This window comes from Mangifera indica, chromosome 19, assembly GCF_011075055.1.
Source record: "Mangifera indica cultivar Alphonso chromosome 19, CATAS_Mindica_2.1, whole genome shotgun sequence".
Lineage (NCBI taxonomy): Eukaryota > Viridiplantae > Streptophyta > Magnoliopsida > Sapindales > Anacardiaceae > Mangifera > Mangifera indica.
This window is the reverse complement of record NC_058155.1, coordinates 3,509,361-3,581,449: the sequence shown is the minus strand read 5'-3', so window position 1 is coordinate 3,581,449 and position 72,089 is coordinate 3,509,361. Positions and strand designations below refer to the sequence as shown.

Genomic DNA, 72,089 nt, shown 5'->3' with positions numbered 1-72,089 from the left:
AGATTGATAATCTAAGACTCTTGATGGGAGAGGGGTGCAAAAATAATAAAGTGCATGGTTTTGAAGGCTTAGAATTTGATTTTGTAAAGCTAAGATGCATCTATTTGGATTGTTACTTTTGCACATCATTGCCGTTGAAGTTCTATCTTGAGAACCTTGTTGTACTTAATATGCAAAACAAAAATCTTGAACAACTATGGTCTGGTATCAAGGTAGATTTTGGTTTCACATGACATTTTTATTTTATAAATTTCAAATATTAGCTTTTCTAATATGCGTTGGCCGTTTATTTTTTTGTTACAGAATCTTGCAAATTTAAAATACATTGGCCTGAGTTGCTCTGAGCATCTACTTAAAATCCCAGAATCTTGCAAACACAGTATCTTGTTAATTTAATTAAATGTAGCAGCTGACTTCCTTAAATCAATGTTTTGCTCGATGTGGCATAAGGTGTGGCACTCAGAAAAGATTCATCACCAGGTAAGTGCTTTGTAGCTAAATTTCCATGTTGTTGAAGCAATTTTCATGCCAAGCCTGAGAAATAAATATTCTGGTCTAGAAAAAATGGTTTAAAATAAAATTTGCAGAAGCTGTGTAATATTCAGTGGCCAAAAAAAAAAAAAATTAGCATACAATCCAGCAATTATAATCGAATTTGGGAAAGAAACGCCAGAATCATCACTAAAACGTGTTAAATCTGCATTATAGTTCAAGTAACTGTTGCTGAATTGCAATAAATATTTAATCATCTTCTTTTGGCCATGTCGAGCTGCCTCAATCAAAGGAATTCTTTTTTCATTATTTGAATCTTGAATTAACGTTTTATATCGTTCATCAATATCATGGAGGCTGCTAGGAGATTTCCCACAATTGCAGCAATGGTTCTGGTTATCCATTGGTCACACAAGATGGTATGTGAGGCTTAATTTGTTTGTTTTATTGGTTGGTTCTTTCATTAATTTTGCCTGATTTAGAGTTGATGCCTTCATCATGCAATGGGGGTTTGTTTGTTATGTCCATTTGTACTGATGCCTTTGATTGGTGATTCTGTATGTGGCATGGAATCTGAACTAGTTGTTTCTTTAGGTATTTGCAACTAATTGCTGCTAATATAACTTATCATCGTAACCACGGCATTGTTATTAATTTTGATTTTCTATATATATGAACATTGGAAAGTCCATGTTCTCTATATATGGAATGTTGATAAACTTTTACTTGTTTCCCACTTGATTGAGGTTCTGTTTTCTAAGCATGGATTCACAAGTGTCACATTTTGGCTGACTTAATAGATTCATAAATGACATCTACCAATTTCATTGTTCTTTTTGCTGATTTGTAATTATCATGGTTGCCATTCACCTGATAGTGTCTGCAGGGCCTGGGATTGGTGAATCAAACTCGTAATCTAATTTGACCGACCATGTTGTTCCTGATGTTGCTAATATTACAGAGCATCAGTGTCCTTGATTTGGTAGTTTCAGATTTCTGGTCATATTGAGCTAATTTTATCCAATCCTTTGGACCATAGTTAGGTCACTATATAAAGGAAAAGAATTACTGATTAACAGCGTACTCTCCAGGTGGTTTTCTGATACATTTTATGATTCTTTCTTTTTCTTCAACAGATTTGCTCCATATGTTGTCAACTATACCATTACATGCATTAGAATGGATTATTATTGATCTAGATTGGGATCCACAGATCAGACAACGTCTTTATTATTATGTGAAAGTGCATGTGTCCCGTGCATTTCTATTAGAAACTTAAAACTAGATAGATGTCTGGAGAATATGGGGTCATATGATCTATTACTGCTCTATTTTATATTGGTTTCTCTAGCACTTTTTCTATTACATTCATATCTCCTGGTCTCTCTTGTACGCACAGGTAAGTCGCATGTTTGTTGAAATTGATTACATACTAGAGAGGAAGAATGTTGAATGTTTTGCTTCTCTTTATGGTTTCTACCATGTAAGTTCTTCCGTCTGTAGTAGTCACTGCATTATTGTTCATTTACAAGAGTTTTTTTATCTATTCTTTGTTGTGAGATAGAATCGTCTGTGAATACTGAATTCATGTTACATAAAAAAACACTTATGCCATTTACATGACGCTGCTTGGTTGAGTGAAATCATAGTTTATATAATTTGAAACTTTTGCTATTTTACGTGAAGCTTCTTGATTGACTAAGCATCTCTTGGTCAGCCCATCTTCATGTGTATACATTTTCTTCTCAATGTAGGTGTTGCTTAATTATAATTATTAATTTTTTTAATTTTAATGATTTTGACAATTTCAATATAACATATCCTGTAAGTTTTTAGTGTTCAAAGAAAGATAAGAAGGGTTGCAGGGCCAAGGGGCTCTTCACAAATCGATGGAAGGAAGTAACAAATGATAAGTGGAAATTAATTAGTGTTCTCTTGTAGAACATCAATTTAATGTACATCATATTTTGGAATATGGAGCTAATTCTGAGTTTCTATAACTTGCACTAATTTGAAGGAAGAGTATATCAGCCTTTGCACTTGCATGCGGAATTATATCAGTTTGATCCTATATTTTTCATTTAAGTGAAATTCCAAATAACCTTTACATAAAAATCTTTCTAAGAATATTTTGCATTGGGTGAGTCATCGAATGAATTTGAAGGTGACAAAGGAGTAGATGCATTTTGGGCATTTTGTATATAAATACATTAATGGATATATAATATTTTGCTATTACTTAGTTATTAGTGGATTTATAGCAGTAAAAATTTGATATTAATTATTGTCTTTTTACTTGAAAGATGTTTCATATGAATTGTTGGATCTCGAATATCAATATAACTATTTATTTTCATTTAAAATTGGAATTCTCAGCCCTGTTTCATATACATATGAATGAAATTTTTCGTCCCAAATACATCACATAGACAAAAACAAATTATCTTCAATTCATCACATAATCAAGCATGAAAAATTTGTTCATAATCTATTATATAATTAAAGATAAAAAATTTAGTTTCTAATTCACTATATTATCAAGGACGAAAAAAGTTATCTACAATTCATTGTATAATTAAGGACAAAAAAATTTATCTCTGATTTACTATATAATAAAAGATAAAAAAATTTATCTTGTAATCACCATATAATGAAAGATGAAAAAATTTATCTTTAATTGACTAAATAAACAATCACGAAAAATTTTATTCCCAATTCTTTGCAAAAATAAGGACGAAAAATTGTCCCTAAATGTGTTCTTTTTAGGACAAAATAGAATTATTTAAGAGGAAATATAATTCATTTGTGGCAAAAATTTTCATTCCAAAATATGTACTATTTTATAATGAAACACTATTTCATTCACAATATCCAATTATTAATTATTATTTATATTTTCGTAGGCATTATCCTTTAGTAATGTGCATTTTTTGATGATTTGACCTTTTGTTATGATTGACTTTTTTAGAACGAATTTTTTATTTTTTGGGATGAAAATTTTCATCATCTTCTATAAAATTTGTTGTAGTGTAAGACCACACAATTCTTACCAAATATTTTTTTTTTGATAAGTAATTTTTCTAAGATTTCACAAACATGATAGAAATTCAAATCCAAGTCTTCAAAACTTGTACCAAAGATTACACAACATTGAAACCTTGCACTAAAGGTTACAGAACAATAGCATGATATCCATTTCTTACAGCAAAAATTACACTATAGTGGCGTTTTGCACCAAAGATCACACATTAGTGGCACGATATTTATCTCATTCTTATGGCAAGATCATAAAGCAATGACATATATTCTCTCATCACAAGTCGCAACAATGGCTATCATCCTTCCTTATCATGCCATAAATCACACAACGTTAGACACTTTCTTGAGTTTGCATCAAAGATCACATAACAATGACTATTTTTGTAACCTTATGCAACAAATCATATAAATGGTAGCTTGTTAACCGACTTCTTAATCGTTTCCATACAACTTACGACCTATGAAACCTCCATTCATTTCATATATTGTGCCTTAGATTACACAACTTCATAAACTTATTCTCATCAAATTGTCATATTTCTTAATATATAAGGCTTTACCGAAATGTGATTGAATAAATTATGGAGTTGTGTTTACTTTTTCTCAATGTTTTGGATGGACGAATTCCTACCGTATTCTCGCTCAATCTCTGTTCTGTACGTTGTTTGCATATCTAATTGCTTCTTAAGTACAAATCTTGTGCCTTTTGTTAAGGAGGGAGAATTTCGCTGCGTAACAAAAGTTAATTGCATTAAAAAAATAATTTCTATATAAACTATCATTAATCCACAGATTCAACAGGTCGAATAAAAAGCGAAAAAAGACGGTGAAAGTTAGTCAAATAAAAATAAAAAAAAAGGTGGCACTTTCACCCCACTATCATTGATAAAAGAACACAGATTCTCAGTCGCGTAGTCCTACTTTCCTTTTCCAAATCCTGTGAGCAGACCGAGAACTTCAAAGAGTCAGATTGTTTTCAAGCAAGTACGATGGCTTCTTCTTCTCTAGTAAGGTATGATGTTTTTCTTAGCTTTAGAGGTGAGGATACCCGTGATGGCTTCACGAGCCACCTGAATGCAGCTTTGTGTAGGAGAAAGATTGAAACTTTCATCGATTACGAACTTAAAAAAGGAGATGAGATTTCACCCTCTCTTTCCTGGGCAATTGAAGGTTCAATGATTTCAATTATCGTTTTCTCTCAACGCTATGCTTCTTCTAGATGGTGCCTCGAAGAACTTGTAAAGATCCTCGATTGCAAGAAAATGAACGGTCAGATTGTTATACCAGTTTTCTATCGTATAGATCCATCAGATGTAAGGAAGCAAACGGGGAATTTCGGAGATGCATTTGCTGATCATGAAGAACGATATAGGGACAGACCAGAGATGTTGCAGAGATGGAGAAATGCATTGACGGAAGTCGCCAATCTGTCTGGCTTTGATTCAAATGCCATCAGGTGAATTCTTTTGCTTTGATATTGTTTTCAGTTTTCGGGTTTCTAATTTTTAATTTTTAATTTTTATTTATGGACCTCTAAACGCATATTTCAGTAATTAGACAAATACATATATCATATACTATTTTGCTAATTTTATCGATAATAAATATATTTATGATAGTACAAGAAGTAAACAATCTAGTTTGGAAACAGCAACCAGTTTTGCGATAAAAGTTATTTATATTTCTTCTAAGCTTTATTGTATCTATAGAAATTGGAGAAATCAGAATTGGTTGATTTTTATAAATAAGAACTGGAACTTGAAACCTATAAGATCGGTTTTTACTCAAAACTGGTCTTATAAGTTTCAAATAGATTTTGATTCTTACCCAAAACCTGTACTTTATATTATATAATTATATGGTGAATTTGTGATGCCAAAAAACAACAAAAATGAAATCATATCTAAACAAAAATGACTTCACACCTTAGGATCATAAAAAGGGTAGAAAATAAAAGCCAATAAAATAAATAAATGAATTGTTGAGGAATTGGAATTAGTTACCAGAACTTCAAGAAGGAAAAAAGACAAATCAAAATCTACAAATGAAAAGAAGAGAGTGAGATGTTCACATGGTATAGCAAAAAAGATAGGCTCAGTTATGATTTGAGTTAGGCGAAACATCTTGGACCATATAACAATGTGTATTTAAAAAAAGGATGATGAGACTTTTAAAGCGTTCTTAAAAATAAAAAACAGTGAGCTTTTTTTCAGATAAACTATTTTTTCCAGGTTAGAAAAAATTAAAAACAGTGACAAATCAAATGGTATAGAGCACCACAATGCCCTTTTATTTCTATATTTTGGTTTCGGTTCTGGTTCCTTAGGAGATGGAACTGAAACTGGTCGGTTCCATCAAATTGGAATCAGAACCTATTCAAAATTAATCGATTTTGGGTAAGAACCAAAACCAAAATTGGGTATCCATTGATTCTAATTCTAGTTCGATTTTTTTTTGTCACCCCTAATCCTGACCTAATGGCCCTTATATATAGCTACGAGATGGAATCAAAATATAGACCAATCATTATATGATGTCTATTGAAATGCTTGGATTGTGTATTCAAATAAAGATGGTAAATTTACTATATTCTTTAGCTTTTGTAACCAAATAAATTATAAATTAAGCTTAAGATGTAATTATCTAAATTAAACTTATTTATTTACATTAGGTTAAAAGAGTTATTACCATCCAAGATTTATTCTATTCACAAAGTCTTACCTAATAACTATTAAAAATTTAAATATCCATCTATCATTTAATTATATTAATATATTCTGTTAGTTTAATTGAATATTATTGATTCACCCCCCTTTTTTTATAATGACAAAAAACCTTATATCAGTTGAAGTCTCTGCCCTGGTGATTGAACATTGCACTTTTAATCCTGCCGTCACCATCACTCTTGCGATTTTCCGCCGCTTTCCATGGTGGCAGGTAAACAGTTGAGCTGAAAATAAAAAATGCTTTTAACCTAGAGAAATATACATGTTTATAATTCTCTTAATCTCGTCACTGTTGAAACCCACTTTAATTAACATATAATCTTCTTAATTAACAAAGAAATATTCTGTTTTGATTTTGAAGCACTCCCTTTCCAGTCTCAGTCTTGTTGACGCTCTTGGAACAGATACAAGGGAAAACTTGCCTCTGGTTTGAAAAAAAAAAGATTAATTGATTCCCAATTTAATCAAAAAAATGAAAGGAAAATTCACAGAGGCATTTAAACAAGCACCTTTGCGACAACACTTGTTAAGACAATTCCAACCACACCTGTTGCTACGACGAGCACCCTCTTCCGTCTCCTCCCTTTGGTAATTCGAAACAACGGTTGGCACTCTCTTAATCCTCAACATCTTTTCAGTCTTTCTTGTAACAAAAAACAAGCAAAATAACTGATGGGGTTTCTACAGTTTGAAGCATCTGGAGAAATGGCATTTTGTCTTCTAAACTTGCCGTACAGAAGTTTGTAGCTTCTTCACCTTTAAATTTTAAGGCCTCCGAGTCGATAAATTCTTGTTCTAACTCTAAGCGCTTCACATTCAAATGTTCTCCCAAGAACTGTACGAAAATAAAAAAAGAAAATTAGGGAAATGATACCGGCTGAAGTGAATGGAGGAAGAAAAGGTATCAAATCACACAGAAGAAGAGAGACTAAGATCAGAATTCGGAGAGAACGAAAGAACATACAACACACTTGTTTGCAACTGAAAACCCATTTCTCTACATTAAATTCTCCCGCCTTAAGTAGGTGCCAACGCATTTATTATAAATTGGAAAACATCACCGTTTTTTATTACAAAATAACAACTCAATCTACGATATCATATCGCATCAACCACTAAGTCCAACCACGTCGTTTTCGGATCAACCAACTCCTCTTCTTCTTCTCTTTCCCTAGTACCAGACTTTATCGCCACTTGTTAATGCAATTCAATTCATCGTGCAACAAGTTCCCCCTCCTAGCTTCCTTGCCCTCAAGGGGGAAGCTTGGAAACCGTTGACGAATATCATCAGCGAACTTCCAAGTAGTAGTCTCCTTGGGCTCCCCTTGCCACTTAATTAGCAGCTTGGCAGCAGCGACATTTCCACGGCAAACCAACTTCCTGTCAAGAATGGTTTGAGGAACACGAACTTGTAGCCGAAGTTAGGATGGAAGAATAGGGGAAGCAACCACTCTGGAATAAGCAGGACGCAACAAAGAAACGTGGAAAACTTTGTGAATTAAAGGGTCAGGAGGCAATTTCACTTTATAAGCCACTTTGCCTACAACTTCCAACACAGGAAAAGACCCATAATACTTGGGGTGAAGTTTCGGTGCACTCTAATGCATAGACACTTGCCGGTAAGGCTAAAGTTTGACATAGACCATATCCCCACTTGATACTGTCGATCTATGCATTTGCCATCAACAATATACTTCATACGATGTTGAGCCTGACACAGGTTGTGTTGAAGAATCTGGATGGTACCCTCCCTCAATCACAACATAGTGTCCACCTTAGCCACCGATGAATCTTTAGGGAAACAGAGAATATGAATGGGAGTTGGATAGCCATACAATGCCTCAAAAGGACTCATGTTAATGCTGGTGTGGTGGCTAGTATTATACCAAAATTTAGCCAGGGATAACCAATGAAACCATGTATGCAACAGGTCCTTAGCAATACACCGAAGATAGCTCTCCAGGCACCGATTAATAACTTCAGTTTGGCCATCTGTTTAAGGATGGTAAGTCGTAGAATATTATAAACTAATTCCTTGGAGTTGGAAGAGCTCTTGCCAGAATTTGCTAAGAAATACAACTCCTCTGCCACTAGTAATTGTGTGAGGATTACCATGTAATTTAGGTCAAGGAAAAGTTGAGTTACAGCTTGCACAAAGAAGCGATGAGAAAGCCCCATGAGGGCACATTTGGTGAGCATGTTGACCACTACTAGAACAACATTGCGGCCTTGGGACTTAGTCAAGCCTTCCACAAAGTCCATAGTAAGATTGGCAAACTCCCCCAGAAATTGGAAGAGGACATAATAAGCCTGGTGAAGCAACATTTTCATACTTATATTGCTGGAAGGTGGTGCACCTTTTAATATAATTTCTTACACTCCTCCACATGCCTTTCCAATGAACCACTGAAGCCAGTTTCTTTGTCGTAGCTGCCACACTAGAATGGCCTCCAACTATAGAATCATGGAATAACAAGAGAAATTGATGCTGCAATTACGGAATATTGGCAACTACAAGTTTTCCTTGACAATGTAGCTGTCCATTCCTCCATTCATACTTGCTGAAAACAGTTGGATTAGGTGACTTGGCCTTGATAATAGCTCATAAATTTACATCCTCTTGCCACCTTTGTTGAATTCGTGCCATCAATTTGATACGAACCTTAGGAGAACCACATCTCAAAAGCTAGCTATTGAGATGGGAGAGCCCAAGGCCATATAAACCCCACATTAGTTGCCCATACTTTCCAATGTGGGATCCAAGTCCCATACCTTGCATTTAGGATCGTAACATACCACCACGCTCCGCAGCCCCGGGCGAACACTGCAATGCCGGCGTCACCACCCGCGCCGCACGATTGCAACTGAGAGACATGGTGATGGCTCTGATACCAAATGATACGAACCTTAGGAGAACCACATCTCAAAAGCTAGCTATTGAGATGGGAGAGCCCAAGGCCATATAAACCCCACATTAGTTGCCCATACTTTCCAATGTGGGATCCAAGTCCCATACCTTGCATTTAGGATCGTAACACAATTCCTCAGACAAAATCACAAAAGTCAAATGATTGAGCTCCCTAGCAGTACACCTAGAAAGAGCATTCGTAACAACATTCTCCTTTCCCTTTTTATACTTGATTTTGATAGTTAAACTGCATCAACTTGGCCACCCAAGCTTGCTATGAAGGTGTGGTAAGTTTCTACTCAATGAGGCATAAAGGCTTTGATGATCGGTATGAATAGTGAAATGTTGATTGCGAATATAGTATTCCTATTTACAGATTGCGAAAAGGATGGCTAACATTTTTTTTCTCGTAGGCAAGCAAAAGTTGGTTCTTTAAGGACAGGGGCTTGCTAATGTAAGCAATAGGATGCCCTTCCTACATAAGCATAGTGCCACTTCCCTTAATAGAAGCATCAATTTCAATTAGAAACTCTTTAGCTAAATCTGGAAGGCCCAAAACAGGGGTTGTGCAAAGGCAAATTTTACGTTGGTCAAAGGATTGTTGAGCTGCTGCATTCCAAGAGAAGTTATCCATTTTCAAGAGGTCTGTAAGGGCCTTGGTTGTGGCCTTATAGTTTCGAAAGAAACGCCAATAATAACCTGCTAAGCCGAGGAAGCCTTTCAATTGCTTCAGAGTTTTTGGCATTGGCCACTCTTAAATGGCCGTAATTTTCATAGGATCAGTTTGAACCCCTACTAAGCTGATAATGTACCCAAAATACTCAATCTGAGAGGCCTTAAAAGTGCACTTGTTGTTCTTTGCATACAATTGGTTCATCTCTAATAGTTATATGACAGTTTCCAAGTCCAATAAGTGATCATCGTTGCTGGAACTATGCACCAGAATATCTTCAAAAAACACAAGTATAACTCTCTAAAGATGAGGCTTGACAATGCAATTCATTATGCTTTGAAAGGTGGAAGGTGCATTGGTAAGGCCAAAAGACATTACCAAGAACTCATAGTGGCCTTCATGAGTATTGAAGTCCGTTTTTTCAATGAAGGATGGATATATCCTAATCTGCGAATATCCAGAGCGCAAATCATTTTTAAAAAAGATAACAGCCTTCCCAAGTTCATCCAGCAGTTCCTTAATCAAAGGAATTGGATAGCGATCCTTAACAGTAGCTTGATTTAAAGCTCGATAGTCAATACACATACGCCATGTTCCATCTTTTTTCTTCATCAAAACTACCAGGCTTGCATAAGGGCTACTGTTGTCCCTGATCACAGCAGAAGCTAACATTTCCTTTACCATTTTCTCGATAGCATCCTTCTGGATTCCTCCATATCTGTAAGGTTTAAGATTCAAAGGTTGAAAGTCTTCCTTTAAGACTATTTTGTGGTCCTAAAATCTCTCAAGTGGTAGCCCTTTTGGTTCTTCAAACACCTTACCATATTTTGCCAACAACTGCTGCAGTGCACACCATTTTGCTTCCTCATTAGCCACTTGTAACTCATACAACTGCCCTTCCACATTTGCATCTGTAGTCTACAACAAGTGAAGAGAAGCAAGCTGATGCTGCTTGAGTAACAACTTAATCAGCTGATGCTCTCCTATCAACCTTAGCCCTATCTCCCTTTCACCTTGAAGATGAAATTGTTGTTGTCCCATCGAAAATTACATAGTTAACTCTCTAAAATTCCAGACAATATCCCTTAGATCAGCTAGCCACTGGGCCCCTAATATGAGATCATAACTATTAAGGGGTAAAGGGTAAACATCCACCAAAAAAGTCTGACCTTGAATCTTAACTTCAAACTTTTCACACAAAGCAATAAAATAGAGGTCTTGGCTATTAGCAATTATGACTCTTACTCCCTCTATTGGCTTCAACAAACACCTCAGTCTACTTGTAGTCTGAATTCGTAGGAAGTTATGAGTACTTCCTGAATCAACCAAGATATATAATGCTTCCTTCTATGTATTCCTGTTATTCTCATGGTCTTTGAACCAACAGAACCCTGGAGAGCTTGTAGAGATAATTGCATCAAACTCTAGTCTTCCACATAAACCTCTTGTTCCTCAATTTCATTATCTTCATCCTCCCCTGCCTCATCCTTTAACTGAAGCATAAATGCTTGCTTCTTCTGACACCTATGGCCAGGAGTGTATTTCTCATCACACTAGAAACAAACTCCCTTAGCTCTTTTCTCATCAAACAGATTGCTGGAGGATGTCTTAGAGCCAACATGTGCTTCTGGTTAGAGTTTAGGCATATTTGGTGTCGACAACAAACTAATAGAGGAAGCTAATTTTTGGTAACTTGGACTAGTGTTAGGATTGTAATATGAAGGCTTAGGTATGGGTGGCATGTATAGTGTACAGTACTAGGCCTCAACTGCTCCTTAAAAGCAGCGTCTGTGAGCTCCTGTATTTTGGCTAGCACATATGCCTTTGACAATGTAATAGGGCGAAACATTCGTATAGACATTTGCAATGAGTCTACCAAACCAAAGAGGAAGAAACTCAAGGCCTTATCCTCCCTAATCCTAGCCCTAGGGTACAACTTGTCAAACTCGTCTAGATACTGTTGTAACGATGCTCCCTACTTAAGATTGCGCAAATCAACCAATGGATCATTGTAAATGTAGTGGCCAAACCAAGTTCTCGTGGCTACTGAATATTCCTCCTATGTTATCATCGTATCAGCATGCGATTTCATAAAGCCCTGGTGCCATTACATAGCACCATTCTCCAAATGCAGAGCCACAATTTTTATTTTATCATCATTCACAATACCGTCCACATCAAAGTAATATTATACCTTTGTAATCCAATGATTGAAATGGTCACCATTAAACCGAGGGAAGTCTAAGTGCGTTACCTGCTCCCACGGCGACCAGATTTCAGACATGATCTTCGAGCTACTTCCTTCCTCTTTGCGACTTGCTGACTGGAAAACAACTTCCGTTTGTTGAAGACTTAATCCTCCAATCAACCTTCGAATTTCTGCTATTGAGTCCTTTACGAACTCCTGTTGTTTTTTCTCAGACTCTTGGACAAACGCCTGTTGTCATTTTTCAGAATCCGATAGAAGCTGAGTAACCAGCTGTATGATAACCCGACGTAACTCCTGTGCTTGTGTCTCTGCCATAATCGAAACTAGCTTTGGTACCAATGATACCGGCTGAAGTGAATGGAGGAAGAAAAGGAATCAAATCACACAGAAAAAGAGAGACAAAAATCAGAATTCAGAGAGAACGAAGGAACATACAACACACTTGTTTGCAACTGAAAACCCATTTCTCTGTATTACATTTTCCCGCCTTAAGTAGGCGCCAACGCGTTTATTACAAATTGGAAAACGTCACTGTTCCTTATTATAAATTACAAAATAACAACTAAATCTACGACACCGTATTGCATCACCAACTAAGTCCAACGACATCGTTTTTGGATCAACTAACTCTTCTTCTTCTTCTCTTTCCCTTGTACCAGACTTTCGCGCCACTTGTTAATGTAATTCAGTTCATTGTGCAACAGGAAATTCTTAGAAGCAAGGAAAAGTACTATATTTACTTATCCAAAAAAAAAAAGGAACAGTACTATATCATGGATTGAGTATTATGAGGGTATTTTAACGGGGGAAAAGACAAAAAAAACAAAAGGAAATACGACAACAAGCAAAAGAACAATCAAACTATTATGAGGGTATTTTTGTCATATATTTTAATTTACATTTGAACTAACAAAATATTCTAATAGAATTGGATGATGGGTAGGAATTTGAATTTTTGAAAGTTAGTAGGTGGGATTTGTTGATTGACTAAACCTTAGGTGGGACAAAGTCTCTGTACAAAATTGGGTTATTGGAATGTGGTCTTTATTTCTTTTTCGTTAATTTATTGATTAGCTTATTGTTCTTCTTACCTTTTCTTTCTATTGTAGGCCTGAATCGAAACTTATAGAGACAATTATTGAACATATTTTGAAGAGATTGAAAGATATGTCTTCTTGTGATAATAAGAACTTGGTTGGAGTAGCAGTGAAGATCCAGAAAATTAAATCTTTATTGTTTGATGGGTCGACTGAAGTATGCAAGGTAGGAATCTGTGGTATGGGTGGTATAGGCAAGACGACTCTTGCTGATGCAGTCTTCAATGAAATATCAAGTGAATTTGAAGCTTCTCATTTTATCCAAAATGTTCGGGAAGCATCAAGTAAAAATCAACTACCCCATTTGCAAAAAGAACTTTTTTCTACAATGTTAGAGGATGCACACCCCAATATAAGGCTCACATTCACAAAAGAAAGGCTTGGATGAAAAAAAGGTTCTTATTGTTTTTGATGATGTGACAAATTTGAAACAAATAAAATAATTAATTGGAGATCTTGAAAACTTGGGTGCTGGTAGTCGAATTATTATAACAACAAGGGATAAACAGGTGCTTAAAATTATGGATTGAATGATTCTACCATATATGAGGTTGAAGGATTGTGTAGTGATGATTTTTTTTGACTTTTTAAACAACATGCCTTCAAACAGAACCAGCCAATTGATGAAGTTTATCTGAATCTTTCAGAAAGAGTAATAAATTATACAAAAGGTTTGCCATTAGCTCTTGAAGTCTTAGGATGCTTTCTACTTGATAAAGAAAAACTTGAATAGGAAAGTGCTCTAGATGAATTAAAAAAATCTCCAAATGAGGTTATCCAAACAGTGCTTAAGATAAGTTATGATGAATTATTTGATGAAGAGAAAATTTTATTTTTAGATATTGCATGCTTTTTTAAAGGATGGGATAAATATCTAGTTGATACCTTAGATTCACATAGTAGATTAAGAGTTCTTGTTGATAAAGCTCTGATAACTATATCACACAACACCATAAGAATGCATAATTTGATTCAAGAAATGGGTTGAGAAATTGTTCGACAAGAGCCTGTCAATAAACTTGGCCAACGCAGTTGATTGTGGCATTATGATGATGTCTATCTTGTATTGAAAAAAAAATATGGTAAATATACATGATATTAACTTTCAATTTATATGTTATATAGTATATGGGATATCTTGAAGTATTTGAACTAGGAGACTATCTTTTCCATTTTTCCCATAAAGAAAAGTTCTGTTAACTTATTTTTTTGATTTTGATTGTAGGAACCGATAAAATAAAAGGCATGCTTTTCAATATGGTTAAAATGAGAGAGATACACTTAAATCCTCATGCTTTCTCAGACATGGTTGATCTAAGAGTTCTGATAGTAAATAGCTTATATTCGAGATGCAATAATAAGGTTCATGGTTTTGATAGCATTGAATTTGATTTCTTAGAGTTAAGATGCCTCTACTGGGATCATTACCCCTTCCCATCGTTGCCTAAGAAATTTGATCCTGAAAACCTTGTTATACTTAAGATGCGTAACAACAATCTTGAACAACTTTGGACGGCTATCAAGGTATGAAAATTTTCTTATTATAAATTTTAAATATTGTATTTTCTAATCTGCATTGGTCATTTTCTTTTCTATTACAGGCACTTGCTCATTTGAAATACATTGATCTAAGTGACTTAGATTAGCTTCTTAGAATCCCAGACCTCTCAGAGGCTCCAAAGCTAGAGAGCTTGATTTTAGAAGGTTGTATACGTTTGTTTGAGATCGCTTCTCCATCTCGGAATCTCAATAAACTTGATAATTTGAATCTAAGATATTGCAAGAGCCTTATCAGCCTTCCAAGTGGTATTCAATCAGAGTCCTTAAGAGTTGTTATTCTCTCTAACTGTTCAAAGCTCAACATAGCTCCAAGGATATCGTGTAATATGGAAAGATTGTGTTTGGATGGAACTGCAATAAAAGAATTATCTTCTTCCATAGAAAGTCCTTCAAGATTAGTTGAACTGAATCTGAAGAACTGTTTAAGGCTTGAAAGTCTTCCAAGCAGTGTTAGTAATTTGAAATCTCTTCGACGGCTTGATCTCTCTGGTTTGTCAAATCTAAAGATTTTACCAAAGATCCCATGCAATATAGAAGAGTTATATTTAGATGGAACTGCAATAAGAGAATTGTCTTCAACAATTGAGAATGTATCCAATCTAGAAAGATTGAGTCTTAGAAATTGTTTAAGCCTTGAAAGTCTTCCAAACGGCATTTGTAAATTGAAATTTCTGAAATATCTTTGTATCTCTGGTTGTTTGAAAATTCATGGATTCCCTGAAGACATAGGAAATTTAGAAAGTTTGGAAGTGCTAGAAGCTGATGATTTGAGAGAACTACCTTCTCAATAGTACGTCTGAAAAACCTTCATGATTTATCTTTGGAGAGATGTAAGAGTCAAGGGCTGGCACGTTTGCTATCACCTATTTTATCAAATTTCCTACTTTTAGAGAGAATAAATTTGAATCACTGCAATCTCTCAGAGTTGCCATATAATATTGGCCAGTTGTCCTCTCTTATGTTCTTAAAATTAGCCGGAAATAACTTTGAGACTTTACCTACAAGCATCATGAACCTCTCCAAGTTGTCACATCTCAACATAAGGTTTTGTAAGAGGCTTCGTTGCTTGCCAAAGCTGCCATTTAAGATACAAAATGTAGACGCAGAGGGTTGTGAATTGTTGAAAACATTATCAGGTTTCACAATTCCACGTTATAAATATTTACTTAGTTTCACCGGCTGCTTGAATGTGGATTGGAAAGAGATTAGAAACATTTTGGACGATGCTTTGCTTAATAATTATTCAGATAAATCTTTCCTTATTGATAATTATGATAAAGATTCATGGAGTGAAGGCACAAAGGTATCTTTCAGTCTCACATATTCAGTTAGTCTCATATGATTTCATTTTCTTTTTCTCTGATAAAAAGCATGACGTTAAGTTAACAATTTTAATTTCATGGTGCACTGGAGAGTTATCCGTCCTGAAGGTTATATTTTTTTCCCTGGATATGAGATTCCGGGGTTCTTTGGTATTCAAAGTAGTGGATCTCATATAGACCTACCACGTGGTTCGTTGAATCATAAGCTTTCGGGGTTAGTATTTTGTGCCATTGTAGGAATCGAAGGTCACAAAGGACATGTTACGAATGATTTTCAGTTTCATTTGCATTTTAAATGTGAACGTGGCACAGTTATCTGGAGAGAAATTTCGGTTGATGGACTCAGCTCCATTAAGTCAGATCACATACTTGTGGGGTATAATTGCAATCTTTTTGATAAATTCACTTGCAGTATGGAGGCCGCCTTCGATTGCAGTTGTTCTTTGTTTATAAAGAAGTGTGGGATCCGTTTATTGCTCACTCAAGAGTTTGAACCACACTCCAAGAGACTGGAAGCTTCAAATTTCTTTTAGGGTGAACCCAGCTCAAGGTAATTGATATGATCAAGTAATGCTCTTTACTCTATTATCCAAGTTATGATTTTCACTTGATCTCAATTACCATATGTGCATGTTTGTATGTTCATGACTTGTGATATCTTACTTTCATATCTAGATAGATTCAAATTTGTAATTCACGAGTAATGATATTATTACTGTACTATGAGCTAACTTTTTATTCTTTTCTATTTGGCAACATTGATGTAAATGCATATTTTTTAAAAAACCTTTATGACTAATTCAAGTACATTAGAATTAAATAAACTACAAATAGGTAAAAATGTGGGCAAAATATTGTAAGGTTTCCAAATTTATCAGTTGGATAACAACTTTCACACTTTCTATCATAGACTCTGCTCAAAACATGTACAATCTATCAATACTGCATTATTGTTGTAAATATATGTCTTTTAAATCTTTAAAAAAAATTCTGTAGTCTATTGTAATATGAAGTATTTTTTTAAGACTCTCTGGATAATTGATAATGTAATGAATATTTAATTGCACTAAATTGTCTAAATTAGAACAAATGTATTACATTTATTAAAAAATTCCAACATGATGATAGCTTATATCAATGACTAGAGAGTTGATTTTCAATAATGTTAGTTCTTTCCTTTGAAAATTTGAGATTAAGGAGAACTTTGAGTTGGGGAGAAGTATGATGATAAGTAAAGCAGTTGAGCAAGTTGTGAACAATAACAGTGTAAATAGTCGTAATAATAATGGAGGTGGTGGTGTTACTGAAGGGATTTTTTTGCAGCAAAGTCGTGTTGGTGGTGACGGTGTTTACGGAAGAGGGAATAGGGGAACAGGCAATATGCCAGAGATGGAAAATAGAGTGTAAGCCAGTCCAATTAGAAATAGAGGACCTGGTGCAATAGCTGGAACAGGTTTGATGGAGAAAGTTGGAAATGCTTTTGGGCAAGGCATTGGTGATGTCCTTCCTCTGATGTATCCTCAGTCATTCGCATTTGATCCGAGGATTGGTGCACCTATACAGTGGATGGGCAATTATAGGGGCTCTCTTGGTGCTTTAACGCCTCCATTTTCTGGGGTTTTATCCAGAGGTACCAACATTAATGAAGAGGTAGCACACTTTACTAAGAGATTAAAATCTTCAAATTTCTTAGAAGGAGAACCCAGCTCGAGGTAATTAAATAAGATAAATACCTTCTCTACTGCATATAATTAAGAATTGCTCTTTCCATCTTTACAATATTTTCCTTTTTTTTAATCCTTATAACTTATTTCTGACATAGTTTCATCTTTTCTCAAATATCATTTATACATGTTCAGATGATATAGGAAAAACGTATTTCATATTAAGTAAGATGCAAACTTTTAATTCATGATTAATGTTGTTTTTAGTGACTACCATGATTAATGTAGTATCTATATATACATGCATGTTTTATTTTAAAGATCTTTTAAACTACTTTATAACTAATTCAAGACCCAATGTCCTGTATGTGCAAGTATATATATATTTTTTAACTCTTGCTGGATAATTGGTTTTTAAATTAAATCTTTAATTGTTGTATGTCAGAATAAATGTAGTATATTTATTATATACTCCCAACATTATGATTTATTAATTTTTCTTAGAATTTAATTGCTTCAAATATTTTTCTTTAATATCCCGAAATATTATTTATGTATGATCAACTAAATATGTTTTCAAGCACAGATTATAAACCTCTATAACTTAATTGATAATTATAATTATTTTTCTCAATTTGTGTGGTCTATTAAAGACTCTGTTTTAAGGTTGGGATCTTTCAAGTTGATTAAACGTTTGCTGCAATGTCATTTAAATGAAATACTGATTTAAAATCAACCAAGTATACAAGTATATAACAATCTATGTAGTCTAGCCTCTGAAATCCTCTGCCCATGCTATATTGACTAAAAAAGGTTTACTTTTTCCTAAAATATTATTTGTTTGATCATGATTTTAATATGCCTTTGATGTTTACTATTTTGCTAGATCACATCCCTACTATACTACTTTGGAAATGGGTGCATTTCCTCAAGATTTTGTCAAATCACATCCCTTCAATCCTTTGGGTTTGGATCAATTCCCTCAAGATAAGACTGTCAGATTAACTTTTATTAATATTTCTTATTCAGATGAAGACAATAATGGAGATCTTGTCAAATCACAGCCCTTTACTCCTTTGGATTTGAATGAATTCCATCGAGATTCTATCCAATCACCTATTATTATTATTTTTGATTCTGAGGAAGACAATGATGGGTAGAACATAGCCAAAGTGATTGCCTTAATGATGATGATGATGATGAGCTTGAATACATGTGGGCGCCTTCTAAACTGAGTTCAACCAAAATTTTGTTCTGATTTAGTGCGCATGTGATGCAATCAAGGCTTTTGCAGGGTTCCCTTATCAATCTAATGTTCCTTGCCTGTTGAGTTTGCAGAGAAGATGTGATGCAGTTGCATGGCATGCATGGACACTAGCATGGGTGGTTACTTCGTAACATGGGCAGTCACATGGTTGACCAAGTCTTTACTGTTTTATTGTCAGTTAAATAATAGCCCACTTTCCTCTATTTATGTGAACAAACTGTGGAACATGGGTCCTTGATTTGTGTTTATTTGTTATTAGTTGTTGATGCACGTTTGTTAGTTGCTTAAAATTCTCATTTTCGCTTCTGTATTAGATGGCTATTTAAGGCCCTGTTATGATGAATAAAGATAGATTAGTTTTAGTAAACTTTTTTATTTATTGGAGAGATTCCAATTAGTTCCCTCAAGATTTTGGTGAGATTCTGAAATCCTGAGAATTAATTTTTTTAAAAGTGTCATCAAGATTTGGTATCAGAGCCAGGTTCCGTTGACAGCACTTCTTTTATGCCAAAAACCAGGAGTGGTCAATCTTATAATTTCATGGAGCAAAGTTCTAACAACCCACCAAACCCAAACACCAACACAGCCCAAGCATCTTTTAGTGTGCAGCAACAAATTGATCAATTATCCCAAACTTTGAATGTAGTAATGCACCGTTTGGATGTGATAGATGAACGTAGCAACCGAGAATTGGGACGACCACCAAAGGAAGGAAGACGTATTCCTAGAGGCAGGGAAGGGATTGGCAACAATGATGACGAGTTTGAGGAAGTGCAGCTGGGCGGGTCAGACGTAGGGAGCCTAGGATTGATCATCGACAACCACACGATGTAGATGCTCGAAGGAACTCCATAGACGAATTGACCAAACGAATGAAAGTTGAAGTACCAGACTTTGTAGGGAGACTTGATCCAGATGTTTTCTATGATTGGATTACTGCTCTTGAAGATTATTTTGATTGGTTTGTGGTACCTGATGATCGTAAAGTTCGATTTGTTAAGCTCAAGCTGAAAGGACCAACCCATGCATGGTGGAGCAGTGTGGAAGAACGACTTAGAAGGACCCGTCAAGCTCCTATCACAGAGTGGGACAAAATGAAAGAACGTTTGGAATCAAAATACCTCCCCCTCAATTATGAACAACTTATTTATGAAGACATGCTTCAATGGAGTCCAAGCGCTAAAATTACAGTGGATCAATATACAGAACAGTTCCATGAGTTGACAGTTAGAAGCAAGTCAACTGAAATTGAAGTCCAAGTGTTAGTGCGGTATTTAAAGGGGCTGAAACCTGATATTTACAGAGAAATGTTGTCTGCTTGCCTTTATAATGTGGAGGAAGCATATCAACTTGCTTTGCAATTTGAACGGCAGCCATCAGGTAATTCTCGTCGCTTTTACAATACTGATTCGAGAATTTTTTGTTTTCCAGCTCCTACTAGCTTAAGGCCTTCTGTTGACACACCTAAAGGAGTGATGGTTAGTGATAGCAAAGACAAGGGTAAGGCTTTCGGTGAAGGACCCCAATGTTATAAATGTAAAGGGTTTAGCCACTTTGCAGTAGTTTGTCCAACGCGAGACCAAATGATAGCATTCGTATGTGAAAAAAACTTGATGTTCGATGAAGAGCCAAATAATACTTAAGACATCAATGACCATAAAGAGTCTGAATATGTGGAGGAGCGGCTACAAGTCACAGATTTACCTCTTTGTGTGATTCAGCATGTGTTAACAGGAAGCAAAACAAAGGTGGATCGCTTAGAACATGACTGGAAGCGAACCAACATCTTCCATACTAGAGTCGAACATGAAAATAAAGCTTTGAATGTAATCATCGACAACGGAAGCAGTATGAATGTTGTGGCTAAAGAAGTAGCTGAACGACTTGGTTTGCCTCAAGAAACGCATCCTACTCCATACAAAGTTAGCTGGATCAACAATAGTAATTCAGTTCTGGTCCAAACTCACTGCCTTGTGAAGTTTTCATTAGGTAAGAATTATGTAGACCAAGTGTGGTGTAATGTGATACCTATGACCATTTGTCACTTACTGTTAAGAAGACCATGGATGTATGATCGTCAGGTTAGCTATGATGGTAAGGAGAATACTTATGCGTTCCGATTCCAAGGATGAAGGATTGTGTTAGAACCCCTACCAATCACAGAATTTGACAACCCAAAGAAGTTTAATAACATGCTAACTCTTCGTCAAGTGGAAGAAGTTGTACAAAAAGGTACTACTATACTGTTCCTAGCTGGACGTGAGTTGAAACAAATGGATGGCATGGTACCCGAATGTGTCAAAGTTCTTTTCCAGGAATTTCATGACCTGATGCCAGATGAACTCCCACAGCAACTGCCACCACTTCGTGACATCCAACATGCGATCGATTTGGTACCTGGGTCGTCTTTACCAAATTTACCTCATTATAGAATGAACCCAACTGAGCATGAAGAACTCCAAAGGCAGGTTCAAGATTTGCTTAACAGAGGTTTCATCCGTGAAAGTCTTAGCCCATGCGTTGTGCCCGCGTTACTCACTCCAAAAAAAGATGACAGCTAGAGAATGTGTGTTGACAGTCGAGCAGTGAACCGGATCACAGTCAAATATCGGTTTCCAATTCCACACCTAGATGACATGCTCGATCAGTTAGGAGGTGCTATGATCTTCACAAAAATTGATCTTCGAAGCGAATATCACCAAATCCGGATAAGGCCTGGAGACGAATGGAAAACAGCCTTCAAAACTAAAGAAGGATTGTATGAATGGCTTGTAATGCCATTTGGTCTTACCAATGCACCCAGTACATTTATGCGCATGATGACACAAGCACTACAACTTTTCTTGGGTAAGTTTATTGTAGTATATTTTGACGATATACTCATTTTTAGCAAGTCTGTTGCAGATCATTTGGAACATTTACGACAAGTCTTTGAAACACTCTGAAAAGAACATCTTTATATTAACAAAGGCAAGTGTTCTTTTCTCAAAGAAAAGACCAATTTCTTGGGATTTATTGTATTGCATCAAGGTGTTGAAGTTGACCCAGTGAAAGTTCAAGAAATTCAAGAATGGCTTGAACCATAGTCTTTCTTTGATATTCGTAGCTTTATTGGGTTAATGACATTTTGTCGAAGGTTTATACAAGGATTCAACACCATAACATCTCCAATTACTGAGTGTCTCAAATCCAAGACCTTTATATGGACTCCATTGGCGGCCAAAGCATTTCATGCAATTAAACAGAAAATGTCAACTACCCCAATTTTGAAACTGCCAGACTTCTCCAAAGTTTTTGAAGTAGCATGTGACGCTTCCCATGTTGGCATTGGCGGAGTATTGAGTCAAGAGGGTCATCCCATTACTTTAGTGAGAAACTCAATGAAGCTAGAAGGAAGTATTCGGCTTATGAGGTGGAATTTTATGCTTTGATTCAAACATTAAAACATTGGTGTCATTACCTAATCCATCACGAATTCATTTTATTCACTGATCATGATTCTTTGAAGCATCTCCATTCTCAAAGCAGGATGAATTCCAAGCATGCTAGATGGTTTGATTACCTGTAACAATTTGACTTTATCATTAGGCACACATCTGGTTGTGAAAACAAGGTGGCTGATGCTTTAAGTCATAGACCCCATATCCTTGCTATATTCACTGTCAACACTGCAGGTTTTGATGCCATAAAAGATGATTATGCAGCTGATCCGGACTTCAAAGAAATATGGACAACCCTACAAAATGGTTCTTTACCCCACAGGATTGATTTTTCTTTAATAGATGGGTACCTTACCAAGAATGGCCGCATATGTATTCCACATGGTTCACTGAGGGATTTTATTATCTTAGAGTTACATGGAGGGGGTTTAGCAGGGCACTTTGGGTTTGATAAAACTTTCCTCCTAGTAGCTGAAAGATTTTTTTGGCCATATTTACGTCGTGATGTGCACAAAATTGTTGCTAGATGCCGCACTTGCCAGATTAATAAAGGTACAAAACACAACATCAGACTCTATACACCACTGCCAATTCCTCATCATCCTTGGATTGATATCAGCATGGATTTTGTTCTTGGATTGCCACGCACCCAACGCAATAATGACTCTATCATGGTGGTTGTGGATCGTTTCTCTCGTATGGCCCATTTTATTCCTTGTCGAAAAACATATGATGCTTCTAATATTGCTACACTCTTTTTGAAGGAAATTGTCCAATTACATGGCCTCCCTAACACCATTGTTTTCGATCGTGATATTAAATTCATCAGCTACTTTTGGAAAACACTTTGGGCGAAATTAGGTACGAAGTTGTCTTTCTCTACTGCATTTCATCCCCAAACCGATGGGCAAACGGAGGTTGTAAATCGTAGTTTGGGAAATTTACTTCGATGCTTAATTCAAGACCATGCTTCAACTTGGGATCTCATCCTGCCACAGGCTGAATTTGCTTTTAATAATTCAGTCAACCGTACTACTAGAACCACACCGTTTCAACTTGTTTACGGCATGAACCCACGCACACCCTTGGATACAATTTCGTTGCCTCTACCACAGCGAACTAGTGAAGCTGGACTTGATTTTGCAGCTCACATGGTGTCCGTTCACGAGGAGGTTCGGAGGAAGATTGCTCTTCAAACTAACACATATGCCCAACATGCCAATCTAAGAAGACAAGATAAACAGTTTGCCATTGGAGATCAAGTGATGATTCGCTTACGCCCAGAACGATTTCCTCCTGGAAGTTACAACAAGCTTCATGCTCGTCGAGCCTGTCCATTCCGGGTTTTGAAGAAATTGGGTCCAAATGCTTATGTGATTGACCTTCCACCTAACTATTCCATCAGCTCTGTTTTTAACGTGGAAGATCTAACAGAATTCAAGGGTGAAGAAGTCCCTCCAAATTCTTTGACTGACACTCCTATTCGAATTCCTTCCTCTTCTAAGCAAGTTGATACTGTAAGTGCCATTTTAGACCACCAATTCGTGTCCACACGCAAAGGAGGTTACTACAAATTTCTGGTTCATTGGACAAATAAACCTATTTCTAAATCAGTTTGGTTGCAAGGTGAAGAGATTAATCGTCTCAATGTTGATTTGTATAATGCCTACGTGCAGAAATACTTGCCGGAGGCAAGTTCTTTGGGAGGGAGGCAATTGATGTAGTTGCATGGCATGCATGGACACTAGCATGGGTGGTTACTTCGTAACATGGGCAGTCACATGGTTGACCAAGTCTTTACTGTTTTATTGTCAGTTAAATAATAGCCCACTTTCCCCTGTTTATGTGAATAAACTGTGGAACATGGGTCCTTGATTTGTGTTTATTTGTTATTAGTTGTTGATACACGTTTGTTAGTTGCTTAAAATTCTCATTTTCGCTTCTGTATTAGATGGCTATTTAAGGCCCTGTTATGATGAATAAAGATAGATTAGTTTTAGTAAACTCTGTTATTTATTGGAGAGATTCCAATTAGTTCCCTCAAGATTTTGGTGAGATTCTGAAATCCTGAGAGTTAATTTTTTTAAAAGTGTCATTAAGATGATTGTATTAAGAATGGAAATCACAATGGTGACCTGCATCAGCATTGATACGGGAGCACAGGCAAGTGAAATAGTTTACTTTTACTTTGAGTTTTCTGTAGAAGTACAACTTATTTGCCTCCTTGTAAGAGACAGTTCCATCCATGGTAACTTTTTTGTTGCTCATCTATATTCATGAAGTGTTTGTTTTTTCCCTTATTTATGATTACCTTATTTGTGTCAATTTGATGTTACATGTGCGGATATGTGGACTGTAGCAGAACTAGTATGGAAGAGATACTGAGTGGGGCTTTTGGAAACACCCTTCAATGGCTAAAGTTGGGGAGTTAAAGGCTATGAACTTTAGCTTTGACCCAGTATCTTGTATTTTTAAATAAATGTAGCAGCTGACTTCCTTAAATCTATGTTTTGCCCTGATGTGGTATCATCTGGGCTGGACATATGAGACCCTTTGCTTGTGGGAGATTCAATATTATCATATCTTAACAACCATCTATCTGAAAGGACTACTAAAGGTGGCAAGCAATGGAAAAATCAGTTTGTTACACGCTTTTCTTCTTCTCCATGTTTTATTTATTGCACAGAAATCTAGTCTGCATCTTTTTTTTTTTTTTTTTTTTGGTTGTCTATGCTAGCATATATTTATTTTGGTTTTGACCATTTGTAAATGTGAAAATAGAAAAAGCAATCACAGGGAAACTGTACTCAATAGAATAATTTGTTATAGTGTATTCATTATGCAAAAGATTTGCTGAACTTTGCTTTCAACTTTTGATTCATTATACATATAACTCTCATCAGCAGTTATCAGGAATAAAATGCTATAGAACTCTGATTTTCAATAGAAAGTCTACTATGCAGTCTTATTGGTGGAGTACAGAATTAACTCGGCCTAATCTTAGTGAGTATATGTTTATGGTTGCTGCTGAAATTTGCCAGAGGGAAAAGGGAGAGGAAACATATAATCAGATAGCAACTGATATTTCCAGGTTAGTAACATTTACAGTTTTCGTTATAGTATTCCTCAAATTATTCCTGACATAATATCATCAACCTTCCATGACAAGATGACAGAAGAGGTAATAGTTGGAATTTGAGCAAGGAGAAAATTCTGGAAAATTGTTGGTTGTATTCTTTTTTTCATTTTGGACAGGACTGGCCTCTCAAAAGCCAGCTTCAGTGTTTCAGTTTCTTCAATTTCTGCCCTACGTTTTATTTAACTTTGTTTCTGGATTATTGTAATGATTGGAGTATTGTTGCTGAGTAATGCAATTGTTGAATGAAATAACCTTTTCCTTGACAGTCCACATCTCTTTCATTTTCATTGTTTGATGATCTGTCGATTGTGTTGTTAAATTGAGTTGGAGTTTGCTGGAGTTTTGTTACTGCATTAGAGTTTGGTTTCTTCGTGGTGAATTAATTTGCATTTTCTTCTTGTTTGGTGGAAGAGGGAAGAACCAGTGGTGGGAGTTACAGGACTGAGCAGGATGTTGTTTAGTAGCAGTGATTGAGTCGCCAGAAAACTATCGAGTACCTAACAGAATTATCAGTGTTGCATAAGCCATATACACCAGTCTTTTTAGCTGTTGTAGCTTCTAAATGCTATTGATGCTAACATTTTCAGAGTCTTGTTAGTTTACTGGTGTAGCCTCAATTTTGAGCACATTCAAATAGGAGCCAAATAGATTTAAATTCATAAAGTGTTATGTTGGAGATTATTGTTTCAATTATACTCAAACTTGTAGGAGACTAAGAGAAGGCTACAGATACTATCAAAGACATGAGAAGAGAAGTTCAGAACCCAAGAAATAGATACGACAGAATATTCAGTTGAGTTAATGAACAAGTGGATAACCTTTGTTTTTCCCTTTGTGGAAAAGGGAAGTGACCTGTAGGCTTACTCTGTATTTTAACTGTTTTCTGCTGACAATTGATATAGATAAGGTTTACTCTTGCGTTTGAATATGTTATGCCTGGTTCCGGTGTATTGAAATATTGCTCGAATGCTGAAATTTTAGGTGTTGGCAAGCCATTCATTTATAACCATACTTCAGAGTACGACAGCAGGTTTATTTTATAAAATCATTCCTCCTGTTTTTGGTATCATCCCCGACTATTTAATTTAGGCAAGGTTTGATATAATTCTAACTTTCATCTGCCAACTTTGAAAAACCTAAAGTTTTGCCTATAAATAAGTTTATATAAAAATTTTCAGTTAAATATAAAGGTAAAATTATTATTTTAATAATAATAATATATATATTTTATTATATTTTCCCTCCAAGTTTTAAAAACTAATGTCTTCACTACTATCTAAAATTTTCTAGTTTTAAAAAGAAATTTTCCTCTCAAACCTAGGGTTTTTTTTTTTCTTACCACCACTATCTCTCTCTCATTTGGATAACGAATCCAGATGATTCGTTTGGGTGTGTCGTCAACCAACGACTCCTTCATCATCCAAACAAAGTGTCTTGTCTGGATGATGCTTCATCGCTTTGTCTAGATTCATTGCCCTTGACCATGGATTAAATTGATGAAGTAACAATTTGTTTCTTTCTTTCTCTCTCTTCCGGATTTGTTCCAACATCTCTGTCTCTGGATTTGTCACCCTTGACAATGGATTGAATCGTCTAGATTTGTCATCCAAACAAGAGAGACGATGACAGTATAAAGTGAAAAGAGGAGGTCGCCAGAGACCGAGAGACAGAGACAATGACCAAAAAGGTGAAGAAAAAAAACCTTAGGTTTAGGGGGAGAGAGGAATGTGACTTTTAAAAATTGAAAAACTTTAGATAGGGGTGAAGTTGTTAGTTTTAAAAACCTGAGAGGGAATATAATAAATTATATATATTTTTAATATTATTATTAAAATGACGGTTTTACTATTATATCTAATTGAGAATTTTAACAAAAATTGGCTTATGAGTGAGACTTCGGGTTTTTGAAAGTTTACGGATGAAAGTTTGGAATTACATCAAACCTTGGGTAGGAATAAGTCATTTAGTTGTTTAATTTATTACTATATTGGCAAGGTAATCAGGACTCACTTCCAAATCAGGGCTTCAAAAAGTTTTCTCTACATATAAGTTAGATGAAAAGTCTATCATGGTTTCTATTTTAAAGCTTCATAACTCAAAAAACATCTTAACAAATTATAGAAAGCTTACAGATTATTTAACTAGTCTTATATTAGCATCCCCAAATGATGTAGCATGCACATACAACCTAATATCTCCCTTGTGCTTTGTCGGTGTAGGATTACCTAAGGTTGTCACACAAACCAAGCTTGAAGAGCTTGTTATAGGTCATACAAGGCTTTATGCAATTACAAACTAATTTACAATGCTTTTGGACAGTAGTAAAAGCCTTTGGTTGACACATATAGGTCGACACTTAAAAAGGAATTGTTTATATCAATTTGATTGATATTAGAAGCATATTGAAGAGCCAAAGTACATATGAACCAAATGGTGGCAACTTCGACAATAGGGCTACAAGTTTTAAAATAATCAACTTCAAGTGTTTATTAGAAACCTTTAGCCACTAATTTGGCTTTATATCTCTGAAACCATCTGGATTATATTTAATCCTAAACACCTATTTGCATCTAACCAAATGCATGCTAGTAGTGTGAAGGACAAGAGTCCAAGTATTGTTGGCTAATAAAGCATCAATTTCTACCTGCATGGTAGCCTTCCACTCATGATTAGAAAGTGCTTCAAAGGTAGAGGTAGGTTCTAATTCAAAAGAAGACTTATTGCTAGATTATTTAGAGACTGAAAAGGTTAAGTGTAGGGCTTTGGTTTTTGATCTGGTTAATATGGGATGAACATTTGTGATAATAGGTGAAGTTGAAGGTTTGGAGAAATAAGTACAATGATTTAACTATACTTAAAGATTGATAGTCAGATAAGAAATGTTAGAACCAATGGTTTGAGAAGGTTGAGGGCTAGTATTCAAGTTGATTGGTGCAGTATGATTTGAATGAATGGAAGCATTTGAAGGAAATAAACCAAAAATATTAGATAATGAAGAATTATGAAGTTGATGTTGTGTTATGATGGGACTATAAGGTAAATTTGAAACTAAAGATGGAGAATCTATAGAAAAAGATTGATAGGGATCAACTATATTGTTCGTAGGTTGTATGTTTAATGGAGCAGAATTAGAATCAAAGGAAGGTGTAGATAGCAATTGAGAACATGAAGTAAGAGATAAAGTATATTGAAATGAACGTTGCCAAATTTTATGATTAGAATTAGAAAGACCTTTTTTGTGGAAACAATTATGCATACAGTCAAACTGTGAAGCAAAATTTCTAAATTGAGGATCTAGTATAAAGGGAAACTCATTTTCATTAAATTTCAAACAAGGGACAATATAGATTTGCCCTTGGGATCAAGAAATTTGTAACCTTTGTGTTGTGTACTATAGCTAACAAAAACACATTTGGTGGTATGATACTGAGACTAGTGTTTATTATAGGGTCAAAGATAAGGAAAAACAACACAACCAACGATTCTTACCTCGAATAGTTAGGAAGTTTATTGAATAGTTTATGAAAAGATGAAGGGTGCGTTTGGTTAAAAGTTTTTAAGATTACATTGGTAATCTATATTTTATTCCCTTGTTTGGTTTGTCAGTAATAAAATATTACAGTAATCTTCTATTACCAATACTGACGTGATAGGTAATATAGGTGGTAATCTGATTACCACCTTCACCTTAGGTATTTAAAGATTACTGGGGTAATCTTGAGTTTATTATAGAAAAATTATTATTTATTAATTTTTTGAGATAAAAATAAATTTATTTTTAATTAATATGACAAATAATATAAAAAATATTTAAAAATAATTATATCAAAGGGCAATTAAGTAAAATATTTTACTAGTACTCTTTTATTACCTTTAACCAAACACAATAATTATTTATACCTATCAAATTTTATCAAACATAGTAATCATTTATACCCAGTAATCTTCTAAGTAATCTATCTTCAAGGTAATCTTTCTATTTTAGTAATCAAACATTACTCAAACCAAACGCCCCCGAAGTGGAATCAATTACTGAAGAAGGTAACATGTTTATAAGAAAGATAGAAGTTTGAAAGCCAACCACAAAAATTTCTGTGGAAGGCTAGCTTGAGCTAGAAAAGTTAAATTGATTTCTACAATTTGCCTATGTTATCTTTTGGTTGTACCATTTTGTCTGTGAATGTAAGGACAAAGATGTCTAAAAGAAATACCAAATGCCTGTAGCAAAGTTGATAAAGCTCTATGTTTTACCTCCTTAATCTAATTGTAAGAACTTAATTTTTTACTCAAATTGTTTTTCTGCAAGTTTGTAGAGAAATTCAAAAGCATAATTTGCTTCAGACTTACTCCTAAGGGGAAAAACCCAAGTAAACCTACTGAAATTTTCAATGAAATGAATGTAAAATTCATGGCCTTCAGTTGATTAAATAAAAAAAGGCTTCCACAAGTCAGAATGAACAATTTCAAGAGGTTATGATTGAGAATATGATCAAAGAAAAGAATTCTATTTTGACTTCTTATATTGACATGCATTACAAAATGAAATTTCAGTTTTAAGATCACATCTAACATTCATAGTTTTCAAAACATGCACAAGTGTCTTGGCATTGGAATGACCAAGCTTTCCATGCCATGAATTCATGTTAATTTTTGAAGTAGTGAAGATTACATTACATGAGTCATGAATACACTCATTATTATTTAAACCATGCAGAGTAGGCAACAACATTTTGTAACACTTACAAGTATGTCATAAGGTCATTATGGTTATTTTCTTTTATTATGTTAATGAATGTATGAATTTAGGTGAAATAAATGTTAAAATATGATTTTTAAGAGAAGAACAGTCGTGCATTAGGTGGACACACCTGTGTATTGGTTCTCACGTCAATTGGATAAGATATATGTTGTACTATTTGAAATTTAAGTGACACATGACCGCATTGGGCCGGACACATGCTCGTGTGTGGTGTTATGTGACAACAGTTTATATTCGACACATTTGCTACATTTTAGGGATCTTTATCCCAAATCAAACACATGCATATTCTTAGAAGAAAGAGAGAGCCTTTGAGATTGATTTTGCAGTATCTTAGAATTGTTCTAGTGACATTTTTCGACTGGGAAGAGGCAACAATTATAGAGAGAAAGAAGGCTTTTAATCATCTTGTTCTTCTTGTGACAACATTTCAGGTAAGTAGGCTTAAGAAAACTATAGGTCAAAAAACTCTAAAATAAGAAAAATGAAAAAAAAAACCTCAAATCTGAGAATTACACATAAAAAAACCCTAGAATGGGAAAAATAAAAAAAATTTGATCTGAATTTTGAAAACTATTTGTTGAAAAACCCTAGATGAGAAAAATTGAAAAACTGACCTGAATTTCTAAAACTACATGTCGAAAAATCCTAAAATAAGAAAAATAAAAAAACAGACTTGAAATTCAAAAACTACAAGTCAAAAAACCTTAGATTATGAAAAATCAAAAAATCACAATTCCCCCTCCCTCCCGAGGTGTTGATCCAACTCAAGATTCCCTGAGGAGAAAATTTTTCCACTAAGGTGAAGCGACACTATGAAAAATCCATATTTTCTGACCAAAATCTCATTTTTCGACTCTCATTTCAACAATAAACAAATCTACACCCACTATAACATAATAACCATCAACTAATTTATCTAAAACAAGTAAAAACAAACCCATAAAAGCAATTGTTCAAAATAAAAAAGCCTAAACTAATAACACTCAAATTCTTCATCTAATTGATAAAATCTAAATATCAAAATAATTCAAATAATACAAGGGATAATGTACTAACCTTTTTTGCCATTTTAATCGTTAAAAAACATAAAAAATGTTGTAAAAAATGCCAAAGTCTCTCACTCACTACCAAAAAAAAAAAGCCTTTAGTGACGGAAAAAAAGCGAAAGGATGAACATTCAGTCATTACAAGTACTATTTTCATGATTTTAGTAACTAATTATGTATAGCTTCATTAAAACTAAATAAAATTATACTTTTAACGATAAATTTTTAAATTTCTCACCAAAAAGCTTGTAAGCTTGTCGTTATTAGTGGGGTTAGACTCAAACCAAATTGGCTTAGTCTTAGTCAATTTAATTCAATTTGATTTGGTTTGAATTTGTTTAAATCAATTTTGTGTCGAGCTCAAACCCTTAACTCATTCCTAAAAGTCAAATCAAACTCTAACTAGAGGAAGTTCAACTTAGTTCCACTTACGAGTAAAAAATTATTCAATTCAATTTAAATTTTGTTCATAACTTGATTCAGAGTATGTCAAATAGTTCTCAAATCGATGTCGTTTACCAAGTGTTAGATAAACTACTATTATTTTTTCAATAAGCTACAGAGTAAAACCACAAATTTGAGTTATGAATTTGAATTAAATTTTTTAAATTTGAATCAAACTTAAATCAAACTATTTTTCTTTAAAGACAAACTTAAGTTAGGAGATATATTAGCTTAGTTCATTCTCTTTGCTATTGGTTTATTCTTCAACATGATCTAATTTGGTAAAGTTATTGTATTGGATTAAAAATAAAAAAAAGGGCCAAAGAAGTATGTCCCACCCAAGTTTTAGCTTAAATTCAAAAGCATATCCACAACAGTTGAAAAACCTAAACTTTTACTCATTACCTAACTTTTGTTAATTTTTTTTGTTAAAATGAGAGGTAAAATAGTTATTTTACTATTTATATTAAAAAATTAAAAAATTTATTCTTTTCCACCCTCTAGGTTTTTGAAACTAATATTTTATTTTTATCTAAAGTTTTCAAACTTTGAAAAATAACATTTTCACCCTCAAACCTAGGGTTTCCATATTTTTCAAACTCAACCATCTCTCATAACTTTCAAACAATAAAATAACCATTTTATCCCTCATTTTAATAAAAAGAATTAACAAAAATTAAGTCATAAATAAGAGTTTAAGTTTTTCAATTACCACGTGTGACACCTCAGCTAAAACTCAGGTCGGAAAAAGTCTTTCTCCCTACAAAAATTAAAATAAAGTGTGTTAAAAAACGAAAAACCATTTTCAACGCCCATAGCACATCTCCAATCGACCATCCGGTTTCCACTCTCCAACTCCACTGTAGTCTCTCCCAACCTAGAGCATTAGTCCCGAAATCTTACAAAATCAGCGACCGGCAACGACTGAGATGACTGAGCGAGTGGCGACTGACATGAGACCATGCGACGACAACTGAAAGGATGAATGATTGACGGACGACGAGGAGAGATGAAATCCGACCGACAGAGCCCAAAAGACGAATCGAGAGGATGAACGGCCGACTTACTACGATTAGAGACAATATCTGATTGAGAATCGAACAGAAACTGATAAATTTCTTAATCTTGTATCCTTCATTCGATTCTTTTCCAGTGGATCTTTTTGGATTTCATGTTTTTTTTAAGAAATTTCATCTTGTTACATTTTTGCGAAGTTCAATATTGATTAAATTTGATGCTCTGTCGAAACCCTAACACATTGCAACCGATCTTGTAAATAAGAAGTTGAAAATGTTTTCATAGTGTTTGCTTGTAAATTTGATTCTCTGTTGAAAGCCTAACACATTACCGGTTGTTTTTCCTTATTTATCATTGCAAATATTTATACGGAGCACTTTATTCTTTCAGCTGCTCGGGATATGATAAGAGGATTGAAGAACTTAACCACAAGGTATATATGTCATTTGACATCAATGATCATATTGTGTACGCGTACTTGGGCTTTCAGCTTAAAATTTTCAATCCTTGAATTTCCTTTCTGATCCAGATATAGAGTATAAATGAGTTGTTATGTCTGATGGAAAGTTATTGTCTGCCTTCTCATGTCTTTTCATTTTTAACAAGGTAAACTTATCTAAGTTTATTCTTGTGGCTACATTGTAGTTGTTGGAGCGATTTTCAAGAATTGTGGGGACATTGTCCATATGCATGCGGCAGAGAGAGATGTTTTTCATGAGATGGTTAAAATAGTAAAGAAAAAGGTGAGAATGTTTCTTGAGTAGTTTTTGTTGTCTTTCTGTGGTTTACATATTTCCTTTTGCCGTTGCTTGTTCATAGTTCTCATGATTCTGTATTGTAGCTGGTACGTGCTGTCGTTGACACCCAAATTAAATTCTAAATTCCTGTAACAAAAATGTAGTAAAGGAAAGTAGGGATCGATCCCTCGAAGAGCCTTGATTGGTACGTCGTTACAAATAATCGAAACAAAGAAATAAAAGGGGGGTTTTGAAGTGAATGCAAATTATAATGAAAAACACTAATTAAAAATTCAGTAAAATAATCTAAAAGGAATAAATCGATTTAACAAACCTTGGTCTTCGGTCACATCCACCATTGGAACTACGATCGATCGTCGAAACAAAATATCAAATTAATTATTCAAATATTCGTTGTGGTATTAAATTAACCTATCCTTCCTTACGATTAGTTAACCAAAAACATGTATTTCAATTAACCCTTATTGATTAATAATTCGGATACGATCTCGAATTTAATTAAACAATAGCATTACGAATTAGAAAGACCAACGAAGCAAGACGACACAAACGTACGACGTTGCATTTAATCTAGTTGATTATTTCCCTAGGATTATCGCTTCTGACGCAGCAAACGATAAACTTAGTTGCCACTTCGATTAGATGGATTGAACAATTACGGATTCAGCACCTAAACTAGCCGTAGATTATATTAATTGATAAACTAATCGCGCGCCTTAGAAATCAACCAACACAATCATAAACAAATAATTCAGAAAGATAATCAATACTCGAATAAATAAAAAAGATGCATTAAAGAACAAAAATAAATCTCACAATCATTGTAGTTCCATGGTTTCAGATCCCTTCAACCAAGATAAATTATTCAGCCACTGTAAACCATATTTTGCTCTCTAATTCTCTAAGTACAATGGTTGATAATTCTCAAATAAAAATAAGAGTTTATATATATTTTCTTCCTACTAAAAATCTGGAAATTGAAACTAATCCTAATCTCCTAATCCAATCAAGCAAAGTGATACTTATCTTCCCAAAAAGAAAGGAAAAGGAAAAGATATATATTTTTAATATAAATCCTTCTTCCAAAAATATCATTCCTTATTTAGCTCAATTACTTCTCTTTTCCAGCTGGTGATTATCCTTTTCCTAGGAAGCAAATCTTAATATTTTCTGGACTCTTGCAACAGATCTGGACGTTCAGATCTGCTTTCCGGATTCTGCTCTCATCTTTCACGTGCCCACGCCTAGTCTGCATTACGAAATTTCCAGTTTAATATGTCTGCTGCAGTTTTTCCTCTTTTTGGCCCTTATTTATTCCAAAATTGCTCAAATCTTCCTAAATGCAAAAAGATAAGTAATTCCATTAGATTAAATCAAATTTCCACACAACACAAGGGAATTATAAATCAAAATAGTAACAATTATTGGCCTTATCAAATTCCCCCACACTTATCTTTTGCTCGTCCTCGAGTAAAACAAAAACAAAAACAAAGCAAACACAAAAAATGTTCCATCAATCTCTTTTCTCACGATACCAAAAAGTGTGCATACCTTAAGATTCAACCCAACCAAGATTTAAGCATCAACACACATCATTATCAAACTTTACAAGGAAATATGCACAAAGACAAATCAAGATAATCGCATTCTAAAGCATGTATAAAGCTTTGGTGAATCATCCTCACGGTTATCACTCATATCACTCATGTGTTTAATGGTTCGGTGTTTCGCTCAGATTCTTCCAATGCAAACATTCTACCATAAGCTTGCTCATGCACCAAATCTCCACCACTTAGATTATATACATGCATAAATCAAAAGGACTTTATTTTAGGTTGTAATAGGGCTTTGGGTAAAGGTAAGGATTAATGGATACAAAAGGTTAAAACCATGAATATTAACAAAGTATTTAAACACTTAAGGGGAACAAAAATGTAAAGCTAAAGCCACCACATTCATCACATTTTCTTTGCTAATTGCTTTTGCCTTTCTCTTCTCTCTTTTTTTTTTTTTTTTTTTTGATGTTACTGCAGTTTTTTTTTTTTTTTTTTTTTCTTTTTCTTGAACAACTAAGAGAGTTGGGTAGCAAAGATAACAATATAAGGCAATCTCAATAGCACTCTTCATGCCAACTTCTTTTCATCAACTCTTCCTATACAATTAAGTCCCCTTTTCCCCCACACTTAAATTTCTCAAGACAATATATTCACCAAGCAACAATTTAAAGTTTAAATGCCTTGCTCATTTTCATGGTTGGGTGAGGATTTTTTTTTACTTGAAGGCTTGGGTTTGTAATATGGTTTTAGCACAAAGAATCAAGGGTTTTGTAAGGCTCAAGGGGCTAACTAGGGAAATTTAACATAGGTTGGCTTTTTAAGCTAAAGGGTTTAAACAAGAATGCCTTTATCATTTTTATGCATGCATATTTCAATGTGGTCTCGAAACGGTTCAAAGCAAGTTCTAGAGATATATTCACATGGAAGAATATCACTCATCAAAGAAAACATAGATTGATATGAATGTTTCAATCTTTTTCGGCTCAAAACTTACGGGGTAAATAAATTCACCTCAACTTCAAACAAACTCGAGCACTCAATTATCAAAATTTGTTTAAATGCATACCCCTAATTAATCTAACAAATCAGTGTACAATGCTCTCCTATTGACTTCGCTAAATTCCAAGGCATGCATACAAATTAATTCATTCAAAGTGAGATTAATGGACTGTTTAGCTGACTTAAAACAGGGAAGGATATACTAGCTGCCATATTAATGAAAATCAAACTTTATCCAGCAATGAACAGCAACATACACAGAACGCAGTAAAAAAAAATTTTGAGGCATAATAAAATAAGCATATCACATAAGAGGGCAGAAAAAAAACTGACAGAATACAAGAACATAGCAGAAAAAAAAAATAGAATTGAAAGACAGAGCAGTGAACAACACAAATACACCCTCCCCCCACACTTAAACCAAACATTGTCCTCAATGTTGAAGCAAAATAGAATAATAATAAAACTGAAATTTAAAAGAAAAAAAGAAGAAGAAACTTCTCTGGTTTTGTGGAGACGGAAGAACAATTTGAATTATGGAGATGGAGGAGATGGCGGCGTGAATCCTTGCGAATTGAAAAAGGCGAGCAGATTACGCTCCATACGGTCTAATTTCCGTTCACATCTCTGCAGTTGGGTTCCTATACTGTCGAATGAATGAGCATGGGAAGATGATGGAAGATCTCCTTGTGATTGGGTAATGTTGGGAGCTGCTTCTGCTTGCGTTCTGGGCTGCCTATGTGGCCTGGAATGAGGCGGTGCTGCTGGTCCAGGTGGCAGGAAGCTGAAACTACCATCTGCTTATTGTCTTACAATCCCCATCCTGTCTAAACAAGTCATATCCAATGGTTCTACCTCACAAGCAGTATGCATGTTATGATTAGAAATATCTAATAAACCCAAGTTAACGGCTAATTTAGTAATATATGAACCAAGGATCAAGGGTTTATTCTTTTTCTGGACCACTGACTGGAATTGGGTGAGTAACCAAAAGCCTAAATTAACCTGAATGTTATGCTCCAGACACCATAAAAAATAAAACTCAACTTTGGAAATGGTACCTGCACTATCCCTCATTCCAGAAAAATTAAAAGCTAAGAATCGTTGTAAATATTTGAACACGGGGCTTTTTAAATACGAACTCTTAGAAGCACTAGGATTATAAGGAGCAACATCAACTGACCATTCATGCCATAATTCAGTAGGACTAAAACCAGGATTGTAATCACAGTGGGATCGTACGTAGCGCTCACTCTTTTCATCCTCTTTGTTCAACAACCCCAAAGCAATGTTAAAATCAGAAATTGAACATGAACATTCTTTCCCCATTATCCTAAACTCAACTATCCCCTTGGTATACAAATGAAATTCCTCAGCAACATTAAACTGAAATGTTGTATAAAATTCACGGGTGAGTTCAATAAACGCAGGGCAGTCCACATATACATAATTTTGCCAATTCAATCTATTCACTAGCTCATCAATTTCATTACGAATTCCTAATTGCTCAAGAGTGGGAGTGTGAATATACTTACATGGGTAGATTTTTCGCTCACACATGGACCCATACCGTTGTTGGTCTTGTGCATCAATGAATGTATTAAAGCCGCCTAATTTGAGTTGTAGGCTGCTGGAGATTTCCAATTGCTTCCCTTTTTGAGTGCGCGAACGTGGACCCGAGCGGACGGAAGCCGTGGTGGTCGGTGGTGGCTGAGGTGACGGTGAATGGAGTGATGGTGGAGGCGTTTCATTCGTCGGAGATGGTGTGGACTGTGGCACGCTATTGCTCGGTGACTCGTCAGAATCGGACAACAGCTCGGGTGTGGATGGTCTCCGATGGCCGGATTTTGCTGCTTGATGATGCTGAGAACGAGTTCGGACCATGGTGTTCGGAATGGAGGAAAGGGGGCTGCTAGGGTTTCGTTTTAGGTGGAGAGGAATTTTGGAGGCAAGTGTTTGTCGCTTATGTCTCTGAAGCAATTAACCCAGCTCTTTTAATCACACAAATTCACATGGCCCCCTTGGTTTCAAGCAAATATCAAAGCCAAAAGTTGGACTTTTGACAGAAATACATAACCCAGCTCCAGATTACCAAAGTGCAGATTCCTCCCCTCGTGAACATTTACAGAAGGCTAATTGAGACTGGCAGGAGGAAGAAGACGATTGAACAGTAACCTGAAAATAAATTAAAATAAACCCAATAAAAAAAATCATAAAATAATTGCTAATTGACTATCTAAACATCCTAAAACCGAAATTAAAAACGAAAGATTGAACACATAAACCGAAATTAACGCAATTGTTGAGAAAATTAAAATTGAAACATTAATCAAAATTAAGCTTGGGTTGCCTCCCAAGTAGCGCCTTTGTTTACAGTCGTCGGCTCGACGTAATGCCTTCATCTATTCATCCATGTACACGGGATCTTTCAGCTCCACTTCTCCAACGTTTTCAGTCGGTACTCCTTCGTAAAACATTTTGAGTCTGTGGCCATTAACTTTAAATACTTTCGATGTCGTTAAGCTCTGAATCTCCACTGCACCATGAGGAAGAACGTTAGTAACAACGAACGGCCCAATCCAACGAGAACGTAATTTACCTGGAAATAATCGAAGTCTTGAATGATAAAGGAGAACTTTTTGGCCAAGTGAAAATTCCTTTCTGGAAATCATTTTGTCATGGAAAGCTTTTGTTTTCTCCTTGTAAATTCTAGCATTCTCGTACGCGTCATTGCGAATTTCTTCTAATTCTTGCAGCTGTAATTTCCTATGTTCGCCACTCTCATCCAACTTCATATTGCAATGCTTGACAGCCCAATATGCTCTGTGTTCTAATTCAACTGGAAGATGACAGGCCTTACCGAATATTAACCTATACGGCGACATCCCAATTGGCGTTTTGTATGCTGTTCTGTATGCCCACAACGCATCTTCCAATCGCAAACTCCAATCCTTTCTGGTCGAACCAACTGTTTTCTCTATAATTGATTTAATTTCTCGATTCGAAACCTCAGCTTGTCCGCTAGTTTGTGGATGGTACGCCGTAGCAATCTTGTGTGTTACACCATATTTTTTTAGCAGCGCCTCTATTGTTCGGTTGCAAAAATGTTTCCCTTGATCGTTAATTAGAGCCTTCGGAATGCCGAACCTGCTGAATATGTTAGATTTAAGGAAACCTGAAACAACTTTAGAGTCATCAGTTCGGGTAGCTTTCGCTTCTACCCATTTCGAGACATAATCAACTGCCAATAAAATATAGACGTAACCAAACGAAGATGGAAAAGGCCCCATGAAATCAATACCCCAAACATCAAAAATTTCGCAAACTAAAATAGGAGTTTGAGGCATTTCATTTTTCTGCGAAATATTACCTGTTTTCTGACATCGTTCACAAGATTTACAAAATAAGTACGTGTCTCGAAATAAAGTTGGCCAGAAAAATCCACTATCCAGAATTTTTCTTGCTGTCCGTTTTGCTCCAAAATGGCCTCCACAAGCATACGAATGGCAGAAGGTAATAATAGAAGAAATTTCAGTTTCAGGTACGCACCTTCTAATAATTTGATCAGTGCAACGTTTCCATAGATATGGATCGTCCCATACATGATACTTTGCATCATTTTTCAGTTTATCTCTTTGAGCCTTAGATAAATCAGTTGGCAGTGTGTTAGTAACTAAATAATTCACCATGTGTGCGTACCAGGGCAGCCTGCAGCTTGCTGAAAATAATTGCTCATCAGGAAATTGCTCCTGCAGATCCTGCTCTGTTTTAACATGAACCAGACGGCTTAAATGGTCAGCAACACGATTTTCTTGTCCAGCTTTATCCTTGATCTCCAGGTCGAATTCACTCAGCAGCAGAACCCATCTTATAAGCCTTGGTTTTGCCTCTTTCTTTGTAATCAAGTACCTAAGAGCTGCATGATCAGAGTAAATAACCACTTTAGTACCCAATAAATAAGAACGAAATTTTTCTAATGCAAAAACAACAGCCAAGAGTTCTTTTTCAGTGGTCGAATAATTTTTTTGTGCATCATTTAAGGTCATTGATGCATAATATATGGCATGTGGCACCCTTCCAACTCGCTGCCCCAACACGGCTCCTACGGCGTAGTCACTTGCATCACACATTATTTCAAACGGAAGACTCCAATCTGGTGGCTGGATTATTGGTGCAGAAGTCAACAGCTGCTTCAATTTGTCAAATGCCTTTTTACAGTTTTCATCAAACTCAAAAGTCACCTCTTTCTGCAGCAGCTTACATAATGGCAACGCAATACGTGAAAATTCTTTAATAAAACGTCGGTAAAAACCTGCATGGCCAAGAAAAGAACGAACTTCCCGCACACTAGCGGGGTAAGGTAAAGATTGAATAATATCAACTTTAGCCTTATCTACCTCAATACCCCCAGCTGAAACTACATGCCCTAAAACTATACCTTGCTCAACCATAAAATGACATTTTTCAAAATTTAAAACAAGGTTAGTTTCAATGCATCTTTGTAACACAAGTGTGAGATTCTGCAAACAATTATCAAATGAGTCTCCGTGAACAGTAAAATCGTCCATAAAAATTTCGATAATGTGCTCAACATAATCTGAAAATATACTTACCATACACCTTTGAAAAGTAGCCGGCACATTACAAGCTCCAAATGGCATTCGTCGATATGCAAAAGTTCCAAATGGACATGTGAAGGTTGTCTTCTCTTGATCTTCGGGAGCAATTGCAATCTGAAAATATCCTGAAAAACCATCTAGAAAACTATAATAAGCTCGGCCAGCCAACCTTTCCAACATTTGATCAATAAATGGTAACGGAAAGTGATCTTTACGGGTTACCGAATTTAATTTCCTATAACCTATACAAACCCGCCACCCATTCTGAACTCGAGTAGGCACCAATTCATCATTCTGATTTTTTACCACTGTGATGCCGGTCTTCTTCGGAACGACTTGAACAGGGCTGACCCATTCGCTGTCTGAAATAGGATAAATTACTCCAGCTTGAAGCAACTTTAAAATTTCCTTCTTTACCACTTCCATCATTGGCGGATTCAACCTCCTTTGTGGCTGTTGAATTGGTTTAGCTCCTTCTTCAAGATGAATTCGATGCATGCACGTAGAGGGACTGATTCCTTTTATGTCGGCAATGGTCCATCCTATGGCTGTTTTATGCTTCTTCAAAATCTGTACCAATTTTTCCTCTTGCTGCTTAATTAACTTGCTGGAAATAATCACTGGTAAGGTCTCCCCATCTCCAAGGTACACATATTTTAGGTGATTTGGAAGAGGTTTCAGCTCCAGTTCTGGTGCCTGCAAAACAGAAGGTATCAATTTTTCGTTAGATACTGGCAGCTCAATATAAGATAAATTATTTGTATTTTTCAGCTCTTTGCACTCATTTATCGCTGCTACTGTATTCTGCACATCTGAAATTAATTTAGGTTCATCTCTTTCTTCCAAAATATTGTCTTGGTTAGCTGCTTCCAACTCATCTTCAGCATCAAAAATTTCCTGCGCTAGAGAATCAATTAAATCAACTGAATACACAGGAAAATCCACGTCAGGATATTTCATAACATCATAAATATTAAATTGGACAGCTTCTCCATCAAATTCCATGGTCAGTGTGCCTTTATGCACATCAATTTTCGTTTTAGCAGTTTTCAGAAAAGGTCTTCCCAACAAAATAGGTGCAGATTGGTCATTATTTTCCATATCAAGAACATAAAAATCAGCTGGAAAAATTAATTTATCATTAACCTGAACAAGAACATCTTCAATTAATCCTTTCGGATATGTATTCGATCTATCAGCCAACTGAATAACTACACCAGTTTGTTCTAAAGGACCCAGTTTAAGAGCAGAATAAATGGAATATGGCATTACATTAATGGATGCTCCTAAATCTAACATGGCCTTTTCAATTTTTGTTTCTCCTATGGTGCAAGGGATGCAAAACATACCTGGATCTTTGCATTTTTCAGGAAGCCTCTTTCGAATTATGGCTGAAACATTTTCTCCTACCTTTATTTTTTCATACCTTTTGAGTTTTTGCTTTCTTTTCAATGTACACAGCTCTTTCAAAAATTTAGCATAGTGAGGCACTTGTTTTATTGCATCAAACAGTGGGATATTGACTTCACACTTCCGAAAGGTCTCATATAAATCCGCATTGCTTTCGCACTTCAGTTTTAAAGCTTCAGGGAAAGGAGGAACAGGTTTGTATTCGCTGAAAGGAGGATATTTACCTATCGCTACCTTTTCGGAAGGATTCTTTTCTACTACCGTTTCCTCTCTGTTTTCTGCTTTTTGTGTTGGTACAGGTGGTACAGGTGGTTCTTTAATTGGCATCTCCAACTCTTTTCCACTTCTCAACACTATGGCGCTAGCATTCTCCTTTGGGTTCACCACAGTTTGCGACGGTAGTTTACTTGAATTTTGTGCTTCCAGCCTACTGATTGCAGTAGCCATCTGACTCATTTGATTCTCCAAATTTTGAATACTGGTTCTTGTTTCCTGCTGAAATTTCACAGTATTAGTAGCCATAGTTTTAACAATATCTTCAAGAGTGTACCTGAACCAGAATTTTGGGTTGGTTGCTGCTGTCTAGGAACATAGGGCTGCTGATACGACTGAAAATTATTTGAAGGCTGATTCGTATTTGCATTCCCATAACGAAAATTAGGATGATCTCTCCAACCGGAATTGTAGGTATTCGAATAGGGATTATAATTATGATTTCGTTGCTGCTGTCCTAAAAATCCACCCACTGCATTAGCATGTTCAGAGCAGTCCTCCTGAAGTGTTGGGCACATATCAGTTGGATGTCCTCCTGCTGAACAGATTCCGTAAACTTTCGCTACCTCTGTTTTTCCTACAGCCATTTGACGTACAAGAGTAGTTAGATCATCAAGTCGGCTTTCAAGAGAAGATATATTTACCTCATTGACGCGCCGAGACGAATGGTCTAATCTATTTCCAAATTGTTGTGAATTTGACGCCATATTTGCAATTAAATTCCGGGCTGCTTTAGGTGTTTTGTCAGCCAATGCTCCACCACTTGCTGCATCAATCATATTTCTCTCATTCGATAAAAGTCCTTCATAGAAATATTGAATAAGCAGCTGGTCACTAATTTGGTGATGTGGACAGCTTGCACAAAGTTTTTTAAAGCGCTCCCAATATTCGTATAAAGATTCTCCCGTATGCTGCCGAATGCCACAGATTTCTTTCCTTATGCTGGCTGCTCTTGATGCTGGAAAAAATTTCTGCAAAAATAATCTTTTCATCTCATGCCAAGTAGTGATACTTCCAGCGGGTAGATAATACAACCAATCTTGCGCATCATCTTTCAAAGAAAATGGAAAAGCCCTCATCTTGATTTGTTCTTCGGTTACTCCATTCGGTTTCATTCCGGTGCACACCACATGAAATTCTTTTAAATGTTTATGAGGATCTTCACCTGCGGAACCACGAAAAATAGGTAAAAGATGAATTAGTCCAGATTTTAATTCGAAGGTGGCATTAACATCTAAATTCGGAAAAGTAATGCAGTGTGGTTGTTGATTTAAATTTGGAGCAGCAAGCTCTCTTAAAGTCTGATTTTCAGCCATGTTTTCCTCTGTTTCGTGAACTGATTTGTGTGCTTGCAGTCTCCTTTTCGCTTCTTTTCTCAGCCCTTTCGCAGTCTTTTCAATTTCTGGATCAAACTGTAAACTAGCTTGTTTCAAAGATCGCGTAACGAACATACAAATTAAAAACTCCCCGGCAACGGCGCCAAAATTTGGTACGTGCTGTCGTTGACACCCAAATTAAATTCTAAATTCCTGTAACAAAAATGTAGTAAAGGAAAGTAGGGATCGATCCCTCGAAGAGCCTTGATTGGTACGTCGTTACAAATAATCTAAACAAAGAAATAAAAGGGGGGTTTTGAAGTGAATGCAAATTATAATGAAAAACACTAATTAAAAATTCAGTAAAATAATCTAAAAGGAATAAATCGATTTAACAAACCTTGGTCTTCGGTCACATCCACCATTGGAACTACGATCGATCATCGAAACAAAATATCAAATTAATTATTCAAATATTCGTTGTGGTATTAAATTAACCTATCCTTCCTTACGATTAGTTAACCAAAAACATGTATTTCAATTAACCCTTATTGATTAATAATTCGGATACGATCTCGAATTTAATTAAACAATAGCATTACGAATTAGAAAGACCAACGAAGCAAGACGACACAAACGTACGACGTTGCATTTAATCTAGTTGATTATTTCCCTAGGATTATCGCTTCTGACGCAGCAAACGATAAACTTAGTTGCCACTTCGATTAGATGGATTGAACAATTACGGATTCAGCACCTAAACTAGCCGTAGATTATATTAATTGATAAACTAATCGCGCGCCTTAGAAATCAACCAACACAATCATAAACAAATAATTCAGAAAGATAATCAATACTCGAATAAATAAAAAAGATGCATTAAAGAACAAAAATAAATCTCACAATCATTGTAGTTCCATGGTTTCAGATCCCTTCAACCAAGATAAATTATTCAGCCACTGTAAACCATATTTTGCTCTCTAATTCTCTAAGTACAATGGTTGATAATTCTCAAATAAAAATAAGAGTTTATATATATTTTCTTCCTACTAAAAATCTGGAAATTGAAACTAATCCTAATCTCCTAATCCAATCAAGCAAAGTGATACTTATCTTCCCAAAAAGAAAGGAAAAGGAAAAGATATATATTTTTAATATAAATCCTTCTTCCAAAAATATCATTCCTTATTTAGCTCAATTACTCCTCTTTTCCAGCTGGTGATTATCCTTTTCCTAGGAAGCAAATCTTAATACTTTTTGGACTCTTGCAACAGATCTGGACGTTCAGATCTGCTTTCCGGATTCTGCTCTCATCTTTCACGTGCCCACGCCTAGTCTGCATTACGAAATTTCCAGTTTAATATGTCTGCTGCAGTTTTTCCTCTTTTTGGCCCTTATTTATTCCAAAATTGCTCAAATCTTCCTAAATGCAAAAAGATAAGTAATTCCATTAGATTAAATCAAATTTCCACACAACACAAGGGAATTATAAATCAAAATAGTAACAATTATTGGCCTTATCAGTAGCCTGACTTTAATGTCAAGAAGCAGATACTGATTCTAATAGATACCTGGCAAGAAGCTTTTGGAGGACTGAGGGCAAGGTATCCACAATATTTTGCAGCATACCAGGAGTTGTTGGTATGTTTCTGGTGGATGGTTCTTTGAGTGATTAATTAGTGGAGAAAAAACCTATGTGATGAGACATGGCACTGCCATTTATTCAACTTTTCATGCATTTTTTACATAGATTGATTTCATTGTACATTTCTATACTGATTCTGAGAATATTTGAAATGGTGATAATCACCAAGAGGCAGCTGAGTCTTCTACAGATTCTGAGTTCCCAACTTTGAGGTATTTCTCTTAGCAAGTTTTTAATGGAAGCTAATTTAGTGGTACTTAATGCCATGAGCATAGCCATTTATTTGATACTTGTGCTGTTTTTTTAAGCTGCCTGTGAGAATATGATGTTAAAATTTGTTATGCACACACACTTAATTGGTGTAGTGTTCCATTGTTATTGTGATTTCATTTCAGTGGTCAATCCACTCTACTTATGGCTCCATTATTTTTTTATTTTTTGTCATGTCTTTCTTCTGAGTACTGGAGCACTAACTTCACCTGATGATTTGGGTATTGCAAAATAAGAATGAGTATTGGCTATTTGTTTTATTTTAATTTTAATGTTTGTGTTGCATTTACTACTTCCTTTACCATCTTCTGTGGTAAAATTAGTAATCATGTTTCATAATTTGGCTAGAATTTGATTAGCTTGACAGAAATTCAGAATGCATGTGGCATTATGGATGTCCTTTCTGAAATGCTGAATGCATTAGATCGAAGCAACAAAGAGGCACTATTCAAACTCTATTTGATTCAACACTTTGCTACTAAATCTTGGTGCGAGTTGGATAATTAATTGATATGTAATGCTGAAACTTATGAAATTTAGATAAGTTTTAAGATCTTACATGTAAGTTCTAAATGTTTATGATAAAAATTATAAACCTCTAATCCATTCAGTTAATTTTGCTCTTACTGTAGACTACAGTTTAATGTTCATTTTCTAGTTTTATGATGTGTTAACTTTAACTTGCAGGATGTTAAGCAGGAGGTGATTATTGACTGGGTGGAACAGTGTCGAACATCTTGCTAATTCAACTAAGTCATTGTTTTTCACCCACTTGTATGTGTTTCTTATTTAGTGATGACTCAAATCTTTTACTGTTTCCCTGTCTCAATATCATGTTGTTATATTGCTATTTTTATGTCAAGTTTCAGCACTGCTATGTCAGCATATATATTTCTGCGATAAATTTTTATCTATTTCTTTCAGAGATGAGTCACTGCTATGTCAAGGATTTCTTGTGTAACAGTCAACAGGTATCAATATTGTTTTGCATGAGTGCAGTTTTCTGTGCAAGCAAATCCCCAAATTTTGCAAGTGCCTACAATTTTTCATACATAAGAATCTACCTTCTATCAATAATTGAGAGGATTTTTTTCATGATTATTAATTTGGTAGGATTGAAATGATGGTTGATTCAGTCTATTTTGGTTTTCTTTACTTTGTCTAATAATAAGATTGTGAGAAAAAAATATATGTTTGAATGTGTGTATATATGTATATATGTTATGCACATTTTAATCCTATCCTCTCTCTTCACAATTTGTAGGTACTTGAAGACACAAGTGAATCTTGAAACATTTGATTGTATGTGATACATAGATTCTTATATTACTTGTAATAAATTTTTAGTTTTGATTATAGGGAGAGATTACTATAATAAGAAATTTATAGTTTTTTTTCTTATATTTTGTATGGGGACTTTGAGATAATTGTGATTAGAACATAATCAGTGTCAATGATCATATTTTGAGAATTAAAATTTTATTATCAATATTGATAGTGATGGGTAAATATTGTTATAACAACGAGGATATCTATTATTGATATTATGTTTAGTGACCAATAAATATTGCTATGATGACGGAGATATTCATCGTTGATATTATGTATAGTGACCGGTAATTTTGCTATGATGACGAAGATATTCATCGTTGATATTATGTTTAGTGACTGATAACTATTGTTATAACGATTGAAATATTCATCGTTGATATTATATATAGTGATGAGTAAATATTGTTATAATGACTAGAATATTCATTGTTGAAATTATTATTTGTCATGATAGGATTTACATATCTCATTATTTATATTAACAATAGAGTTTTTCTTCCTATTTTTAATACTATTAATAGCGAAGGCTATAAAGATGAGATTTTTTTTATCATTAAAACCCTTTAATAACGGAAAATAGATTTTTAATGATTAATTTTTCTTTCGTATTATCCCATTTTTTTGTAGTGACTATTGTCAAAACCTGTGGAAGCCTCAGGAATTCTTGCAAATTGTCATCAGTAAATTTAAGGAAAAAATGGGTGGGGATTTGACTTGTTTTTGTTTATATGTGAGGGCATTTTGGTTATTTTTCATGTTAATAAGACTTTTTTTCTTTCTGAAGGAGACTGGGCAATTTTATTTAGAACTTAATGTTTAGGGTATTGAATTTAACATCCCTTGATTTAATTATAGGATGTTTATGATAGGATATTTGATTTTATTAAGTTGATATATTTGATTTAATTAAGATAAATATTTGATTTGATTTAAATATTATTTGAATTTGAAATTTCAAATATTGGAAGTGGGAGAGAGAGAGAAACATTGTTATTTAGACATTTGGGTAGCCTTTGGTTGATAGAGAGGCTATGACCTTTGGGAGAAGTTGACACCATTAGTTGTCAATACTATTTTCTTTCAATATTAATAATATCTAGCTAGGTTCCTAACAATTAGTATCTTGGTTGTAGTTTCAATGACTAAAAGAATTGGAGTCTCGAGATATGTCGGCAAAAGGAATATTTTTTTATTGTGAAGGTAAACTTGAGTCTTATTACAACTATAGGTTTAAATAGTTAGTAGTGTTACTGGTGGACGAGGATGGATTCGACGATGATGTCAAATCGATAGCAAGCGATAAAAACCAAAAGAGGAGAGAAGTTTATCTAGTGGAGAAGAGTGTAACTAATTTTGTTGATATAGGATTTCTGACAACAAAATAGTAGTTTCCGATAACTAGAAAGTGAAATCAATAGATTTTAGCAACTCTGACCATGGATTGATAGGTTCTGATGAATTTACAAAGTTGACGATGATCCAAAAGGGTAATTCGATAGATTCTGGGGGTTACTCAATTGATTTTGACAAAAAGCGATTGTTTTTAGTGAGGCCTAGCTATTAGAAATCGTTTATTTGTCTATTATTTTGACATTAGGGATGAAGGTAAAGTATTTTGAAGGAGGAAGTTTGATGTTGATATTTTTTTATTAGCAATGATAATTGGAATAGAAGCAAAATAGGTTTTCCCAAATTGTGTAGAAAGAAAGGTAAGGAAAAAAAATCTTCTACACCTTAAGAACAAGGTGGCTTTCAAAGGGATGTAATGTTAGGATTAAATAAATAAATAAATAATAATAATAATAATAACAATAATAATAAATATATATATATATATTTAGATTAGGATAAATATTTGATTTGATTAAGATAATATTTAAATTTGAAATTTAAATTATTGGAAATATAAATATGAGTGATTGGCGGAGAGGGAGAGAAAAATATTGTTATTTGGGTATTTGAGCAACCATTAGCTAATTGGGAGACTACGACTTTTGGGAGGAGTTCACACTTCTTGTTGTTAACTCTATTTCTCTTTCAATATTAATAAAATCTAAGCTCGGTTTCTAACAATAAGGAGTTGGTACCTCTAGTTGTTAGCACTATTTTATATGTACAACATGTTAGATTTGGGCATGACAAAGAAGAGAATGGAAAATAAAAGTATTGACCTAGAGAAGATTATAGGGATGGTGATGAATCAATTGGACATCATGATTGTTAGTTTGAATAAGTTGGACACCATAGATGCTAGTTTAGATCGTTTGACCAATGGAATTTAGAAAATGAAAAAGTGTACAAGGGAGGAGTTGTATCTATCACTGTCATCGTTGTCATCTATGAAAGAAACTGTGGAATGGGAGGTGATTAAAGAGCAGGACAACAAGATCGAACCTTAGCCACCATTGTCATTATGTGAGAAGAAAGATGAAGAAGTTAAAAAAAGAATGGTGATTGACAAGAAAATGAGATCAAAGTTGGATTTGGAGTTTTTACAGTAGATAAGGTTGAATTTGGTGAGAAAAAGGTTGCAAGGTTGGGATTTGAAACGTATGTGACGGTACTTAAGACGAATGATGCTATAGTAGTGTTTTTGGCAATGGCAAATAACATAAAGTTGACTTTTCCAACCATTAACAACAATTGGATTAGTAGCGAAATCAGAGGATTTTTTTTAATTGGATAGAAAGAAATGTAAAGAAAAAAAATCAAAAAATGATCCCCATCCTTGACGACAAGGTGTTTTTCAAGGAAGAGAAATTATTATTATTAATAATTAAGATAATATTAGATTAGGATTATCTATTAAATTAGGATAACATATTAGATTAAGATAATATAATAAGATTAGGATAATATCTTATTAGAATATTATTAGGATAATAGTTAAGAAGTTATATATAAAGGGGAGTGAGTATTAAAAATGGGAGAAGAAATCTGATATTTGAGTAATTTGGGCAATGATTGGAAGGCTACAATCTTTGGGAGAAGCTAACACGTTTTGCTGTCAACATTATTTTATATGTATTGAGTATCTATCAGAACCCTTCTAGGAAGTTAATTTAGTAGTACAAAAGAATAATGAATCAGATGAATAAGGGAATGTATCAAGGCAGTATAGTTTATGTTTTTGTATAGGTTTTTATTCAAGTAAAATCAAACTGCATATATATATATATATATATATATATATATAGAAGAAACCTCATTTGAGTTAGATTGTTTCTTAGAGACTAAATCAATCACACTAAGTTAAAACGCAAGTTTAATAATTGATCTCACAATCACTGTATTATGTAATTTAAGAATTTAGTGTTGAAATGCCACTAGAAGGGATATAAACCCATGACCTCTTATAAATGAAAATCCCTCTATTGTCATCCAAACAACTCCTTAGAGGTTACATAATTTTATTTGTTCAATGAGATTTTGTTTTTTTAAAATCTTATTACCAATTGTCAAATTCTTTTCTATTATGATTGATACACTTGTCCTCGATCTATAGAATAATTTTAATTATAAAAAAAAAGTAAAAAAAGTACTTAGGTTTCAAATAAGGAAGTAAAACAATATTAGGGTTGTTGATATTGAGGGCAACAACCTTCGGTGGGAGGTTTTCGACACTTTAAATAACTAGACAATGGGAGACTTTGAACTCTTTGAATTTTCCAGATTATATTTGTATCCATTCAATTAATGAAATAATTTTATTTTATTTTATGATTTTTTTGAGTAAAATGTGAGAATCTTAACAAATGATATCAAAACAATAAATCTTGTCGGGGAGACAAATCCACAACCGAAAAAATGAAGAGTCACTGGAGTTGATGCTGGGAAAGTGGCTCCAAAAAAAAAAAAAAAGAAGAAGGAGAAGAGAAAGAGTGACAGAGAATGAGGAAAAGTTAATATCTGAACGAGATTGGCAATGCTATGATAGATTCATAGCAAATATGAGTGATAAAAGATTTGCCCATTACGAAAGGAGAGTAGAAAGTTTGGCCAAAACATAAAAATAGGAGAAGAAGAAGGAAAGAGGAGACGTCGAGAAGGAGAGAGAAAGATAAAAAAAAAGTAAGTAGGGATAAAAAAAAGGGATGAAACATTTAGAATAACATGGGAAAATGTTGTGGCAACTGCCAAAATAAAAAAAAAGTTAAAAAAGTAATGGATAGTAGGTGGTAGAGATGGAAATTTAAAAAAGGCATAGGAAGGAGGAAATGAAAGTGGGGATTGTGTTGGGAGAAACAACGGTGTATGGGAAAACGAATATGTGTATATATATATATATATATATATATATATAGAAACCACCTTGAAAATAATCTGGTTTTAGACATTTATTTGCAATCTTTAAGGTAGTTGTGATTATAAAAAAGGGATTTAGATTTCAAATAAAAAGAAAAAATATTACAATTTTTGTTATCGAGGGCATTCACCTTTAATTGATTATGAGAGGTCTTTAATGTCTCCAATGGTTGAAAAATAAAACGTTTATACTCCTCAAAATATTTGGATTATATTTGTAACCCTCGTATTAATAAAATAATTTTTTATTTTATTATGTTTTTGTATTTTATTTTTAATTTTTATTGAATAAAATGCAAGAATCCTAATATTTTCCTTATTAATTTTGATTATTCAAGAGATACCGAAAATGTCAATTATTTACATGTTCTTTCCTGCCGTTATATCCTTAATAGTTTTTTGTTGCATACAGAGTGAAAACACAATTTTATTAAGAGTCAAGTTTCATGATTCTTGTTATTACATCCAAAGTTACTTACACTTTTATGAATCCAAAAATAATAAGTAAATTGTTGTAAAGTTGTAACATTATTAATTAAGTCCAACATATTGATCCTAAACTTTCTTATTGATAAGTCATTGTTTTGAAGGACCCTAAATTGTATATGAAATTAGTAATTTTTTACTTTTTGGAGTTAAAATGGAAACCCATTGCCCTAGATAATATAATAATCCGGGGAGGTTCTTTGGATATTTATCTAGATATGCTCGCGTAGTTAATAAATACGAAAATAAGAAAAAAAAAAGATATAGAAATTGTGTAGGTATAATATGATAAATAGTAAAAATTATGTTTGTAAAAAAATATTTATAAAATTCACATGCAAGAAAAATATAAAACATGTATATATAAATTTAATATAACATATCGTTCATAATATATTTATAAAAATACAATAATATTAATAATAATTTTAATAATTTTTACAAATCTTCTAATAAAAATCAATATAATAATTCAAATATAAGGTATTTAATTAATTATTAAATCTAATATAACATAGTACATACTCAAAATTCAAATTATTGTCTTGAGACTTTTAATAAAAACTCCGTTAAGACTCAAACACAAGATACATGTCCGCAATATTAAAATTATTATAAAACTAACAAAAATAAATTCCAAATTTATGTCAAATAGACTTATATGATAGAAAAAATAGTCTAAAGAGTACAGTGCTATACATTTAAAAAGTTTATTATCAAAGCCTGCAAATAGAAATTTTTAACTAAACACATAAATAATCAAGAATAACATTTAATTCATGCACGGGGTGTTAACACATCCATAAAAAACATTTAATTAAAAATACTTAAGTAAAATTCAATTTGACATAAGAAGTACCTTCTCAAATTAGCAATAGAACAAAAAATAATAATTAATAAAAAGTTCATAAATTTCATAATATATAAAAGAGTTGACCAGTTTTGAAAAATAAATATGAGTACACAATAAAATTAGGGGTCGCTCTTATTTGCTATACCAAAAGATAACATTATACTACAATCAAAATTTTCCACATATAAAAACCTTTAGAATGAAACAAAGTAAGAGATTAACAAAAGAAATACTAATAACAGAGAGTAATACCAATTCATTTTTTCAAAAATTGTATATAGGTCCAAAGGGAAATTATGAACCGTATGTATATGTATAACAAAGTTGACATATGAGTCTGATTATTAATTGTAATACCTTCATACAAGGGAGAAAATACAAAATTAAGGATTAAGAAGATAATTTAGGTATTTAAGTCTTTTGGTGGAGCATGAATCTTCACATAAGAGAGGGAGAATAAGAAATTAGGGATTAAGAAGAAACAAATTGAGTTTTTTTTTTTTAAATAGTTGTGATATTATTATAAATAATTGAAAATAAAAAAGGTAATTTTGTACTCTAAATTTAACAAAAAATTAAAAAATATAAAAAATGTAAAATACGATTAAATAATTCATATTTAATACGTAAGGAATGTAAAATATGTATTTAATATATTTTGAATTCAATAATTCTTTTTAACGAATTTAATGCTTGAGTTAAACATGAATGTGAATTAAATGTGTTTGTACCAATTAGGCATGCAGGTTTGAGTTATTAAAAAAAAAATAAAAACTAATATATCACTTTTCCTAAGATCTCATGTGTTTTGCTAAATAGAATATGAGCACGTAAGAAAAGTTAATTAAATTAAAAAAAATTAAGTTCTATGTAGATTTTTTTTTTAATAATAAGATAATAAATTCATATGAAATTACAAAAACAATACTAATTATTTAAAGTACATATTTCTTAATATATAATTAAAACACATATATAATATATTATTAGATGATTAATAATTAATATATCACATTATTTATAAATTTAAAATTACGTTTATAAAAAAATAATATATTATTATATAATTTGATTTTGAATTAAAAATTAATCTAAACCCAATCACATAACGATGATCTGTGCAACTATTGTTCTAAATTAAAAGATGTAAGCAAATAATCGATCTAAAACGAAACAAATTAAAGAGCAAGAAGGGTGATGACCAGGTGATCCACCATTTCAACAAGGCGAGTCTGCGACAAAAGTTTCAGTCAACTATCAGTGCCGCATTCCTACTTTCCTTTTTAAATCCTGTGAGCAGACTCAGAATTCAAACAAGTACGATGGCTTATTCTTCTCTATTAAAGTATGATGTTTCTCTTAGTTTCAGAGGTGAGGATACCCATGATGGCTTTACGAGCCACCTGAATGCAGCTTTGTATAAGAGAAAGATTGAAACTTTCATCGATTACGAACTTAAAAGAGGAGATGAGATTTCATCTTCTCTTTTGAAGGCAATTGAAGGTTCAAAGATTTCAATTATCGTTTTCTCAAAACTCTATGCTTCTTCTAGATGGTGCCTCGAAGAACTTGTAAAGATACTCGATTGCAAGAAAATGAACGGTCAGATTGAGATACCGGTTTTCTATCGTATAGAGCCATCAGATGTACGGAAGCAGACGGGGACTTTTGGCGATGCGTTTTCTATGCATGAAGTACAATTTAGGGAAAAACCAGAGATGTTGCAGAGATGGTGGAGTGCATTGACGGAAGCCGCCAATCTCTCTGGCTTTGATTCAAATGCTATCAGGTAAATGCTTTTGCTTTGATATTGTTTTCGGTTTTGGGGTTTTTAATTGGCCAAAGCAAAGACTATTTCACACCCAAGGTATGCTGCATTCCCAAGTTTTCTCCTTTAACTTTGATAATACCAAATACTCACCTATGAACAGTTAAAATTATCGATAGTGAGAGTAAAATCGTTATTTTCTATATAATATTAAAAATAAACTAAAATATAATCTCTTTTTACCCTTTAATTTTTTATTTTTCGTTATGAGCCTCTAAGCGAATATTTCAGTAATTGGACAAATGCATATATCATATACTATTTTGGTAATTTCATCTATCATAAAATATTTTTATGAGTACGACAACAACCAAACAGTCTAGTTTGAAAAGAGGCTTTTTAAATTGATAATAAAAGAACAAACAGTTTCTTGATAAAAAGTTATGTTTCTTATAAAATTTATTGCATAAACTCTATATGCTTTAAGCTCTTCTTGGAGTCTTTACCTAATGGCCCTTAATTCTTATATATAGCTGCGTGATAGATCCAAAATATAAACTTTAATTATTATATGATGGATATTGAAAAGGGTGGATTGTGTATTCAGATAAACTCGTTGATTAAGGGCCATATAAACTTTAATTATTATATGGCCCTTAATTCTTATATATAGCTACTATATTTTTTAGTTTTTGTAACCAAATTAAGCTTACATTATTTACAATAACAAGGCCTAAAAAATTTTTCATTTCGTGTTTGGACAAAATTGGGCTATTGGAATCAGGCTTTGTCTTTATATCTGTTTCATTAACTTGTTGATTAGCTTATTGTTGTTATTACCTTTTATTTCTGTTGTAGGCCTGAATCGAAACTTACAGAGACAATTATTGAACATATTTTGAAGAGATTGAATGATATGTCTTCTAGTGATAATAAGAACTTGGTTGGAATAGTGATGAAGATTGAGAAAATTAAATCTTTATTATTTGATGGGTCGGCTAAAGTATGCAATGTAGGAATATGGGGTATGGGTGGTATAGGCAAGACGACTCTTGCTAATGCTATCTTCAATGAAATATCAAGTGAATTTGAAGCTTCTCATTTCATTCAAAATGTTAGGGAAGCATCAAATAAAAATCAACAACCCCATTTGCAGAAGGAACTTCTTTCTGCAATATTAGGGGATGGAAACCTTAATATAGGTTTCACATTCACAAAAGAAAGGCTTGGACGTAAAAGGATTTTTATTGTTTTTGATGATGTGACAGATTTGAAACAAATAAGCGAATTAATTGGAGATATTGAAGACTTGGGTTTTGGAAGTGGAATCATTATAACTACAAGAGATAAACAAGTGCTTAAAAATTGTGGATTGAATGATTCTACCATTTATGAGGTTGAAGAATTATGTAGTGATTACTCTCTTCGACTTTTTAAACAACATGCCTTCAAACAAAACCATCCAGTTGATGAAGTTTACTTGAAGCTTTCAAAAAGAGTATTAAATTATACAAAAGGTTTGCCTTTAGCTCTTGAAGTCTTAAGATGTTTTCTACTTGGTAGAGAAAAACTTGAATGGGAAAGTGCACTAGATGAATTTAAAAAAATCTCCAAATGAGGTTATCCAAACGGTGCTTAAGATTAGTTTTAATGGATCATTTAATAAAGAGAAGACTTTATTTTTAGATATTGCATGTTTCTTTATAAGATGGGATAAATATCTACTTGGTACTATTGGTTCACATATTGGAGTAAGTGTTCTTGTTGATAAAACTCTTATAACTATTTCACACAACACCATAGGAATGCATGATTTGATTCAAGAAATGGGTTGGGAAATTGTCCGACAAGAGCTTGTCAATAAACTTGGCCAACGTAGCCGATTGTGACATCATGATGATGTCTATCTTGTATTAAAAAAACATATGGTAAATATACATGAGATTAACTTTCAATTTATATTTTATATTGTACGGGATATCTTGAAATATTTGAACTAGAAGACTATCTTTTTCATTTGAGTAGTTTTATGTGCACAAACAATGACATGTTACCATATGATTGGATAGTTTAAAATTAGAGATAAAATAACATCTAATCACATGATGACATGTCATTGTTTGTGCATAAAGTTATGTATATTGTTTATGCACATAGTTTTATTGTTTTCATTTATTCCACATAGAAAAGTTCATGTGGGGTTTTGGATTTGGGAAGTATATCATGTTATTGTGTTGTTAACTTATTTTTTGATTTTGATTGTAGGGAACTAATCAAATAAGAGGCATGCCCTTTGATATGGTTAAAATGAGAATGATATACTTAAATCCTTATGCACTCTCAGACATGGCTAATCTAAGTGTCCTGATAGTAAATATCTCAGATTGGAGTTGCAGCAATAAGGTTTATGGTTATGACAACATTGAATTTGATTTCTCAGAGTTAATATGTCCCTGCTGGGATCATTATCCCTTCCCATTGTTGCCTAAGAAATTTTATCCTGAGAACCTTGTTGTACTTAAGATGTGTAACAACAATCTCCAACAACTTTGGACGGGTATCAAGGTATATGTTCATTTCATATGAAAATTTTCTTATTATAAATTATAAATTTTATTTTCTAATTTGTATTTGTCATTTCCTTTTCTGTTCAGGACCTTGCTCATTTAAAATACATTGATCTGAGTTACTCAGATTATATTCTTAGGGTCCCAGACCTCTCAAAAGCTCCAAATCTAGAGAGTTCGATTTTAGAAGATAGTATACGTTTGTTTGAGATCACTCCTCCATCTCAGAATCTCAATAAACTTGTTAATTTGAATCTAAGAAATTGCAAGAGCCTTATTGACCTTCCAATTGGCATTCAATCAAAGTACTTAAGAGTTATTATTCTCTCTGATTGTTCTAAGCGCTACACAGCTCCAAGGATATCATGTAATATGGAAAGATTGTGTTTGGATGGAACTGCAATAAAAAAATTATCTTCTTCCATAGAAAGTCCTTCGAGGCTAGTTGAACTGATCTTAAGAACTGTTTAAGCCTTGAAAGTCTTCCAAGCAGTGTTTGTAATTTGAAATCTCTTCGATGGCTTGATCTCTCTGGTTTGTCAAATCTAAAAGTTGTACCAGAGATCCCATGCAATATAGAAGGATTATATTTAGATGGAACTGCTATAAAAGAATTGTCTTCAACAACTGAGAATGTTTCCAATCTAGAAAGACTGAGTCTTAGAAATTGTTCAAGCCTTGAAAGTCTTCCAAACGGCATTTGTAAATTGAAGTTTCTGAAACATCTTTGTATCTCTGGTTGTTTGAAAATTGATAGATTGCCCGAAGACATAGGAAATTTAGAAAGTTTGGAAGCGCTAGAAGCTGATGATTTGACAGAAGTACCTTCATCTATAGTACGTCTGAAAAACCTTCATGATTTATCTTTGGAGAGATGTAAGAGTCAAGGGCTGGTGCGCATACTATCACCTGTTTTATCAGATTGCCTTCTTTTACAGAGAATAAATTTGAATTTCTGCATTCTCTCAGAGTTGCCCTATAATTTTGGCCAATTGTCATTTCTTAATTCCTTAATATTAGTCGGAAATAATTCTGAGACTTTACCTACAAGCATCATGAACCTCTCCAAGTTGTCGTTCCTCAACATAAAGTTTTGTAATAGGCTTCAATACTTACCAAAGCTGCCATGTCAGCTACAGATTCTAGAGGCAGAGGGTTGTGAATTGCTGAAAACATTATCAGGTTTCATAAGTCCATATTATAGATATTTACTTAGCTTCACCAGCTGCTTGAGTGTGGATTGGAAAGAGATCAGAAACATCATTGATGATGCTTTTCTTAATAATTACTCAAATAAAGTTTTAAGGCATGAAGCAGCGAAGGTATCTTTCAGTCTTGCATATTCAAAGTCTCATATGATTTCAATTTCTTTTTCTTTTACACATAAAAAACATGAAGTTAAATTAACATTTTTAATTCTATGGTGCAGGGGAGAGTTGGCCTTCCAGAAGGTTATATTTGTTTCCCTGAAAGTGAAATTCCAGGGTTCTTTGATATTCAGGGTAGTGGATCTCGCATAGTGCTACCACAAGGTTTGTTGAAGCATGAGTTTTTGGGGTTTGTATTTTGTGACATTGTAGGAGTCAAAGGTGACACTAGGTACCATGGGAATGGTAGGAATTATTTTCAGTATCATTTGTCTTGTAAATACAAACGTGCTGGTGGGATAGTTTGTATTAAAGAAATTTTGGTTGATGGACTCAGCTCTATTAAGTAGATCACATAATCATGGGGTATAATTGCAATGTTTTTGTTGAATTCACTTGCAAAATGAAGGCCTTCTTCGATTTCATGTGTTCTTTGTTTATAAAGAAGTGCGGGATTTACTTATTGTTCGGTGAAGAGTTTGAACCACATTCCAAGAGGCTGGAAGCTTCAAATTTCTTTAAGGGTGAACCCAGCTCAAGGTAATTGATATGATTAAGTAATGCTCTCCATATATACTCTATTTTCAAACTTATGATTTTCTTTTGATCTCAATTACCATATATATATGTATGTTCATGATGTATGATATCTTACTTTCATATCTGGTAAAATTCAAATTTGTAATTCATGAGTAATGCTATTATTACTGACATTGATGTACATTTATATTTTTTAGACAACTTTATAACAAATTCAAGTACATTATAATTAAGTAAACTACAAATAGGCAAAATGTAGGCAAATTATTGTAAACTATCCATAAGGTTTCCAAATTTATCAGTTGGATGACAACTTTCACACTTTTTATCATAGACTCTGCTCAAATTTTGAGATTATATCATGGATATCCCTTGCCTTAACTCAAGTATGTTGTCAATTGTGGTGACTTTGGTCTTAGAAGAAAATTGTTTTGTGTTAGGACCAAAGTTTGCACAAGGAAGAAAGGGAGGAAGAGAACTGGAATGATAACTCATGGCAGAGGATTACAGGAGACTAGCATTCAATAGACTTTTGTATTGAAATAACCCGGATTTGAGGTACAATTTGCTGAATATTGCAACCCCCACTATTTTGCAACATAATGGCAATGTGACAAGATTAGCACAAAGGGCTGTCTAAGATAATTTTTTTAAACTTTCAATGCCCATTTGATAATGTAAAGGGGTATCTATGTTACATTTTCAAACTTTGAGGGTAATCTATGGTAAGAAATGCAAAAGTTATAATATTACTGACAAATTTTAAAACCAGGGGATAAGTCTATGATAATCTCCTAAAAAATTTACGATCTATAAATACTGCACTATTGATGCAAATATAAATTTTTTAAATCTTTAAAAAAAAAAAAAAATCTGTGGTGTATTTGTCAAAATCTATTGTAATATGAAGTATTTCTTTTAGACTCTCTGGATATTGATTATATAATGAATCTTTAATTGCAGTAAATTGTCTAAATTAGAAAAAATGTATTACATTTATTAAATAATCCCAAACACGATGATATCTTATTTTTCCTTTTAATTTAATAAAGTTCAATTGAAAGGTATTATTCTAATTTTCTCTTCTAAATTAGTTATATCAATATCTAAGTTTTTGTAAAGATGTCTGGCGAAATACTGACTAGAGAGTGGATTATCAATAATGTTAGTTCTTTCTTTTGAAAATTTGACTGTAGGGAGAATTTTGAGTTGGGGAAACGTATGGAGATGAGTAAAGCAGTAGAGCAAGTTGTGAGCAATAACAGTGTAAATAGTCGTAATAATAATGGAGATGGTGTTCATGCTGGTGGTGTTGCTGAAGAGGGTTCTTTTCAGCAAAGTCATGCTGGCAGTGATAGTGTTTATCAAAGAGGGAATAGGGGAACAGGCAATATGCCAGAGATGAAAAGGAGAGTGTCAGCCAGTCCAATTAGAAATGGAGGACCTGGTGCAGTGGGTGGAACAGGAATGATGGGAAAAGTTGGAAATGCTTTTGGGCATCCTCTGATGTATCCTCAACCATTCGCATTTGATCTGAGGATTGGTGCACCTACAGGGTGGATGTGCAATTATAGGGGTTCTCTTGGTGCTTTAACACCTCCTTTTTCTAGGGTTTTATCCAGATGTACTCTCATTGATGAAGAGGAAGCACGCTCTACTAAGAGTTTTGAATCTTCAAATTTCTATAAAGGGGAATCCAGCTTGAGGTAATAAAATAAGATGTATACCTTCCCTATTGCATCTAATTTCACTATTTTCTTATTTTTTTATGCTTATGGCTTATTTCTGATATAGTTTCATCTTATCTCAAATATCATTTATACATGTTCATATGACTTAGGAAATCTGTGTTATATTAAGTAAGATGCAAACTTTTAATTCTGGATTAAAGTTGTTAGTAGTGACTACCATGAGCCAGGTTTTTTTTCTTCTGTTTTTTTATTTTAACTTTTTTGGCAACAGTGATATATATACATGAATGTTTTATTTTAAAAGATCTTTTAAACTACTTTATAACTAATTCAAGACCCAATGCCTTGTATGTGCAGTGTATAATATATATTTTTTAAACTCTTTCTGGATAATTTGTTTTTAAATAAAATCTTTAATTGTTGTATATCAGAATAAATGTAGTGCATTTATTATATACTCTCAACATTATGATATATTATTATTTATTTGAATTTAATGAAGTTCAGTTGAAAAGTAACGTTATTGTTCTATTAATCTTTTGTTTCTAAATTAAAAATCTCAAATTTTAATTTTTTATGTAGATTTTTCAAAAAGATAACTGCCAAATATACACCTCAAAAACATGTGTAGTGTAGGGAGAATCTTTAGAATCAACAGAAGGATATGAGAACAAAGTAATCCTATGAGGCATAAATATATACTTGTAATTGGCAGTAAAATAATCTTATATCTAGGGGCTTAGCCAAGAAAATTTTCCAGGCTTGCCTACTGTTAATCCTTTTTGTTGAAGATATTTTGTACATAAATACTTTTTTGGAACCTTAATGGTGAGAAAAATTTCATTGATATGAATTTATTTTGTGATCCATGTCTCTCAATTGCGCATCTATTAAATAAAATTACTAAAAAAGTCCCCACAAAGAAATAAATAACATGTAATGCAGATATAACAAAATGTTATTACAATTGTCTCTCAAGAGAGAAAAAATCATATATTACCTAATAATGTTATTACAATTTTCACCAAATTTTTTTTTATACTGGTCATAGTATTAATGTGAATGTTAATTTATATTAGCAATTCATCATTTATATTAGCCTAATAATATTTTGTAACACCAAAATCCAAGCCATTTTGATTGGACCCAACTGACCTGTTAACTTTGGAGAAGCCTCAAAAGTTTATCCTGGGTGTTAGTATAATTGATTTCTTACTTTTCCGAGGAAAAAGGGAGAGTAAACATTTAATCAGATAAGAACTGATATACCCAGGTTAGTAAAATTTGCAGTTTTCATTATAATTTCTTTAATGGAGTTCTTGTGATCAGTTTTCCTCAAATTATTGTTGGAAATGAACGAAAGGGTAATTGTTGGAAATTAAGTAAGGAGAAAATTCTGGAAAATTGTTGGACGTATTCTGTTTTTCATTTTGGAGATGACTGGCCTCTCAAAACCCAGCTTTAGTGTTTCAGTTTCTTCAATTTCTGCCCTACTTTCAATTTAAATTTGTTTCTAGATTATTGTAATGATTGGAGTATTGCTGCTGAGTAATACAACTGTTGAATGAAATTACGTTTTCCTTGACTGTCCACTTCTCTTTCATTTTCAAAGGATGATTTTTCCATTGTGTTGTCAAATTGAGATGGAGTTTGCTGGAGTTTTGTTAGTGCGTTAGTTTGGTTTCTTTGTGGTGAATTGATTCAGACCAGGAGCGGAGCAACAACACAATCTAGCAACCCAACTCAGTTCAACTAGTCACCCAACTATAAAATCACTCCTCTATGCCAAGCAACAACCAGAAGATAGAAAATAGAGAAAGTAATGCCAATTGTATCACTGAATATTTGTAACCCAGATAATGAAAATAGACAAGTTTTGTATTAAGCAGTTTTTTCTGAAATGAAATACAAACTAGTTCTGGAATTCTACTTTCACTCTTTTTACATGGATCACTAAAACAACTGAAATAACAAAAGAGCAGCCACATAAACAAAATGAACATCAAGCCAAGTTTTTCTAGCATTTGAGAGGTTGGGTCTCTCCCATTTTCCCTTTTCCTTTCAAAATTTTCTTTGCCTCTTTGCTCCTCACCTCCAGGCCCATATCATTCTCTCTTTCCACATAACTGCCTTGCCACCTGATGCATATATGGATTGTCCCCTGACTCTGTTGTATTGCTACAGTATCTCCCTTGTGCCCATGTTGGTTTGTTTCTCCTTCTCTAGTTTGTTGCCTGCCATTTGTTGCTCCTATTCTGTTGTCAGGTGTCATTCCTTTTGCTCCTTTCTTGCTTCTCTTTCTTATGTAAACTTTAGCCCTAAAATTGCCCTGCCCATCTAAAGGTACCTTGTCCTGAAGGTGCAGGTAAGGGAAAAGTCTTTTAATGTTTTCATATAGCTCCCAGAAGCACTCAAAATCTAGTAATTGCTTCCACTGAATCAATAGTTCAAGATCTCCATGAGAGGAATATCTAAAATCTTTCACTGATTCAGGTTGCACTCGTAGTTCTCCATTTTCGGTTAAACCTTTGAGCAATGGTTGGCTTCTTGCTATTGTACCAATATGTTTTTTAAGTTGCGACACGTGAAACATTGGATGAATTCTTGCTAATTCGGGTAGCTTTAGCCTATAGGCAACTTAACCTATCTTTTCCTCAACCTCAAATGTACCATAAAACCAAGGACATATTTTTTTATTCAGGTGCAATGCTAGTGAACGAAAATAATACGGTCGGAGCTTAAGAAAAACTTGATCACCCACATTAAAAATGTCCTCCCTGTGATGTTTGTCTGATGTTTTCTTCATGCATTCTGGAGCTTTATGCAGGTTACTTTTAAGTTCATCCAACACCAAGTCTCTTTCTCTAATCAAAGTGTTCACTTCCTGTATTCTTGAATCCTCTTTAACCCACCTAAAAATTGGGGGAGGGTCTCTCTCGTAGACTTTTTTGAATGGCATCATCCTTGTCAAGCCATGGAATGATGTGTTATATTAATATTCCGCCCACCTTTTCAGTTGTTCGCTACAAAAACATCTAAGATACGTTCTGATGCTTCTATTGACCACTTCCATTTGACCATCCTTTTGTGGATGGTATGCTAAACTAAATTTAAGGGAAGTACCAGCTCCCTTAAACAATTCCTTACAAAACCCACTCATAAAAACCCTATCCCTATATGTCACAATGAACAGTGGAAACCCGTGAAGGCGAACGACTTCTTTAATAAAACTTACAACCGTTTCTTTAGCTATGAATGGATGTTATAAGGTCATGAAGTGTCTATACTTCAAAAATTTGTCAACCATCACAAGTATTGTATCAATTTTTTTTACCTTTGGCAACCTCAAAATGAAATCCATCAACAATTCTTCTCATATTTTATTTGAAATAGGTAGAGCTGCGACAGGCCCATCAGAGTAGTTGCCTCGTACTACATTCATTGACATACATCACACTCTGCCATGAAATTTTTTATGTCACCTTTCATCCCTTCCCAATACAAAGTTGCAGCCACCTTTTGTAAATCCTGTAAAAACCAAAATGACCTTCATAAGTAAAAGAATGAAACTCAACGATAAGAGATGGATTAAACCTAGATTTTTTTATATCAACAGCCTCCCTTTATAAAGTAATGTGCCTTCTCTCAATTATTACTCCTTATATGCTAGGGGATTGCATCTTAGCTCCTAAATTAATTTCTATAGTTTGTCATTTTCAACTTCTTGTTGGATTCCTTCACCTCCCAATATTTGTGTCACTAAATAAGTTTGAAGTTCCTTTATAAATTTTGGATTATGTGACAACATGTCTACAACCTTGTTCTCACATCTTAGGCGATACATGATCTCAAAATCGAACCCCAACACTTTTACAAGCCATCTCTGTTGATCATGGCTCAACACCTTCTGTTTCGATAGAAATTTCAAGCTTTTTTTATCCGTTCAAACCTTGAAATGTCTTCCTAGCAAATAGTATGGACATTTTTGAAATGTGACCACGATCACCATCAACTCCTTCTTGTATACAAATTTGCTTTAGTTTCAAGGAGAAAGTATCTTAAAAACATAACCAGTCACCTCTCCTGCATCAAGACTACCCTTAAACCAACTCTCAAAGCATTAGTTTTGATTATGAACTCTTTAGTGAAATTTGGCATAGTTAGAATTGGGACTATCACCATAACACTTTTTAATGCTTCAAAGGCCCTCTATGAATCCTCTTCCTAACAAAAGCATTTTTCTTGAGCAAATTGGTTAGTGGCTTGGCTATTTTTTTGTATCCCTTGATGAATTTATGATAATATTTGCTCAACCCCAAAAACATGAACTAGTATGTTTTTTTCATATCCCTACTATAAAGTAGTATGTTGTTACTGAGTACAAACATGAACTTCCACAAGTAAGGGAGAAAGATCATGTTTATCAGATTCTAGAACTTGGTAAGCACGTTGCTTAGTTTAAAAGACATTACGAGGAACTCATAATATCCTTAGACTGAAAGGCATTATGAGGAACCCATAATATCCTTCGTATGTCTGAAAGGTAGTTTTTTTCCAAATCTTTCTCTCTCACTCAAATTTGGTGATATCCAGATTTAAGGTTCAATTTACTGAATATTACTGCCCCCACCAACTCATCCAATAATTCATCAATGGTTGGCATGGGAAACTTGTTTGAATGGTCACCCAGTTTAATGTTCCGTAATCGACACTGAATCTGCAACTACCATCTCATTTTCTTACCAAAATAACAGTTCTTGTGAAGAGGCTCATACTGGATCATAATATTCCCGCTGTCATCATCTCTTGCATAATTCTCTCAATTTCTTTTTTTAGTAGTATGGGTACTTGTACAGGCATAAATTCAATGGTTAAACTTCGTTCCTTAAGGTGATAGCATGATTCTAGTATCTTTTTAGGGGAAGGTCATTTGGTTCTCCAAACTCAGTTAACATTTCCATTACTTAAGGTGGGCTTTCCCCTGTTTTGAATCTTTCTCCTTTGTCATCTACTATGTCCTTACCCAATACCCTTCCTGTCCTTCAATGGTTGATTTCACCAATGCTTTGAAAGATGTATCCAACATTGTTAAAGATGTAACCCCCTTTAATTCTATATGTTTCCCTTCCCAATTAAATTGCATCGTTTGTTCCTTCCAGTTAGTTTTGGCCTCACCTAATTGGTGTAACCAATAAATTCCCAATATCACATCCACCCCTCCAAGACAGAAAGAAAGAAAATCTTGTATTATAGTAACCCCTTACAACAATAAGGTAATACCTCACACTTCCTTACACCTTTAACCATTTTATCATCTCTTAGTACCACGACAAATTGTGTATCTTTAACTGGAATTTTCATATCCTCCACTAGTTTCTCAAAGAGGAAATTATGTGTTGCCCCACTATCAATTAACATTATTATTTTCCTCACCATCAGCTCTTCGATCATCTTCATGGTCTTCAGGGACCCAATACCTATTGTTGAAATGATATTCAAACTCATTGTCATCTCTTTCCCTTCGACTTTTATTTCTTCCTCTACTGTTTTAGTCTTTTCCTTTTGCTTTTTATCAAAGTTTCATATTTGATTTATATCTTGAAGTATCTACAAATTGAATATGTGTGTGTGTGTATGTATATATATATATATATATACACACAAACTGAACTGCTAACCCGCTGGCCACACTACCACCTCATTGTTCTATGTTCCTACTTACAAAATCATAGAGGAACATAGTAAGCACATAGCAACATAATTAATAATAATTTCAAAGTGTTTTCGTATCCAATCATGTTATGGTGTTTTAGATGTGTCTTCAACATCCTAGATGCCCATTTGAGTATGTTAGCACTTTGTGCCCAATTCCAATAACAACGTCATCCTGGATGACTCATAGCAAATGATGTATATTGGTGTCCCAAATGCTTGGTGAAAGCACATGACATCCTCAATGTCACTTATATGGTGTATTCTATAAACATATCGAGCGGGCTTAGGGCTATAGTCACACAGACTAACCCTAATGCTTTCACTACCGCGTTGCATATAGTTTGTGGCATAATCACGTTGTACATAACTTGTTAATAAATCAGACTGCACATAACTTTGTGATAAATCAGACTGCATATAGCTTGATGATAGGTCATATTGCTTGTAACTTGGTGACGAGTCTACACTGTACTAAGCTTGGTGGTGAAAATAGGAAATACATCATTTCAATTTTCAACTTGGAATCACTCTAGTCTAGCTCCATACTGTTGTCCACATAGTTGGGCACACCTGTATTCATTCCCATTCTATACAACCTTCGTTAGGATCTTATTCTTTATTCATCTCCTCATTCATCACTCATAAGGGTAAAATAGTCATTTACATTATTATACACAAACATTGCAAACCTTCTTTTCCATTTATCCCAATTACACATAAGGGGTGTGTGCTCTATATATAGATGTGTATAAAATCCTAGCTATACGGCTGCACAATTAACTAACATGGGCACGTAATCTAGGGTGGCATATACACATGGGCAGACTTAGTAAGTAAGGGCAGACATAAGCCTACCCTCAAATTTTGAAAAAGAAAATCAAATATTTTATTAAACAATATTACTGTTATCTTATATTTAATGTATAATATAGTTTGTGTTTTGAAAGGAAAAATAAAATATTTTATAAACAATATTATTTTTATTTTATATTTAATGTATAATATAATTTAAACTGTGAATCTGCAGCCCCTAAAACTCTTAATTAACTCTTCACTTTCAAATTTCCTATTAAATTTTGTCAAAATGCCTAAGTTATATTCAAAATAAAAATTAAGATTTTCGATATCAATAAGACTATGCATACTCACTTTAAGTACACAAATGAATCCATACTTAATATATGTCATCATATAATTGGGTAATTTTGAATTAAAGATAAAATAACTCTCAATTACGTGATGCACATATAAGTGTATACTTATTTGTATACTTAAAATAAGTATCTATAGTATTGCTATTTTTGATATATCAAATTACCTGAGTTTTTATACCATTCACAATGAAGATATCATTAAACGCTTTTAAAATATAATAAAACTATACGTATAAACTTTTGATTCATAATTTAGGTATACACATAATGTGTCATTATATGATTGAATGACTTTGAATTAAAGATAACATAACATTTAATCATATAATGATATATAATTTGTATATCAAAAAGCATGTATACATAACATTGCTCTTTAAAATATATCAAAGTTGAAAATTGTTTCAAATTGAAGATGTTCAGGTATACCATTTTTACTTCTTTTCATATTTAAATAATCAACATTCAAATATTCATATCTTCAATTATAACATTCTAACGTAGATTTAATTGGGCCTTGATAACGCCATTAATTGTTATTATTTTGATTTCTAATTCCCTTATGTTGTGTGGAAATTTAATTCAATCTAATGGAATTACTTATCTTTTTGTATTTAGGAAGTTTTGAGCATTTTTGGAGTAAGTTGGGCCAAAAAGATGAAAAAATTGGAGTAGACTTGTTAATCTGAAAATTCTGTGATGCTGACTAAGCGTGGGCACGTGAAATGATGAAAGCAGAATTCGTAAATTAAATCTGGATGCCCAGATCAGCTGCAAGGGTCCACAAAATATCAAGTTTTGCTTTCTAAAAAAGGGATAATTACTAGCTGGAAAAGAGGATTAATTGAGATAGATAAAGAAAGATATTTTTGGAGGAAGGATATACATCAAGATATACATATCTTTTCCTTTCTTTTGGGAAGATATGTATCACTTTGGTTGGTTGGGTTAGGAGATTAGGATTGACTTTCAATTTCCAGATTTTTAGTAGGGAGATAATATATATACTTTTATTTTTATTAGATATTATACACCATTGTAATTAGAGAATTAGAGAGAAAAACATGGTCTACAGTGGCTGAATATTTTTTCTTGGTTGAAAGGATTTGAAACCATGGAACTACAATGATTGTGAGATTTATTTTTGTTCTTTAATGCACCTTTTTAATTATTCGGTATTGATTATTTTTCTGAATTATTTTTCATGATTGTGTTGATTGATTTCTAAGGTGCGCAATTAGTTTATCAATTAATATAATCTACTGCTAGTTTAGATGCTGAATCTGTAATTGTTCAATCCATCTAATCAAAGTGGCAACTAGGTTTATCGTTTACTGTGTCAGAAACTGTAAATCCTAGGAAAATAATCAACTGGATTGAATGCAACGTCGTACGTTTGTGTTGTCTTGCTTCGTTGGTCTTTCTAATTCATAGTGCTATTGTTTAATTAAATTTGAGATCGTATCCGAATTATTAATCAATAAGGGTTAATTGGAATACATGTTTTTTGGTTAACTAATCGTAAGGAAGGACAGGTAAATTTAATGCCACAACGAATATTTGAATAATTAATTTGATATTTTGTTTCGATGATCAATCGTAGTTCCAATGGTGGATGTGACCGTAGACCAAGGTTTGTTTAATTGATTAATTGTTTTAAATTATTTCGTTGAATTTTTATTTATTGTTTTTAGTTATAATTTGCATTCAATCCATACCCCAATTTATTTCCTTGTTTTGATTTATTTGTGACAACATACTAATCAAAGCTCTTCGAGGGAATGATCCTTACTTTCCTTTACTACATTTTTGTTACAGAAATTTAGGATTTAATTTGGGTGTTGACGATAACACGTACCAAATTTTGGCACCGTGGCTGGGGAGTTTTTACTTTGTATGTTCGTTACGCAATCTTTGAAACAAGCTAGTTTACAATTTGATCCAGAAATTGAAAAGACTGCAAAAAGGTTGAGAAAAGAAACAAAAAGGAGACGGCAAGCACACAGATCTGCTTGCGAAACAGAGGAAAACATGGCTGTTAATTGGACTTTAAGAGAGCTTGTTACTCCAGATTTGAATCACCAACTACTACCTTTGAATTAAAATCTGGACTAATCCATCTTTTACCTATTTTTTGTGGCTCCACAGGTGAAGATCCTCATAAACATTTGAAAGAATTTCATGTGGTATGCACAGGTATGAAACTGAATGGAGTAACCGAAGAACAAATCAAGATGAGGGCTTTTCCGTTTTCTTTGAAAGATGATGCGTAAGATTGGTTGTATTATCTACCTGTTGGAAGTATCACCACTTGGCATGAGATGAAATGACTATTTCTGGAAAAAAATTTTCCAGCGTCTAGAGCTGCCAGCATAAGGAAAGAAATCTATGGCATTCGGCAACATACTGGAGAATTTTTATACGAATACTGGGAGCGCTTTAAAAAACTCTGTGCAAGCTGTCCATATCACCAAATTAGTGACCAACTGCTTATTCAATATTTCTATGAAGGACTCCTATCAAATGAGAGAAATATGATTTATGCAATGAGTGGTGGAGCATTGGCAGACAAAACACCTGAAGTAGCCCGAAATTTAATTGCAAGCATGGTGTCAAATTCACAACAATTTGGGAATAAATTGGACCATTCGTCTCGGTGTGTCAATGAGGTAAATGTATCTTCTCTTAAAAGATGACTTGATGATCTAACTACTCTTGTACGTCAAATGGCTGTAGGAAAAATGGAGGCAGCCAAAGTTTGCAAAATTTGTTCAGTGGGAGGACATCTAATTGATATGTGCCCAACATTTCAGGAGGACTGCTCTGAACAAGCTAATGTAGTAGATGGATTTTTAGGACAACAACAGCGAAATCATAATTATAATCCTTATTCGAATACTTACAATTCAGGTTGGAGAGATCATCCCAATCTTCGTTATGGGAATGCACATGTGAATCAGCCTTCGAATAACTTTCAGCCATACCAGTAACCTTATATTCCTAGACAGTAGCAACCAATTTAAAATTCTGATTCAGGTACATCTCTTTAAGATATTGTTAAAACTTTAGCTACTAATATTGTGAAATTTCAGTAGGAAACCAGAACCAGCATTCAAAATCTGAAAAATTAAGTGAGTTAGATGGCTACTACAATTAGTAGGCTGGAAGCACAAAATTCAAGCAAACTGCCATCACAAACCGTAGTGAACCCAAAGGAGAATGCTAGTGCAATAGTGTTGAGAAGTGGAAAAGAGCTGGAGATGCCGATTAAAGCACAACCTGAACCAACACAACAAGCATAAAACAAGAAGAATTGGCAGCAGAAAATAATTCTTCCGAAAAGCTAGCGACAGGTAAATATCCTTCTTTTAGCGAATACAAACCTGTTCCCCCTTTTCCTGAAGCTTTAAAACTGAAGTACAAATGCAATGCGGATTTATATGAGACCTTTCGGAAGTGTTAAGTCAATATTCCACTTTTTGATGCAATCAAACAAGTGTCTCGCTATGCTAAATTTTTGAAAGAGCTATGTACATTGAAAAGGAAGCAAAGACTCGAAAGATGTAAAAAAATAAGGGTAGGAGAAAATGTTTCAACCATAATTCGAAAAAGTCTTCCTGAAAAATGCAAAGATCCAGGTATGTTTTGCATCCCTTCATAATAGGAGGCACAAAAATTGAAAAGGCCATGTTAGATTTAGGAGCATCTATTAATGTTATGCCATATTCCATTTATTCTGCTCTTAATCTTGGGCCTTTAGAAAAAACTGGTGTAGTTTTTCAGTTGGCCGATAGATCGAATGCATATCCTAAGGGGTTAATTGAAGATGTTCTTGTTCAGGTTAATGATAAATTAATTTTTCCAGCTGATTTTTATGTTCTTGATATGGAAAACAATGACCAATCTATACCTATTTTGCTAGGAAGACCCTTTCTAAAAATAGCTAAAATAAAAATTGATGTTCATAAAGGCACACTGACCATGGAGTTTGATGGTAAAACTGTCCAATTTAATATTTATGATGTTATGAAATATCCTAATATGGATTTTCTTGTGTATTCAGTTGATTTTATTGATTCTCTAGCGTAAGAAATTTTTGATGATGAAGATGAGTTGGAAGCAGCTAACCATGAAAATATTTTGAAAGAAAAGGGTGAATGTAAATTAATTTCAGATGTGCAGAATATAGTGGCAGAGATGAATGAGTTTGTGGAATTGAAAAATACAGGTGATGTATCTTATATTGAGCTACCAGTGCCTAATGAAAAATTGGTACCTTCTGTTTTGTAGGCACCAGAGCTGGAGCTGAAACCTCTTCCAAATCACCTCAAATATGTGTACCTTGGAGATGGGGAGACCTTACCAGTGATCATTTCTAGCAAGTTAAATAAGAAGCAAGAAGAAAAACTGGTTCAGATTCTGAAGAAGCACAAAATAGCCATAGGATGGACCATTGCTGATATTAAAGGAATCAGTCCCTCTACCTGCATGCATCGAATTCTTCTTGAGGAAGGAGCTCAACCAATTCGACAACCACAAAGGAGGTTGAATCTGTCGATGATGGAAGCGGTAAAGAAGGAAATTTTGAAGTTGCTTCAAGCCGAAGTGATTTATCCAATTTCAGACAGTGAATGGGTCAGCCCTGTTCAAGTTGTATCGA

At 33.9% G+C, this 72,089-nt stretch overlaps 3 protein-coding genes, 3 long non-coding RNA genes and 2 other non-coding genes across 11 annotated transcripts; 5 read left to right on the top strand and 3 right to left on the bottom strand.

Annotated features, from left to right (window-relative positions):
* Positions 1-307: 307 nt before the first annotated feature.
* LOC123203727 lies at positions 308-2,106 on the top strand. Its single transcript, XR_006499343.1, has 2 exons — positions 308-911; positions 1,629-2,106. It is a non-coding gene; the product is annotated as an uncharacterized LOC123203727 (long non-coding RNA).
* Positions 2,107-4,433: 2,327 nt separating this feature from the next.
* On the top strand, positions 4,434-5,079 carry LOC123203646 (disease resistance protein RPV1-like). The gene has a single exon (XM_044620089.1). The coding sequence runs from the start codon at positions 4,521-4,523 to the stop codon at positions 4,989-4,991; it is 471 nt and encodes a 156-aa protein (XP_044476024.1). The 5' UTR covers positions 4,434-4,520; the 3' UTR covers positions 4,992-5,079.
* A 1,403-nt stretch (positions 5,080-6,482) lies between these two features.
* On the bottom strand, positions 6,483-7,725 carry LOC123203647. 2 transcript variants are annotated; one of them, XR_006499327.1, is made up of 3 exons: positions 7,222-7,725; positions 6,767-7,092; positions 6,483-6,681 (listed from the first exon to the last, which is right to left on the bottom strand). It is a non-coding gene; the product is annotated as an uncharacterized LOC123203647 (long non-coding RNA). The 2 variants fall into 2 exon arrangements; XR_006499326.1 differs by lacking the exon at positions 7,222-7,725 and having other exon boundaries at positions 6,767-7,215.
* A 30,795-nt stretch (positions 7,726-38,520) lies between these two features.
* On the bottom strand, positions 38,521-43,631 carry LOC123203456 (the record flags this gene model as incomplete). Its single annotated transcript, XM_044619809.1, has 4 exons — positions 38,521-40,515; positions 40,990-42,396; positions 42,445-42,639; positions 42,924-43,631. Coding segments are annotated over 4 exons (4,305 nt in total), but the record flags the coding sequence as incomplete, so codon positions are not given.
* On the top strand, positions 43,258-43,364 carry LOC123203787. Its single transcript, XR_006499368.1, has one exon. It is a non-coding gene; the product is annotated as a small nucleolar RNA R71 (small nucleolar RNA).
* A 1,636-nt stretch (positions 43,632-45,267) lies between the features above and the next one.
* Positions 45,268-46,996, top strand: LOC123203038. Of its 3 annotated transcripts, XR_006499134.1 has the most exons (5): positions 45,268-45,377; positions 45,551-45,593; positions 46,000-46,425; positions 46,576-46,622; positions 46,916-46,996. It is a non-coding gene; the product is annotated as an uncharacterized LOC123203038 (long non-coding RNA). The 3 variants fall into 3 exon arrangements; XR_006499133.1 differs by having other exon boundaries at positions 45,551-46,425; XR_006499131.1 differs by lacking the exon at positions 45,268-45,377 and having other exon boundaries at positions 45,401-45,593.
* Positions 46,997-53,949: 6,953 nt separating this feature from the next.
* LOC123203454 (disease resistance-like protein DSC1) lies at positions 53,950-60,579 on the top strand. Its single transcript, XM_044619808.1, has 9 exons — positions 53,950-54,416; positions 55,254-55,893; positions 56,661-56,960; positions 57,050-57,267; positions 57,456-58,284; positions 58,392-58,494; positions 58,543-58,631; positions 58,739-58,869; positions 60,066-60,579. Exons 1-9 carry the CDS (start codon positions 53,950-53,952, stop codon positions 60,577-60,579), a joined length of 3,291 nt encoding a protein of 1,096 aa, XP_044475743.1.
* Positions 60,580-69,798: 9,219 nt separating this feature from the next.
* On the bottom strand, positions 69,799-69,905 carry LOC123203789. Its single transcript, XR_006499370.1, has one exon. It is a non-coding gene; the product is annotated as a small nucleolar RNA R71 (small nucleolar RNA).
* Between the last annotated feature and the right edge of the window lie 2,184 nt (positions 69,906-72,089).

Bases quoted from the DNA above. Each gene is read 5' to 3' on its own strand.
- LOC123203646 (XM_044620089.1), top strand. From the start codon at position 4,521: ATGGCTTCTTCTTCTCTAGTAAGGTATGATGTTTTTCTTAGCTTTAGA.
- LOC123203454 (XM_044619808.1), top strand. From the start codon at position 53,950: ATGGCTTATTCTTCTCTATTAAAGTATGATGTTTCTCTTAGTTTCAGA. The intron at 54,417-55,253 runs GTAAATGCTTTT...TTTCTGTTGTAG, and splicing joins TTTGATTCAAATGCTATCAG to GCCTGAATCGAAACTTACAG. The intron at 57,268-57,455 runs GTACTTAAGAGT...TCTTCCAAGCAG, and splicing joins CCAATTGGCATTCAATCAAA to TGTTTGTAATTTGAAATCTC.